Source organism: Lynx canadensis, chromosome E3 (genome assembly GCF_007474595.2).
Source record: "Lynx canadensis isolate LIC74 chromosome E3, mLynCan4.pri.v2, whole genome shotgun sequence".
In the NCBI taxonomy this organism is placed as follows: Eukaryota; Metazoa; Chordata; class Mammalia; order Carnivora; family Felidae; genus Lynx; species Lynx canadensis.
The window spans coordinates 4,846,601-4,918,689 of record NC_044318.1 but is presented as its reverse complement, the minus strand read 5'-3'; positions in this window follow the sequence as shown (position 1 = coordinate 4,918,689).

The window sequence follows — 72,089 nt, the reverse complement described above, 5'->3', positions numbered from 1 at the left end:
TTCCAGCCCCATGTCAGGCTCTGTGCTGACAGCTCGGATCCTGGAGCCTGCTTCAGATTCTGTGTCTCCCTCTCTCTCTGCCCTTCCCCCGCTCACACAGTGTGTCTGTCTCTCTCAAAAATAAATTAACATTAAATTTTTTTTTGCTGTGGCTTATGTGACTAAGGAAATGGATGTTTAACTTTAATTTCAATTAAGTAAAATTTAATAAAATTGAATTCAATTATCTGGCTAGTGGCTACCATATTTGTCAACCCAGCTCTTATTCTTTCGTCTCTTCTCAATAGAATACAAGCCCCACGAAGGTAATCATTTCTGTTTTGTTCACTGTGATTTCCCAAGCACATAGAACTGGCTCAACAAATATTTTATTTTCTCAGTAAATGAAGGAATGTCTATTCTACTACAAAGTTTGTCACTGTGGCCACACAGCACCTGTAGCCTCCTTCTTGTGTTTCAGAAATTCCCTATTGCATGTGGGTAGTTCAGTAGTGTGATTTTGAGGCAATGATCCTGGCTACATGGACTCTGATTGTGTGGGCTCCTCATCGACATCTCGACAATTCCTGTTCTCCTTAAATCACCCTGAGTCACTCTGTCACTTGCATTGAAGAGCTCTGATGAACACCCCTTCCCACTTCATCTCGGGAGAAGGTACCTGAGCTTCACTGCACAGCCACACTGTATACCAAATCAAACACACCAACAGCACAGGCCACATCATACTCTGCAAGCTAATCACTCTGATGGGTTCAGAATTTCCCCCAGTAACCTTGAAACACATTCCACACGGTCGTTTTACAAGGCCAATTAATCTAATTGATTTCCAGAATTAGGATCTTCGAGAACCCAGTTATTTTAAAATCAATCTTCATCAGGAGTTGATAATACCTCATCCATGCTGAGATGGCTACTGGGGCCCAGGAGGGATTTCATCCAAGCCTCTATGTGAAGTTGTCATGGAGTGTGCTCAGACTTTAAATGTTCTGTGCATCTCTGGAACACACACACGTGCACACATACCACCAACAGGAAAATGGGTTCCTAAGCAGGGAGCCTCTCTCAGTCTACCTGCCGCTCATCCTCTCCTCCCCCGTGATATTATCCACACTGAAGCCTCATTCTCATTACCACCAGCAAAAGTATTTATTAAGGCATATTTCCTTTGGAATTGGCTCAGCAGGTATTACAAGCCCTGTTAAAATACGATGCTTTTTTCTCAAAGCATTAATGTTCCATCTCTGCAATTGTGCTTGACATTTCAGACTTAAGGCTTGCAAAAGGGGCTTTGTGAACTGGGATGTCCACCAATTCAGAGTGGCCAGCTCCTGGCCCACAACAAAGAGTGCTTATCAACCTTCTCAATGTGCCCACTCCCCTTTCTTATTCCATCTCCTACTCCACCATGAGAAACAGTGCCTTCTCTTGCTCCATTCACCCTTGCTGCACTTTCAGGGGAAAAATAAGAAAAATTATGAAGCTACTACGTCTGAAGCTACTTCCAATGTGCTCTCTGATAAATGCATTGCAACACAAACTTAAAAAAAAAAAAATGACAGGACATAATTGACGCTTTAGCTTTTCAGCAGCACTATAATGATCTGGGAAACCTTTGAAAACACTGATTCCAGGTCCCTATCCCAGACTGTCTATATCATGGTCTCTACATGGAGAGGGAAAGGGCAGAAGCCCCTCGGAGGCTGGGAGTACCCTGGGCACATGTCCTAACTGCCCAGAGCTGCCTCCGTCTGCTCCACCACCCACTACCCCAACTCACCTGATCCAAGAGGGCACGATGGAACTAGGGCTTCTGGGTATATGACTTTCAGTAAAGCACTAATCTCAGACCTGTGCGTGAGATAGCAAGCTTGGAGCTCAATGACTCTAAGAGTATTAAGGGAAAAAGTTTTGTTTTAGCCACAATTCATTCACTCAACTCACACAGCACCCACTCTGTGCAGTAGCCTGTGGGTTAGTTCCCTAAAGCCCTGCTCCTTAAGCCTTTATATGCCTGTGAGTCACCTTGGGATCTTGTTGAAACGCAGGTTCTGGTCAGTTAGTCTGAGACAGGGCTTGAGATTCTGCATTTCTAACAAGCTTCCAAGAGATGCTGACACTGAGTAGGAAGTCCTGCAGGAATGTATGATCTCCAATTGTGCCGCTCAACTAAGGGCAGTTTGGCCCACATAGGAACATCTGGCAATGTCCAGAGACACCTTTGGTTGTCACAACTACAGGAATAGAGTGCCACTGGCAATCTAGTGGGTAGAGGCCAGGGACACTCTCAATATCCTACAAGTCACAGGATAGCCCCCACCACAGAGAATTATCTAGTCTCACATGTCAGTAGTTCTGAGGTTGAAACCCAGACCAAGAACAACTTGCTGTGTCCCTATATCCCAGCCACACTACTGGAAATGAGACCTTATAAAGGCTACATATTTGATGAGCTCTTAAGTTGTGCCTGGCAGTGCCTTAAGCACCTTAATTATCATCAATTCATTTAATCCTCACAACAACGCTTTAAGGTGTGTGGTGTTGTTAGTCCTACCACACAGCTGAGAAAACTGAGCCTCTGAGATGCTACCTTAAGATGCGGCAGAGCCAAGACTCAAATACAGCTCTTAAAGCCTCTCACCATTGTCCCTTGCCAAAAGGTACTTAAGAAGCAAATAGTGAGGGGCGCCTGGGTGGCGCAGTCGGTTAAGCGTCCGATTTCAGCCAGGTCACGATCTCGCGGTCCGTGGGTTCGAGCCCCGCGTCAGGCTCTGGGCTAATGGCTCAGAGCCTGGAGCCTGTTTCCGATTCTGTGTCTCCCTCTCTCTCTGCCCCTCCCCCGTTCATGCTCTGTCCCAAAAATAAATAAACGTTGAAAAAAATAAAAAAAAAAAGCGAATAGTGAGCTGAAAACATTAATCATATTTCCCCTATTCCGGGTCTAGGCGAATTCCCAGTTCTCTTCCTCCACACTTTAAAGATCTATTGCAACACGGACAAATGTTAACCCAAATTGACCATTCAATCCCTGTTTTTCCCTTCTTTTTTTGCTGGAGCTACAGCTCACCCCAGAGCCTGCAGTGTGCTGATTAACAGGTTCTTGCCCACATGGACAGCATTTTTTACTCAAGGTGGAGAAACCCTCTTCTGAGCAAGCTTCCCTAACAATGTTTTTTCTGGACCAATTGGGCTGTGATTTAAAAAGACACATCCTGTCCAGCAGTGGTTCACACCTGGGGGCAATGTTGCCCCTACGGGACATTTAGCACTCTTTGGCAACATTTTTGGTTGTTACACCTGGGGATGGGACAGTTTGCTATAGAGGCCAAGGATGCTGCTAAACGTTCTATAATGCACAGTTGCACTCCACAGCAAACAATTATTTGAGCTGCAATGTCCCTAATGTTGATGTTAAGAAACCCTGCCTTAGAGAGCAATTCCTTCTAAACATCAGTATTTATAGTAGAGTTCGGGCTTTATAGGGTAGTGGTTAAATCTGTGCCTTAAAGTCAAGTGATCTGCCCTCCCATCCCACTTATTAGCTATTTGACATTGGGCAAGTCACTTCATATCTCTGAACCTCAATTGCATATTGGAAAACATATTCTAGAGGCTTTACTCACAGGGTCAGTAAGATCAATAGATGAGAGGAGCAAAAGATACAATAAAAGTGGTCAATAATGGAGAATAAGGTTGTTATAATCATCTTCATTATTACTACATTGGGATGTGGTCTTGCTACAGACCTGAGCATGGTGTAGGTAGGCACATGGGGCCAGTCTCTTGGACTGCTGGGAGTAAGACTTTTACATTCATGGTCAAGATTCAAAAATCTTGAGGTGCCTGGGTGGCTCAGTTGATGAAGTGTCAAGTCATGATCTTAGGGTCATGAGGTCAAGCCCCTGCTGGGCTCAGGGCTGGGCATGGAATCTGCTTAAAATTCTCCTTCCCTCTCCTCATCTGCACACATGCACAGTCTCACTCTCTCTCAGTAAGTAAGTAAGTAAGTAAGTAAGTAAGTAAGTAAGTAAATAAATAAATAAATAAATAAATAAATAAAGATCTTAAGGCTCAAAGCATCTATTAGTTTTCTAGGGGTGCTGTAACGAAGTGTCACAAACTGGGTACCCTGACAGAAATGTAACTGCATCATGGTTCTGGAGGCCACAACTCCAAAAGCAAGGTGTCAGCAGTGTTCTGAGGGCCATGTGGGAAGGGTCTGTTCTAGGCCTCTCTCCTAGCTTCTGGAAATTTTCTGACAATCTTTGGTGATTTGTGGCTTGTGGCCAAATAGCTCCAATCTTCATGTGGTATTCTCCCTGTGTCCAAATTTCCCCTTTTATAAGGACACCAGTCATATGGAGCTAGGGGCCCACCCTACTCCAGTATGACTTCATCTTAAATACATCTGCAGTGACCTTATTTCCACATAAGGCTACATTCCCAAGTACTTGGGGGTTAAGACTTCAGCATATGAGTTCTGGGGGCACAACTCAACTCATAACAAAAGGGCCTCAAGGTCATGCACCTGTAGGCAGGTAAGTTATGATTTTATAGTTGGGGCCTTAAAAGGTGAGACAAGTTGCAAACAGCTGCACAGCCTGAGGGAGTCTTCTTTTCCACAGGACATGGTCGAAAAATCATAACGGGCTGATGAGAGGGAGGGGGGTCTTTGGCACAAGCAAGAAGGAAGTCGGGAGCCAGTGTCTCTGGCTGCATGCAACCAAACTAGAATAAAATTTCAGTGTAATAGTTACAAAAGTAGAGTATAAAGGATCAGATGAGAGAAGGAAAAAAAGAAACCAAGAACTTCTGGGGGAAATCACAGATTGCTTTGCCCTATAATTGTGTCCCCTCTAGGTACTAGTGCCAGGCAGGTAGCAATCCGGTCTGCTCTGTTCTCAGATACAGTCCCAGTGCTGAGTACACAGCCTGACACAAGGTAGGTGTGTCATAAATATTCATGGACTCATCACTTGGGTATGCTTCTTAAAAATGCACATTCCCCATCTCAGACCTACTGAGTCAATCTCGAGGGTGGAGCGCAGGAACCTGCAGTTCCTACACTCACTACCCCAAGGCAAATGGATAGATACTGAAGCTTCAAGCCCCTGACAAAGAGAAATACTGCTGTAGGTCCCCATCAAGGAAGTTCCATGGGAATGTCTATAGCCGGAGAACCTTAGGACCCAGAAGTACAGCCTTGGGCATGCATACTGTACTTAGACATTTTAAAATCATGTATTATTTAATCAGAAATGGGTCCTCCAGGATGACTAAATCCATGCAGTAAATAGGTGTTTGGAAAGCTCAGCACCCATTAGTGGTGGGTAATGACTATGAGGGTGCTATTAGATGCTCCAAGGGGCTGTTTAAACATCCTGACAGGCAATTCAGAGTCATAAAATTCCTCATAAAGGTAGCAGTCGCTGTACATGCTCTCAAGGGAACCTCTAAGCTTTACAATTAAACTGATAACTAATATTTTCTCAGATAACCCCACTTTGTTACCTGGGATATCAAAAACACAACCCAAAGGCTCATGACAATGAGGCCTCTTGAAGCTCCAAACACCAAGTATGAAGACTCCAGAAGAGACTGGGAGCTACTTAGAGGACCTGGATGTCCTGCAGCCCTCTCACATCTGTGGCTCAGACACATACCCACAAACTTTCCTAACCCTTCCCTTCTCTCCAACAACTGGAGGAAGGGGACAAAGGAGGGAGATGAGACTCTGTGTGAGCGAGGGACAACAGCATAGCAGCTCTAACAAATAAGCTCCTAGGTCTCTAATGACTCAAACATACTAGAAAAATATTTCTTGCTCACATAAAATCTAAAACAGCTGTTCTAGATCAGAGAGACAGAGAAACAGTCCTATTTAAACTGACCCATATTTTCATGGGGAACTGAGTCACAAAGATGATGGCAATAATGACAACAGCAATAATGATGGAGATAATGGCAGTAATAGCAGTGCTAAATGGACATTTCTCAACTCCTCATCCAGTGTCCCTTCAATGTGATTCGGGGATCATTCCTCCCCCTTTTTCTGACAATTTGGTTTCAAAGGGATTGTCCGTCCATAAACCCAGGAAATGGAGTCATGTGACTTGGGCCTGCCATGGCAGCAAATGGTTCAGAAATGAGCACATGATCTGAAGTAACCAGCCTCAACTTGGGGCCTTTGTGCCGCTGAGGAAGGACTTGGTCATGCCTGATACGTGGGCCTCCAGTGGCCAGGAGCCACCATGGCCCCAAGAACTAGGCCAACATGGCACACGTTAGAGCTGAGACAAAGGAAGTAGCACTGATTCAGCCAAGCTTCAAGTCTTAACTTACCACCAGCCTTTCCAAAAATAGGCCACCTCATTACCTTTAAAATCTGGTGAGGGTGGGACTTCTGTCACAGTTACTGAAAGAGCTGCCCCCCCACCCAACACACACACTGACACTGTCTGGGCACTGTAACAGTGCTTTACATTCATCCTTTACTCCTCCGAGTAAATCCCACGAAGGACTAATGCTGTTGTCACAGCCACTTTCCAGATGAGGAAACCAAGGCTAGAGCAGCCACTAATTGTGCCTACAGTCACACAATTCCTATTTGGCTTTCCATGCATGCAGTCTTATTTCAAAGCCCAAACTCTTACACACAATGACCTATCTACTGCCCACAAACACTTTATGGGTGCTTAGTGCACACCAGGCACTCGGTCATGTGCTTTATAAAATGTAGGTTTATCTTGGGGAAGAGACAAGGGTATAGCTGGGGGTTAGGTGTTCAGACTCTGCAAGTGAACAGACCTAAGTTTGGGTGACTGCTCTTCCCTCTTGGCTGTGTGGCCTTGGGAACATTACCCAGCCTCTCTGAGCTTCAAAAAAGGGGGACGAGATAGATCTAGCTGTTCAGGGCAGGGAAGACTCTGGAAACTAGAAAAATTAAAGCTTCCTTCTGAAAGACTAATTATAAAATCAGGACACAAATATCAGGTCAGAGAGATAAGTAGAGTCATATCCAAGACAGAGGAGTTCCCAAGCCATGTGGCTTACTAGATTAAGACTGTGGCCTCAGCCTCTCTGAAGGCAGACAGAAGCCTGAGCAGCCAGGGAGACACAGGAAAGAGAAACAGAGGGACTGGTAGCATCTACACACACACTGCCCAGGAGTCAGTGTGCTTCACCTGTGACACCGGTCCACTACTACGGGTGGGTCCACCCACACTGCACATCACACTGTCACAGTCACACTGTCCCCAAGCATCAGTCTTGACACCAGTTCCCCTCTCTCTGTGGTCATGCTTCCTAAGCAGACTTCACTTGACAATTTAGTTTATAGTGAGGCTTGCCTTCAAGTCAACAGGCAAGGCTTGGACCTTTTATGTCCTATTGAACATTAATATTAAAAAGTCAGCACTTAGTGTATGCATCAATGGGAAGCCTTGTAAGATTTAAGGCATGGGCTCTGGAGCCAGCCTGTCTGGTTGTGAACCTGAGCTCCCCCCTTCCTGTGTGACTTTACCTACTAAGCCTTTTACCCTCTCTGTTTCCTTCACTATAAAATCAGAGTAATTAGTAGCCCTCTTGTTGGGTTGCTGTGTGAAACAAGTGAAATCGTTCATGTAAATCTCAGAAGCACTAAATAAATGTCAGGGCTGATTATTAATCCCCAAGTCTGCTCAAATGAGGGATAGCGATCCAAGTCCCTGACCCTGCAAGGAAGAAGGCCAGGACTGGGCCACCTTGGGAATTCTCCATGAAAGCCACTCTTCCCTGAGAACATTCCAACCCTCTTTCCATTTTATTCAGTCAACATATTTACTGAAGACTTACATATTAGGCACCGGGGAAGCAGTATAGAGAAGGAACAAATTCCTCACCCTAATAATTATTATGCTTTGTCGGAGAAGACAGACATTATCAAAGAATCATACAAATGAATTTGAAATTACAACTAAGATAAGGTGCCTGGTGGAAATGCCCCCATGGGGCGGGAAGAGAAGACAGAGAAGGGGATTTGTCAGGCAGGGAAATGAGAGAAGTGCCCAGTGTGCAGGAAGCATCCGTAACACGTTGTGGTTAGCAAGCCTGTCATTACGATTAAGGTTGTGGGCTTTGGAATCAGGCTGTGTGAAGGGGAATCTAAATCTGATTGGTCGTAGGACTTTGGGCACATTTGCTAACCTCTTATTTTGTCCAGAGGAAACGATGAAAGGGCTGAAATCAGAATGATAAATAGGAATTAATGAAGTGAAAAGGAGGAATGCTCACGCCTGGCAGGTGGAGCCATATATGCAAAGGTCTCAAGGAAGGACAGCAAGTTTGCGGGACCAAAAGAAGAGCAGCTACAACCAAACAAACTTTTACAGACAGGAGAGGCTTTGCTGAAATGAAAACAACCCTTTATCCCCTTCACCTCCACTCAGGGCTCCTGAACACTCAGACGCCCCCCAAGAAATCCTGATGGACCAAGTCTCCAATTAAATACGAAATTCACACATTTTTAAGTGACTTACTGGGTTGTCCCTCCCCACAGAATTTTCAAAGAGCCTACTGAGGGCAATGCTTGACAGAAAGGAATGGTAGGGAGTGTGGTTCCCTTCTGGTCACACCCATGGACAGACATCTACACTCCGCTCAGGTTATCATGGTTTGGGACACAGACTGCAGATTCTCTGGACCTGACGAGATCAGGCTTTGTTTCAGCTCCTAACGATCGAGCATCTCACATTTCGTTTTCTTTAAATAGGTTCTTCCAGAGCACATCATTGCTCCAACCTGTGGGGCTGGCAGAAGGAATTTGGCACTTTCTCAAACACAAGCCCTTTGAATTACAAATGGCACACTTTATGGGGTGTCTGTGGATCATCTAGCTTTAAATAGAAAGCACATTTGAAGACCATGTGTCTTGTCCCCGGGGCAGAAAGAGTTGGGGGATGCTAAGGGCTCTTAACCTCCGCAGTTCAGCAGGGTCAGGGTGGACGCAATAGGACCCTTTGTCCTCCAGGGGGCTCTGCAACTCGTTCCCTCCCCACATCCATAACCTCTTCCAACCCACAGGAAGTGAATAGGGAAAACGTGCTTCACTAATTGTGTTCCCACTACACTTTATGTAAAATGCTTCAGGCACATTACAACATTGACATAAGGATCTGTTATTAGCCCCATTTTACAGATGAATAAAAAGGTTCAAGGAGATAAACGGACTTGCTCGTGATACACAACAAAGAAGGGGAAGAATCAAGATTGGAACCCAGATCTTAACACTTCCATGGGTTTAACTCCTTCAAAGTGAAGGAAACAGAATGCTGACTCCAGAGGATTTGGCTGCCTCCAGCATACATTCACTCAACAAACATTTCTTGAACCCTACCCACTCCACTAAATCTGGGTTCTAGGAAAAAGAAGTGAGGCTGTCACTATGCTCATCCTACAACCTAGCCATTTTTTTCCCATCCAGCTCTCCACACTCTGACACCTTCAGTGGGTCACCACCTCCATCCATCCACCTCAACATTTACTAGCCACCTGCTATCTGCCAGACTCTGGACAAATGCTAGGGACACAGGGAGATAAAATGTGAACTTCCTGGGGTAACAGACACAACATTAAGTGACAGCATTGCAGTACACTCTGAAATAAGATAGTATTTTGAGAGCAGGAAATGGAAAACCCCAAACCAGTCTTGGGGTGAGAAATGGCTTCCAGAAAAGATCTCTGACAGACTCTCTTGCTTGCTCATCCAGTGACAAATTTCCCTTCCATGCTGGTGGAGGCTCAGTTGTTTCTGGTGTCTACTTGTCCCCATGTGACTTGGGGAAATGGTAATCTGCCTAAGCAGGGTGGCCTGACTTTTGAACCTAAAAGATAGGTTTAGGAATGGGCATTTAACCAGTTCTGGTTATTGAGACCTTGTGGTGGCAGGTGGGTAGGAGGGAGAGAGAAGTCTGCTGGGGGCTTCTAAGAAATAACTGTAGACCCTAAAATAGTTGTGTATGGATACAATCGTTTTGGTTTTTTTTTTTTTTCAGGACTTTTTGAGCCTCCATAGATTGCTTAGACCCGAGATGGTAATTATACAGACTTGCAGACTTGAATGTACTTAGCTTGAGAATACACTAGGCATGGCAGATGGAAAGATCAAAGGAGCTGGGGCCCTGGTGATTCCACTGGCTTCTGAGTCAACCAACCCTATAACTCCTCACCTTCCTCAGAAATGCTGTTGGTCAGAAAACCCAATTATAGTAGTTGGGTACTATACAAAACAGATAGTGATTTATTTGTCTCACAAAATAAGAATTCCAGAAACAAGGAGCTGGTCAGGTATCCCATTGATTTCAATTAGTCAGTTTGCTAAACAGATGAGCCCCAAATCTCAGTGGCCTTCAACAATATGCATGACCTACTCAAGGGGTACATTGGCTGCAGCTGCTGTGGCTCTGCCCCATGTGACTTCCTTCCAGGACCCAGATCAAACGACCAGACTCCACATGGGCAATGCCCATTTTACTGAGGGAATTCCAACCAGAGGCTGAGTTCAAGTACCCAAATGCATTTTTTTTTAATTTTTTTTAACGTTTATTTATTTTTGAGACAGAGAGAGAGACAGAGCATGAACAGGGGAGGGGCAGAGAGAGAGGGAGACAGAATCGGAAGCAGGCTCCAGGCTCTGGGCCACCAGCCCAGAGCCCGACGCGGGGCTCAAACTCATGGACCGCGAGATCGTGACCTGAGCTGAAATCGGACGCTTAACCGACTGAGCCACCCAGGCGCCCCACCCAAATGCATTTAAGGCATCTGCTCAGACCATCAAACATCATTTATGCTCACATTCTATTAGCCAAAGTCATGTGGTCATATCTGTAAATGAACAGGGGAGGCATGCTCCTCCTAAAGGACAAAGAATAGAGTGTAGATATCCTTGTAGGAGAGGGAGCAAATAGACATGATCAAGAACACAATATACCCCAAGACCTTTTTCCCTCAAGGTCACAAGAGGACTGCTGTAGCTCTAGCCATCTCATCCCAGTCCAGGTTAATAATCATAATCATAATCATAATAATTAGAGGAGAGAACAGTGCAAAAGGTTTCTTGCAAACTCCAGAGCAGTTTCATTTCCACCTCATTGGCCAGAAGTGGATCACACAAACACTCACGTCTGGAAAATAGCTAAGAAGATGGGAGTTGAGATAGCTACCAGAAAGAGTCAGCCCCATTGCCCTGACTGGGGATTGATTCTTAAGAAAAAGTATCCATCTCCTTATTGTTTAAGCCATTTCAGGTTGAGATTTTTGCTACTTACAGCTCAAAAAATTCTAATAGCTAAGAGATCCAAAATCTCTACCCTAGCGTACAAGATCCGAGGTGAATCAACCCCACACTCTGCTTCTCCTGTCTTTTCCCCTTCATGTACTGCTCTCACCCTGACCTCTTTTCCCTCCTTATAATTTGGCAATTCCTTCTGCCTGGAATGCTGCTCTCCACACTCTTCCATCATCTTTATGACATCCTATTTGTGATATTTCACAACATAGCCTACACTGTATAATTGTATATTTATTAGTTTACCCCTTTAATATCTGCTTCCAATAGATTTTAAGTTCTATGAGGACAGAGCCATATAGGCCTTGTTCACCACGATACAGCATTTACTCATCACAGTGCCTAGTTCAGAGTAGGGGCTCAGTAAAGAACTGTCAAGTGAATAAATGACATGATATGAAATGAAACTCAACAGAATGAGTAGGTTACCAAATATCTGGAAACCATGTCACCCAGGCTGTCCTATCAATAGATAATAAATCTGGGGTATTTAATAGCCTTTTTTTTTATCAATGAGGTGTAAGTGCACATATCCGCCCCCCCATCTCCACAATAATAAAAGAGGCACCTATATACCTCCCCGTCTCAGAGAAAGTAAAATCCGAACAGGAAAAGAACTGCCCTAGAGCATGGGAAACAACCCTGCTGGCACCCTAACTTGAGTCATCTGCTAACCAATTTGTCGGTACTTTGTACCTTCCAATTTTGCCACTGTGTGAATTTGCTAGGGCTGCCGTAACAAAGCACCACAGACGGGGTGCTTAAACACCAGAAATTTATCTTCTCACAGTTCAGGTGGCTAGAGGTCTAAGATCAAAGTGTCAGCAGCAATGACTTCCCTCAAAGCTTCTCTCCTTGGTTTGTGGCTGGCTGTTTTCTCCTACGTGGTTTCCTTCTGTGCATTTCTGTATCCTAATCTCCACTTAGACACTAGTCGTATTGGATTGGGGCCCACTTGTATGACCTCATTTTACCTTAATACCTCTTTAAAAGGTCTTATCTTCAAATACACTCACATTCTGAGGCACTGGGGGTTCGGACATCAATATATGAAATTAGGAACAGTTTGACTCATAACTACCACACTTGAATTAGTGATTTTTTTTTTCAACGTTTATTTATTTTTGGGACAGAGAGAGACAGAGCATGAACAGGGGAGGGGCAGAGAGAGAGGGAGACACAGAATCGGAAACAGGCTCCAGGCTCCGAGCCATCAGCCCAGAGCCCGACGCAGGGCTCGAACTCACGGACCACGAGATCGTGACCTGGCTGAAGTCGGACGCCCAACCGACTGCGCCACCCAGGCGCCCCGAATTAGTGATTTTCAATGCAATTTCAGATACTCTGTCTTACGTATCCCTTACCATAGGCTTGTGTTTTATGTAGGCCAGGAAGCCTTGCTTCACAGGTGAGGAGATCAAGAGATAGAAGGTTGTACCTCTAGAGGACAACAGAGATAGAATCAGAATCCCCTCATCTAAGCAACTAGTCTAAGTACTGTCCTGGGGTTCCAGCATGGACATATCCTTGTTGATTTATGAGTTTCCCGGGAAATTTTTAAATTTTAATTACTTTACATTTTAATTTGAAAGGTCATCTATTCAAACTCAATGCATGCACTTTCTGCATCACCTAGTTGACTTCCCTAATTAGTTCATCCTACTGCATGTTAAGCATTTGTGGTTGTGCTTATAATCTCCTTGGTGCCCAGTGGCACATCTTGAACAGTCTTGAGCTGATGAGAAAGAATAGAGGTGATCTTAACACATTCATGACGAAGGTCAAGGTGAAGGGCAAAAAAAGGTCATTTTGAAAGAAAAAGTCGTTGATGAGTAGGGTTCTCATATGGCAAACAGCAGTCCAGCACATCTAATTCCAAAGAACCCATACTCCAGCAGTCAAACCCCAATGCACTTTATGAGAAATGATTTCATTTCAGCCAAGGACCATCATCCATCACATTAAATTTATGTTGCTAATTTGGATTTTACTGGTTTTATAGGTTTGTTTGTATTTAATTTATAAATTTTAGTTTTACATCTGTGTAAGAGTAATAGGCATAAGGCATTTATAAGTAGTTTTATGTGTATACTTCTTAAATATTAATTTAAGCTTAACATTAATATAAATTAAATTAATACTGGGGCTCCACAAGAATTTTTTCCCATTAAAGGCCACCAAATATACAATGCTCAAGCTTAAGAAACGCACTATCCAGCCCTGTTCTCCAGTTCTTAAGCCCATGGATGAGATTTACTAAATGAACTAAAAGGAAGTGAGGAAAGAGAGGCAGTCCTTCTTGACCTATTTCTGATCTTTTTCTCATTCTCTTGTTGAGTTTGCAATAAGTCAAATATATTGGAAATGCCAGGCATTAGCTCCCTAATCACACCTCTTAGAGAATTCACTCTATCAGACCCTGGTAGAGGCAGAACCATCATTCACAGCTAATTGGACCAGGATTGGATAGGTCTTCAAATACAGACCAGATCCGCTCTTCTGAGATTTTGGAATCAATATATTGAGATATTGAGCCAAAAAGCTCCTGGAAACCAAGCTGAAAGATCCTGCAAACTCAGAGAATAAGCCACCATTTGGGAGAAGCCATCAAGGGTGGCTTACAGATGGATGAGTGAGTAGAGGAAGCCGGTCTGTACCTAGAGGAGAATTAAGTGGCTGAGTGGAGAGAAGCAGGGATTACAGTCCACACAGCCTGATAAGGGACTGAGGCTGGCTGTGTAATGCTGCTGATTTCCCGGATCCCAGCTCCAGTCCCAGGAAACCTGCTGTGAGATGCACCTATCTCCTTTCAACCAACCCCTTCGACTTGAGCCAGACTGAGGTCTCTGTCCCTGGTGACCCGAATGTTCTTTCCATGGCCTTCTCCTTGTTTCCTATATCTTCACATTCATCTCATCATTATCATGCACCAACTTTCCCAGGAGATTTTTGAGGAAAAGAACCAGAAAGAAGGAAAGTCAGGAGAGGAATCAAGACTTCCTGAGTGTTTACTGAGAAAGTGAAGAAGAAAATTACCATCCTGAGTAGACAAGTTCACATTCATGATATTTAAGTCTGTTACTCTGAAACATAGGTATTTTGCTTCTTAATCCAAAAGCCAGGGCTCCGAGGGGTCAACTAACTTATCCAAGTCCAACGAGTAAGGAATGAAGAGAGGAAGTGATGGGAGGCAGGAAGCAGTGAGAGACAGGAAATATTTTAAGATTAGAAATGGTGGAAGATAGGTTGACCTGATTTCACAGCTCTGTACGGGGATCAGATAAAAAACTCAGATTGCCACCCATGCCCAGTCAGTAATCTTTGCTGACCACCCCTGGAGTGGAAGCACACACTCAGCTAGCCCCCGCGACCTCAGCAAACAGCTCACAGGGAGGCAAATGTAGTGGATGAGAACCTGGGTCCAAATCCTGGCTCTGTCACTCATAGTCTCAGTGACACACCCTGGGTCTTGGTCTCCATGGACAAATTGGAAATAACAGTATACCTCTTCCGGCTGTAATGAGGATTAAGTGAGACCAGGCGTGCACAAGTGCCCAGCACTGTGTCTGAGAAGCCACTTGAGCAACAGGGCCGAGTTACTCACATCTTAGAAGGCTAAGTGGCCCGGCCCTTTTCCTGAGCCAGAAAATCTCTCTTCTTCACAGAACTTCTCTATAGCAGAACTTGCCACACCTCCCCCCAACTATTGGATATTGATCTTTAACATGAGTAACCTTAGACGAACTTCATTTATAGCAGCAAGTGCTTCAAACTGACCCAAATTGATCAAGCCTAAGGATTTTCCATTAGGGAGAAATTAAAGAAATACATCTTCCAATATCTCAATTAAAACAGCCTCCATCTTGCAAAGGTAAGAGCTGTTGATTTGATTTTAGTGAAGAAGTAGATAAATAAGATCGAAGGCCCCTGCGAGAACAACGCATCTCTCCCACCTATTTCCTAGAGGCTGGATTCCTTCCCTGGACTTGATCCTGCCACCCACAGCTGACAGTGAACAGTGCAGCTCTACATTGGCTGCTGGGGCCCCTTTGAGGGCCGGTAGCTGCACAGAACGGTGCCAGAACCACCCCCATGTGTCCACATGGAGCCAACAGTCGCCACAGGCCTCCTGAGAGACAGAACTAAGTTATGTCTTCTTTATCACCAATGTCATCAGCATTGCCTTGTCATATGAGCTCCCCAAGGGCAGAGATTTCGGTCTGTTTTGTCCCCTGAAGCTTCCCCAGGCACCCAAACAGCTCCTGGCTGTGGTGATGGCACGAATGGCCCCAGTTCTTCGCTCCTCTCCCTGTATCCATGCCATGCCCTTGGCAATATGATCTGTGTTCCTCTCAGTGACCAGTTGGATATTACTGCCCCTTGCCCCTGGAATCTGAGCTACCATTTTGACTTGCTTTGCCCAGCACAAGGGAGCAGAAATAATGATGTACCATTCCGAGCGTGGACCTCAAAAGGCTTTGCTTGTGTGCACATACTCTCTTACTCTCTGCCATCACCATGACAAAGACATACCCAGACAGGCCCGCTTGCCCCAGCAGAAGGATGAGAGACATGGGGGCAAAGGCAAGCCACCATGGGCATTCCAGATGAGGCCATGCAAGACCAGCCAACAGATGGACAGTTGGCCCCCAGACACACAAGGCCACCTGGGCAAGCCAGCAGAGCCCCCAGCTGAACCACAGACTTGTGAGTTAAACCAACACTGGTTATTTGAAGCCACCAAGTTTTAGGGTAGTTTTTTACCCAAATTATTGAGAAAGTAACCACTGATGTACTAGCACATCCATATGAACCGACAGAATTAATCTACTAAATGCTCTTAAATATGTACTAAATACCAGGTACCTGGTTAAACAATTTACATACATTATGGGTCCTGTTCTTGATTTGAAATGACACTTGATTTGACATTTTGCTCATCATGAATTTTCTTTCATTCATTTTCATGTGTTTCAAATATTGCATTAATGTATTATTTATCTTGATTATGGTGCTTTTTGGCACTCTCTTTAATTTCCTTCCACTCACCTACCTCACTGTACTCTCAGCTGTCATTATCCGATTTATTCCCTATGAAAATAAGTCTTTCAAAAAACTAAGGCCCAGATGAAGCTGGAACTGTTTGAGTAACAAAACAAATAACGTACTACTGGATTATAACTCAAAGCATAAGATAAATATCCATGAGTCCATATTGATGTAAATAAATAATTGAATAAATAAATGTGGGAGAATGGAAAGCTATCCCTTAAGGAAGAAATCCACCATCCATGAACAGGATCATCACTGCCCACTCCTTAAGTACAAGTTGACACAGCAATTTCCTCCCGAAGACCACAGTAGGGTAAGGGCAGAAAAGAGCAACTCACAAAGGCACCTCAGCCAGGAGACCAGGGTTGACATCAGCAGTTACAACTCATGTTGATAGCTTGTCTCCTTGATATGATGTGATGAGAAGAGCTCTTTACCTCTGTGGTCATCCTCTCCCAGACCCAGAACCCCAGCCTCATCAGGAGAGACTCATCAAACAGATCCCAACTGAGGGACATTCTGTAAGGTACCTCACAGGTCCTCCTCAAAACCGTCAAGATCATTAAAAACAAGGACAGTCCGAGAGACCATCAGTCTAGAGGAGCCTAGGATCACATAACAACCCCATGTAACCTGAGGTCTGGGATGGGGTTCTAGAACAGAAACCAGGCAAAACACAGCAAGCCCAACAAACTGCAGACACTGTTAATAACAATGCATCAATCCTGATACAATAACTTTAACAAATATACCACAGTAATGTAAAATTAACAGTAGGGGAAGCTGGGTGGGTGCAGAGTATATTGGAATTTGCTGTACTACCTTTGCAACTTTTCTGTTCATATAAAGCTTTTCTACAACAAATGGTTTGTCAAAAAAAAAAAAAAAAAAGAAATAAACCAAGACCCACAAAGATTAAGTAAATTGCCCAAGGTCACAGAGAAAATAAATGACAAAGCCTGGATTCTAATCCAGGGCTGTGTTTAAACCAACACCCTATAGCTCACCTGCTCCCACTGGGAACTTCTCCACCGACAAAAATAAGAAAGGGAGGGAGGGAGAAGGAAAGGAGGGAGACAGACAAGAAAAGAGAGGGAGGGAGATTGATTGCCGTATATTTGCCAGCTTTTCTCTATTTGATGAAATTGGCCACCCGAAATGCGTTTTGCCTCCTCTCCTCCTAAATGCATATTCAGCAGCGTTCAGCTGCAACATGGGCTTCTCCTCCAGCTGTGCTCACCCTCATGCAAACTCCCATGAAATCAATAGCACACATCCATCATTTTATCTCCACCACTTAGCAGAAGCAAAAACCTCTTTACGAAAGTACCCTCCACCGGACAAGACATATCACCCCCTCACTGCCATACACATCCATCTTGCATACAATTGTTTAAGTGGTTTGGGGTCCTTTGAAATCAGATTTATTCCTGCTTCCCTTACATTTTATTAGGGGAGGTTTATCATCAATATGAAACTTTAATTCCTCCAAAGCTATGGATTAATAGACTCATAAACTTTAATACCTGGTGCTTTATACACTTCATTCAGGATCTACTCCACACAGTTAGGGGAGTGACAACTCAGTTAAATTTTCTGGTCTCCCCCATCCTGCAATTCTGAGACCTTTGGGGATGTAATCAGATTCACCTTGATCAAGCACTGCATTGTGTTTAGGAGTTGGACAAAAGAATCAGACCAACAGGGTTAAATCCTGACTGCCTCGGTTACTAGCTGTGCCACTCTAGGCTAGTTGCTGTACCTCTCTGAGCCTCAGGTTCTTCACCTGTAAAATGGGGATGAAATTGGGACCTATCTCACAAGGATATTAACTGTTCATAGGGTGTGTGTTTGTGCGCATGTATGTGTGTATGAGAGAGAGAACAAAATGAAAACCTTTTTACATGGCAAGGAAAATAAAGTCACTCACTTAGGATCTCTCCAGAAAACATCAAGTAAAGAGACCAAAAGCTTCACGTCTCTTGCACCAAAAGCTAAAATAGTGCATTTCTGTTCAGCCCATGCCATTGTTTAAAATGTAGCCACTGCTGCTTGTGACAAGAACTGCCTAACTGTTTTTCCAAAGAAACTTTCAGGAGCCAGTGCTTAGGCTGAGCTCTTTGTAACTTTCCAATTCCTTTGAAGTCAAGTGGCAAAAATGAACGGCACTGTTTTTTTCCTGGCTGACGGTGTCATGCTGTGACTCTCCTTCCTTCCAAAATCCATACACAGAAGTGACTGAAGTGAAAAAACAAAAGAAAAATAACAGTCATAGGGACTATACAACATGTAACAGTAACTAACCTTTATACTAGTGGTTCTCGGTCAGGGGACATTGGGCAGTGTCTGCAGACATTTTTGGCTGCCATGCCTAGGGGGTGCTACAGGAATCTCGTGGGTAGAGGCCAGGGATGCAGCTCAACATCCTACAGAGCACAAGACAGCCCCCCCATAATGAAGAATTATTTGGCCTAAGGTGACAATAGCGCTGAGGCAGAGACCCCCTAGTTTATATGGGTCATTTATTAAGTGCCAGGCAGGGTTTTAAGAGCTTTGCATGTTGTAACTCATTGTTCACTTATATTAGTGTTCTCCAGAGAAAGAGCCAGTAAGAGATGTACATGTATATCTACATCAAAACAGATTTATTATAAGGAATTGGCCCGTGCAGTTAGGGAGATTGGTAAATCCAAAATCTGCAGGGTGTCCCAGTGGTGCATGTAACCGGGAAGAAGGGATTTGAATGACATGAGGCAGAAAAAGTCAATGTTGCAGAAGAAATCTGAGGGCTATCAGCTGGCAAGTTACTTCTTATTAAGGCCTTCAACTGATTGGATGAGGTCCACCCTCATATGGAGGACAATCTGTTTTCCTCGTGTCTACTAATTTAAACATCAGCCTCATCAGAAATACTCTCACATAAACACCCTGAATAATGTTTGACCAATGTGCTGGTTCGAAGGCTAGGCCTTGACAGACACCAGATGCTTTCACTTGCCTCTTGCAGGCACCCTGCCAACCCCATGAGAACAACAGTCCTGCCTATCCCACTGATCCTGGGAGGATGAGGGGCACTAGGAGCACTGTGCTGGCTGACTCACAGACCTGCAGTAAGAAGACAAGTCACCAGGTAAGCCAGAGGTGCATGAGTAAAAAGTGACTGTCACTTCACACCAAATTCTGGGTTGGTCTGTTCTGCTGTAATAGAGTAACAGACCCCATTTTAGCCATGAGGCAACGGAGTCAAGAAGACGTCACAGGGCTAGTACATTCAACCTCCACCCACCCTGTGCCAAGCCATGTGCCAGGTGTTTTCACTCCTTTGACAGTCATGGATCTTCCCAGTGGTCCTCAAAGCAGGCATTTTAGGACCATTCCACAAGAAAGCCAATGGAACATCCCAAGTTTTAGCAGCACACCCTGTGAAGGGTGGAACTGAACTTTAAACATCAATGTACTTGTGTCCTGACACCACGTGACCACCTACTAAGAGCAAAGAAATTGGACGATAACCTTCGGCTTCAAGGGACATGCCCAAATGATGACACAGTCTACTAAATGCCACCCGGATCCTTCTTTCTCATCCCCTCACTTACATATCCACTCCTGATCCCTCTTCCTTTTACCTCCAAAAACATCTCTTGGACCCATCTGCTCCTGTCCATGTATGTATCACCAGGCCCTACCAGTCCCCCTTAACTATCTGCTCTCTTGGCATCCCCTCTTGCCCTCCAACTCCCTGTCCACCTGACACCCACAGTGATTACTAGAAATGCATTTCAAAGATGCCCCTCTTCTGGAGACTGGGGAGAACATCCGAGGGGCTCCCCACTGCTCTTTGAGTAAAGGACAAAGTTTAGCATGGTCTATCTGAACCATCTGGACCCTAGCTAACACCTCTCATTCCACTGTCCCTCTTCATTCTCTGTGCTCATTTAACCAACATAGATCCTTCAGTACCAAGCATGAGCCAGACACAGTGCTTGGCACTGGAGACCACCATCATCAACGAAAAACAAGTAAAGCCCTTCCCTTAAAAACGACAGGCTGCAGGGGATAAAACAGAGGGCCCCGATGACATTCTAATCACTCACAAGAAGTGCCACATTCTATCCTCATTGCCCAGGACCACATCGGATCCCAAGGCTTCCCGCTTTTGCACCACCCTGCATTTGGACATCAAAGCACAAATCCCACTGGGTAACCATCCACTGGGAGGCATGCAGTTATTTACTATCTAAATCTCACACTGAACTCTAAGACCATGAGAGTGGAATATCAACCCATTATTCCAGTGCCTTAGATACAGCTGTGCTCAATTTGATTGAGTAAAGGTGTCACTGAGAGAAAATCCCCATGGCCAGAGGGACATGAAAGGATCCCCAGGTCTGCTGGTTGCCATAGGAACTACCTCCAAGTCAGCTTGACCACAAGGAACACAATGCCAACAGACACCAGTGGTATAACCAGCTCTCACTTTGCCATTCTGACTGTGGGGGACACACTCTGAGGTGCCCCATGGTCCTCGACTCCTGGTGGACATGCTCTGTGGATTCCTCTCCCTTGAGTGCGGGCAGAACCTCTGATCTCTTTATAAACAGAACATGGCAAAAGTCATTAGGCTACATGAATATCACAACATCCACCTTGCTGGAGACTCACCCTTGCTGGCTCTGATGAAGCTAGTAGCCAAGTGAGAGTGGAAGAATCAGAGGGTGGCCTCTGGCCAACACCAGTCCAGAACTGAGGCTTTCAGTCTTAGAGCCACAGGGGAGAGAACTCTGCCCAGTCAAGACCTCAGCTGACACCCTGATTGCAACCTGGGAGATTTGAAAGTAGAGAACCAGCTAAGCTATGCCTAGATCCTGGCCCACACAAACTATGAGATAATAAAGGTGTGTTGTATTAAACTCTTAATTTTGTATTATATGTTGTTACATAGCAATTGAAAACTAACTAAAATGCCCTGTCAAGACAGGTCACCACAAACCTGATGGCCTGAAACAACAGAAATTCATGCTTTTACAGTTCTGGGTGACTCAAGTCTAGAGTCGAGACGTCAGCAAGGCTATGTTTTCTCTGAAGACTCTAAGAATCTTTCCTTGCCTCTTCCTGCATGCCGCTGGGTCCCAGAAATCCTTGGCCTTATGGATGCATCACTCCAGTGTCTGCCTTCATCTCCATATGGCTATCTTCCCTATGTGTCTGTGTCCAAATTTCCTCTTCTAATAAGGACAACAGTCACTGGATCAGGGCCCACCCTAATCCAGTATGATCTCATCTTAAGTTGACTACATTTGCAAAGATCCTATTTCCAAATAAGGCAACATGCACAGGTACGGGGGATTAGGACTTCAACATATCATTTTGGGGGACACAATTCGACCCACATCAAACACCATCTTCATACCCCAAAACCGAGCACATAGGTCTCCCTGCCAACCCCAGCCCCCAGGAAGTTGCCCCTTCATTCCCATTCCCACCAACTCGTGGCGCATTCATTCACCACACATTTACTGGGCACCCACATGTGCTTCCCACTGATGGAGAAACTGGGGGTGTAGGACGGGCAGATACAAGACAATCCTTGCTCTCATGGAGCTTACATTCTGCCAGGGAAAACACTAACAGACAACACCAACAAAGGAAGGAGGTTATTTCTGACCACAGCAAATGGGATGCAAATTAAGGAAAGGAAGAGTAAAAAGTCATGGTGGTAAGAGCTGCAGCAGGTAACACTGCTTACTCTGTACCAGGTGCCATTCTAAACACTTAATGTGAATGTGCATTCTTCCTCCTCGCGACAACTCTGTGAGGTAGCTACGTATCAATCCCCCTTTAAATACGGGGAAACTGAGGCACAGAGCACTTACACACAACTAATCCAAGAACAAGGACTTGAACCCAGGCAGCCCAGTCCAGGGACCTACTATGAAGAAAACAAAGAGCTGGAGAAAGGAACAGGACTTTTGACCTGGCAGTCTCGGAGAGGGAACTTTTACTCGAGTTCCACCTAAGAACACAGAGGAGGCCAGACTGTGGCAGGTGATGGGGGAATGTAAAGGGAGGGTGTGCAGATGATAAAGTAATCCCTAGTTCTGGAAGGGTTCAAGCCCTCCTCCTGAGGTGGACAGCTTCTGGAATATGCAATGGTATCAAACAGTACAGACTGGGTAGAACTTGTTAACACTTTAACAAAGAGCACGTTAGAGACCAACAATCTGCCTCACCCCAACAACGCTGTAAGGCACCCCCGCTTCCCTTCTTGCTGCATCATCTCCTACCAGGGTATGCTCAGGCTGGCCCTACTGCCTGGGGTGATTAATAGGCTTAATTTATCATTAACTTCCATGGAGCTGAGCTAGGCCAGCTATGCCTCTGGAGCAGTGTGTGAGTAATCAGTGGGTAAGCAGAAGCCTCTGCACACTTATTTATATTCATTTTGCATTAGGGACATTCCTAATTTGTTTGTTTTTCTCTCATCTGGCTTCACCTACCTGGGCTTGGATGACTTGGATGAAACCAAGAAAGAATGGTCCAGAGCACTGGGGGAGGGAGGAGGAGAGATGGAGTGCAGGGGGATAGAAAAGGACAGAGACAGGAAGAGATCAGGCAGAGGGTCTATAAGCAGCATCCATCCTCCCTGCATCTCTGTGCCTACCACTACCAGCATCTTCTTTATCCACATGCTGCCCAAACACATTGTGCAGATGCTGTCTGAATGCAGGAAGGTTGACATGAGAGGGCTTGGGGTCCCAGCACGCTGGAGAAGACAGCACTGATTTCAGAGCCAGGTCTACAGAGTAGTAATACATCAAGCAGTGTGGGTTCAAAATACAAGGGCAGAGCTCTTCATTGTCCTTCGTGGTGGGTTTTCAGGATCCAGGACTCCTAGAGCCAGCCTGTAATTCAGGCAACGTGTTCCCTCCTTCCCCAACTGGAAAGCACACAGCTCTGGGAAACACAGTCAAGGCCAGAGGAGAAAGGGAGCCTAAGAAAAGGTCTCCAGCACACCGACGGGTGATGTGGTAATTTGATTTGCTGGCAGATATGTCCTGGCAGACTGAGGCTTCAGCTCCTCTAGTATCACACCCAAACCCCTGGACGGTACTGTGGGAAGAATGCACCGGTCCCTCGCAGGGAATCCTGAACCAGCCTCTCAAAAAACAAGGGCTTCCAAAGTGTGGTGGAATGGGTTTTTCTTGTCTCTTACCCTTCTTGCAAGGAAGCCTTGTGTTATACAATTCAAGACTAAAAGGTGACAGGCACCCTCTCTGCAAAATCAGATGCAGGAGCCCACGCAGGTGAGGTAGCACTCAGCACAGTACCCAAGGCTGGTTGTGTGCACGCTTCTCCCCAAAGTTAGACCACTCTAAGGGCAACAGGTGCAGGAAAAAGGACGGGAGGCGGTGCATCTCTGCCAACCCACACAGATCACCCCTAGAATCTCAGACTGCAAATGCTGCTCAAGTACCAGCTGCATGGATGCAGACCACCCTAAACCATCCCCACCCTGTAGAAATACGAAGCTGGCATCTGAAATGACAGACAAAAGACATTGACTCAATGCTTCCTGCCATCTACAGTTCAGGGTTACCCCCAATGATCCTTGCATTAAATAGGAGGATGAAAAATTTTAGGTTTTAACTTGGATATAAAGGGTGGTAACATAAGTTTATGTAGCCTGCAGCCTGCCACATCAATTCCTTTCTTCGTCAAAAGCTATGTGATATCATTCACATACCATACAATTTATCCATCTAAAGTGATGATTCTATGGTTTTTAGTGTATTCACACAGTTATGCAACCATCAGCACAATTTTACAACACTGTCACCCCCCAGAAGAAACCCTGTACCCTTCCGCTATCACCTCCCAAATGCCCCATCACCCCCAGTCCCTGGTATCCACTGATTTACATGCTGCCTCTATGGATTGGCCCACTCTGGACATTTCACAGAAATGGCTTCCTTCTATCTTTGCTACAGTCAGCATGTATCTTCAGTCACAATGTCTGGCTTCACCTGAGCTCCAACTTGGCCACAGCATCCTCATCTGAAAGGGCAGCCCATCACTGTTCTTTCCCCATATAGTTGTGGGGAAGGTTACCCAAGTTAACACCTTCTCAGTGTCCGTACCCAGCACAAACAGAGATGGTGCACCTGCTCTTGTCTGTCTGTGCCTGGCTTACTTCATGCAGGCCCCACAGGGTCCTCTGTCTTGTAATACACACAGTGCTGGGGTTCCACAAAGAACCATGCACATAGAAAGCTTAACCCAGAGCCTGCTCAGGCCCAGAACCTGAATGGAGGCATTTCTAGAATCATGCTGATGTGGACTGTGAGTCTGGCCAAGCTTGTTGTCGTAACAGTCAGGACGATTGGCCCCACCACAGGAAACTGTCTCAGAGGCCTAAAGACAAAAGCCAAGGCTGTCCTTGTTATCCAGGAGCTGGGGCCAGGCTGGGCAGGTGCTTCCAAGCAGAGTCGGAGGCCCAGCAGGCTCCTGTCAGGCCCTGGCTCGCTGGTCAGCTGTCAGTCCTGGGAGGCTGCCTGCTGTGTGCTCCAGGCTCCAGAGCCCGGGATGGGGGTGGGAGTAATCGGGTTACATGCTCCGGGGATTCTGCTGCTCTTGGCAGAGTCACAAATTGAGTTTGAAATGAGTAATCTGGAGCCAAGCTGCTTGTGCTGTGAGCAACGAGGCCTGGCTGGCAGGTTCTCTCCACCACCATCCCCTCTGGATCACATGAGGGGGCTGGGGAGACAGCCCCCAAACAGGATGGGGAGGAGGGTCAGAGCTGACCCTACCAAAGAAGGAAAGAGCTTTTTTTTTTCCCTATGAAATGTCCAGAATGGGCAAATCCACAGAGACAGAAAGTAGATGAGTGGCTTGGGGCTGTTTCTTTTGAGGGTGATGAAAATTTTCTCAAATTGATTGAGGCGATGGTTGTATAGACTTGTACACTGTAAGTGGGTGAATTGTATGGTATGTGAATTAAGATCTCAAAGTTGCTACAAAAACAAGAAAGAGAGTTAGCAGGGTAGGGAGTGGGCAACAATTTCCCATAGGCGCACATCTTCTGTCCAGAAAACCAAAGCTCCTCTCAGATCCTCCTGTAAGAACAAAAATAAGAGCGAAGGCATAGGAGATACCTCACAGAGGAGGAAACTGCAGCACAGAGGGGTTAATTCTCTTGCTCAAAGGCACACAGCACCAAACGGCACTTAAGAGCCTGTGCTCTTAACCACTGGGATGTACTGCCCCTGACTGATAGGTGGTTTAAACACCATGGGGCACCAGGGAAGAAGGAGAAAAAAATTTATGAGAGATATGTGTACTTGACACTTCTAAATACAAATAATTGAAGCAACTGTCATGGGCAAGAACAGACTTAGTTGCCTTTCAGTGAGTGACCTACAGCAAGGAATCATCTTTTCTGGGACTAGGTCTGTCAAGGTCTTAATCCATCTCAGCATCTGTACCCTGGTCTCCCTGCCCTGGCTATTTCTCAGGGTCCCCAGAGGCAGGGAAGTCTGGAGCCAAGAGAAGTCGATCTGATAAAGATCCAACTCTCGGGGACAGGCTCTGGCACGCTGCAGACTCCACAGACGTCTGCAGAAAGGCTGTAACTCAATAGAGAATTCTGTTAATATGGTTGCCGCCTGCTCTAACCCCCTCAGCTCGTCTAACCACTCTGGAGATAACAGAGGCTGGAGGCTACCAGGTCCTGATTACATTTCCTCCCCTCTCGCTGCCCTAAAAAAAGATGGGCTTTGTCAGGCTTCTGCTGCCACCTACAGCAGCTGCAACACAAGGCATGTCTCCAGCCAGACCTGGAGAGAAAGAGCAGGGCCCTTCAGGGGAGAAATGGGGCACCAAGGGCCAAAGTCCAAGATCTGAGATGGAAGGCTTCCCATAGCCTCAGACTAGGCTGGTGAAAAATACTCAAGAGCCTTCTCCCCATTCCTCCCCTAGAGGGGTCCCATCCACTGGACACACAAAATGGAAAGGAGAACCAGCTCTCTAATCCCATGGGACTGAAGAGTGTCCCCATCTCTCTTGATGCCTTGAGGATGTTCTGATCCCTCTGCCCACACTGCTGCCCTCTGTACCATCTCATTCACCCCCTCCTCTGAGAAGCCCCCTTCGGTTACCTGTGCTGGCTGAGCGAAGCCCACAGCCTCCTTCTGATTACCCCACTGATCACCTGTCTGCCTCTCCCAATAATGACCGTCATCAGATGGACATTCATAGAGCATTGACCATGTAGCACACACTCTGTTCAAAGATTTGCATGCACCATCTCATTTAATACTTCAGAAACTTAGGAGGGAGATGTTATTATTGCCTGCATTTCACAGATGAGAAAACCTAGGCTCTGAGGGGCTAAGTAACTTAGCCAAAGCCAGCCTGGGGTTTGAACCCAGCCCTATCTGCTTCCAGAAACAACCTTAATATGCAAGGTTTACCCTGCCTGTCTCCCTCCCCTCTTCACCAGCCCTTTCACTTGATGGACAGGGTGAACATAGAGTTCTTCTGTTGTTTATTGATTTAGAAACATGGGAGCCCGCTTGGCTGGGTGGAAAATGGATGATCCTGTTTTCTTTTATAATGTTCACGTAATGTTGCAAGAAAATGTTGTTAAGAAGTATTAAAAATTATGATGGCTAGTCAATGAGATAGAACTTCCCTTAGTCACCCACTCCTTGTCCTTACAGTCTATTTCCCCAAGAGTTGGGAAGGAGGAGATAGGAAAGACAGAGCAAAAGATGCAATCTGAAAGTAACTCCTAACTACAGGATGGAAGCTGGCTTTGGTAGAGCAGCAAGTCTGTGAATCAGCTGTGTGGAAAAGAAGTTACTGCCTCAGGAGCTCATGGAATGAAGGGCTACCCTGCCAGGTGCTGACAGTCCCCACTCTGCCCTGATGGCATCAGACCAAGAGCATCCAAAGGTGGGTCCACACTCAGAGGGACACTGGACATTGGCTGAAGAGGGTGTGTCTGGGAAGGCGTCCAGGGTGGCAGAGAACGAAGTCATGACATGTCATATGGCCAAAGGTGAAGAACTCAGGGAAGAGCTGCCTGCCAACATTTGAAGGGTTGATACTTGAGGGAACAGACCTACTCTCTTCCCCCCATGAGGACAAATCCATGTGAGGATCTGTGAGGATAGGGAGAGAGATACAGGAGACAGAAAAGATTGGTACATGGCACCATCATAGGCATGCAATAAATATTTGCTACGACACAGAATGAAATGATGAATGGCCGTTAGGAGGGTGAATCTTGGAGGCAGATATTCCTCGGTTCTAATTTTCACCTTGCCCTGTGTAATCCTGGGGCCTTGGTCAAGTGATCCAGTTTCTCTAAGCCTCTGATTGTCCACCAATGAAGAGTTAACTTTCAAATGGGGACCTGAACAATCATTAAGTCTTGTCAAGCAGAAGGAGGCAGGAATCTAAGACCTGGGCAAATTAAGTCCAGCAAAGGGGAAGAGAGTGATTCCAACTGTGCCGGGACAGGCAGAATAGCCACACAACCAAGAGTGGTCATTTCTCTTGGATTTTCTATCCAAAATATTAAAGATATGTGAGTACCTCTTCCATGTACAGCATTGGGCACAGGCACTGGGGGGTTGTAAACATGAAATATGACCTGGTTCTACCCTTGGAGAGCTTATAATCTAAAACAGAAGAGAAAAATCGACTGACATGATAGAAGACAGAACAGATCCAGACTGAGCTGCCAGCATCAGCATCACTTGAAATGCTTGTGAAAAGTCAGACCCTGGCCCCCAGGGAAGACACAGTAAACAAGAATCCCCAGAAGATGGTGTTCTAGAAACTGCCTTACATTAAGCTTCTCAGGAGCTACTTACACACACCAACACTGAAAACCACTAACTTAGCACATGAGAGACAAAGGGGCCACCAGACCCACCATGTCCAGAGGCTTCATGGAAGAGAGATTCTGGAGCCAAGGACAACAGGTGGGGAAGAAACCATGGGGAACACAGAGAATGTGGGGCATGAGACCCATGATCCCATATGGGATGATGTGTATCATCTGCTGGGACCACCTGTCAGAAGAGAATATCAAGTTGAATATATGATTATTCAGGGACACCTGGGTGGCTCAGTTGGTTGAGCACCCAACTTTGGCTCAGGTCATGATCTCATGGTTCATGAGTTCGAGCCCCAAGTCAGGCTCGGTGTCTACAGCTCAGAGCTTGGTGCCTGCTTCAGATTCTGTGTCTCCCTCTCTCTCTGCCCCTCCCCCACTCGTGTTCTCTCTCTCTCTCTCTCTCTCTCTAATAAAAATTTTAAAAGTTTAAAAAATATATGATTATTCATTTCTCAAATGCATCCACTTCTTTCCATCCCCACTGTCTACAGTGTTGTCCAAGTTACCACCATCTCCTGCCCAAACAAAAGCCAAAGTCTCATAAATGAGCTCCCTGGAGCCACATCTCCCCCCCTCCCGCCACTCCCCCACCCACACACAACCTTTGTCATCCTGCAATAGGACTACTGCGACCTTCTAATGTCACAAATTAAACAAATTGAACAATGACTAACATTCACCCACCACCACCACCACCACCACCACCACCAACGAAATCCCCCCCACTCTCTGCTCTTACAATTCAGTCCCCTTAACGAGACTTTTGGTGCCCTCCAGGGTCTGGCCTCTGGCTGTTCATCCCCATGCTCACTCACTCCACACACCCTACTACTCTCTTTTCCTCAGAAATGCTACCTTCTGGAAGAGGCTTTCATCAATCACCTACCTACCCAAAGCATCCTCCCCCCTCAACTATTTCATCACTCTGCTTCTCTTGGGCCAATTAATAGAACCTGTCAACTATCTCTGACTTAGATTTACTTCATAATTGTCGGTCTCCCCATCTATACTACAAGTTGCAAAAAAAGGACAGGAAATCTGTCTCCCTCACATTTCAATTCCCAGCACACGGAACACGTGGTATGTAGGTGAGGCACAACAAGTATTTTTTGCATCCATACAAAAAAAGTGTCCATTGCAAGAGGACTTGAATGCTGAGCTAAAGAGCAGGGAGATTTGCCAAGAACTTCACAGCAGGGACAATACCCAGCATGATGAGAGAAGTGCCTGTGTTATCTGAGTAAAAACCCCAGAGGATTTCAAAGATAATAAGAGCAAAGTAAATTTCAAGAGTGGATCTAAATTCACCAACCCCGGTGAAAGCTGAAAATTACCATCCCAGCTGGTAGAAATGTCAATTCAAACTTCATTTATAAAACCATTTCGGGCTCTGATTGCTAAATTATTATTTCATATGAGAATGAGCATTGTCTGTATAAAAAGCAATGACAAAAGTAAAAAATTTAATTTACTCAACATCCCCCTCCCTGAAAAAAAATATATTTTAACATTAAAAGTTACTCCAAATAATTGCACATATAAATATCAGTTAGTGCAGATGTTGTGTATAAAATGTAATTATTACTCATGGAAAATCAATGGTGGCAAATGATAAAATCCATGATCTGGGTCTTTCTACTGAGCAGAAATGTATTAGCGCTTTGGCTTTGGTTTATGCGCTTTTTAATTGAAAATGATCTCTAACTAGAAATGAATTGCAACACAGGGATGAGACAGCCAATTGCAAATAAAGATGTAATAACCACCAAACTCTCTGGCAATGCAGGGAGTTCAAAGCAGACCCACTTCCCCCAAAAGCAATCCCTGCTCCTTCTCACTCCCATACTGGGTGCTCTCTCTGCACCAGGCCTGTGGTCAAAAGCAGTAAACAAGATAGATCCTCATTTGTTTGCACATATCCATCAGGAGGAACTAGAAGTAGCAGAATGACAGATTGTGATATGTGAGATTAAGAAAATATACAGGATGGTGAAATGCCGTGTGACCAGAGAGGCCAGAATAGATGGGGAGACCTCTTGCAGATGGGGCTACTTGAAACCAGACTGAATGGTGAGAAGGAGCCAGACGGAGGAAGATAGGGAAGACAGAATAAGCAGAGATGCCTACAAAGAGCTAGGAGACTATGATTATGTCTGGAGCAAAATGAACAAGGCAGGGAGAGGAGTGCATCTGGGACCATATTTGCCAGTGGGGCTTTTAATCACCTTTCCCCACTATCTTCTTTTCTGAAGTCTTTTGACTGGTCTACCCCAGATGCCCAGTGAGCAAAGGCTACTGGGTATCTGCAGTGAACCAAATGTTTCTGTCCTTCCATCCCCCCAATTTCCTACGTCGGAATCCTTACCCCCCAAGGTGATAGCATTAAGAGGTGATACTTTTGGGAAGTGATTAGGTCACAAAAGCAGAGCCCGCATTAGTGGGACCAGCAGTCTTATAAAAGGGACCCAGAGAGGTCCCTCAGCCCTTCCACCATGGGAAGACACAATGAGAAGACACCATCTATGAACCAGGCTCTCACCTTCACCAAATCTGCTGGTGCCTCCAGAACAGTAACAAATAAATGCCTGTTGTTCCTAACTCACCCAGTCTACGGTATTTTTCTTATGGCATCCCAAAAGGACTGAGAAAGCATCTAATTCCAAATGCACCACCAACACGGCAGCTTTCATCACTGTCAACTCCATTTTTACTATTCATAACCCCATAACACCAACCCAAACATGCCCACTGACTACCAAGTCAATGTGCCTCCTCGGCCATTGGCCCACAGGCCGAGGAACATGCCACGTCCAAGAAATCTCAGTGATGGGGGAGGGGGGGCGGGGAGTTGGGGAGGCATGGCAAAGACCTCCTGTCCACTAAGTCCCTCATCCCATTGCCCTCAGCCCTCGTCCTAAGTGCTCCCATGCACTCCAAAATAGGGATTCTCAGACTCAGATCTTGGGCACCTACCCAAGATCCATCAACACCCCGAGTAATTCATCACTGCCAAATTCTGTGCCATGTGTAAAGAAAGCTATGATCCTTCTAACACTCAACTCTGTCATGCTTTCCCTGACACAGGTCAATGACAACTCCTTTTGCCACCCAACTCAACTGTCTGCTCAAGGTCACACATTCTGCAGGTTCTACTGGCAAGACTAGCATCCCAAGGTCTGGATTTGGGGAACAAGGTACTCGATGAGGACAAGATTCACCAATGAGATGGCAGAGAACTGTCTGGGAAGAAAGCATATTCAGAGTTCAGACTCTGCCCCCTTTTGGACCTCTGACAAGGACTCATCCCTCTGCCTTGGGACACCATGGCACATAACCAAGAATCGAGAACACAACAAGCTGTTGTTGTACTGGAGCCCTATCTCCTGCCCCACCATGCAGTCAATCACCTCACTCAATTCTTCCCAAAACCCCACAAGAAGCAGGTTTATCTCTGCCCTTCGAAATCCCTCTATTTTCTTTGTTTTTCTTTCCTCTTCCACTGTGTCTTTGGAAAAGCCACAAATGAGACAGGGTGATTAATTTCATATTTTGGCTAACCATTGCAGAAACACCTTCCCTCAAAGTCTGGTGCAAAAAACAAAGATTTAATCAGTCTCTAGTGTGGTTACCTCGTGTGTTTGAGAAGATATCGGAGAGAAGGCAAAAGAGAAGTTTTCAAACATTAAACTTTAATAAGCAGAGCAGGCAAACATATTGCTGCATCAACACCCAGCATGGCCTCATCGGGGAGAAATCCTGGCTGATCTATCAATCTCCCTAGATCAGTATTGTCATCACTCTCAGCCCTTATTACATTTACCCAACCCAGGCGTCCATGGAAAAAATTCCACTAACTCAATCAGCACTGGGAAACCAACCAGGGTAGGGACTTTGCCAAGTTTTGCTCAGTTGATGGAGGCAATGGTTTTTGTTTTTTCTTCTTTTTGTTTGTTTGTGCTTCAAGGTAGAAGTCAGTTCCTTCTAAGTCCTCACACCTTAAGTTACAGATAGTTCTTATTGCAAAAGGAGGAAAAACAGGGAGGAAAGTTTTGCCTTGAAGAAGACTGGGGCAACACTGAAAGCTAAGTCTTGGGGAATCATCTAGGCTAAGAGGCAGGACATTCCTTCTATAGGGCTATAGAGCCTTTGTCACACATACTCAACTCTGCTATTAAACCATGAAAGAAGCCTTAGAAAATACACAAATCAACCGGCATGGCTGTGTTTCAAAAACAGGCAATGGACCAGACATGGCCCATGAGCCATAGTATGCCAATCCCTGATCCAGGCTACAGAGTTGACAAAAGTGAACAGGATACCACAGTGAATTTCAAGACTATCAAGATCAGCTATCCCCTCCCTTAAAGGTCACTGCTTGAAGGTCAGAGGGTAAGTGCCAAGTCCCTACCTCACTTGGATAGTTGATAGTTTACTGGGAGAAGATAAATGTCATTTCATCCAAATGGCTCACCCATTTGATCAAAACCACAAAGGTGTGTCCCTCTGGCCACAGGACCTTTGCAAATGTTATACTCTCTCTGCTTAAAATGTTCTTTGTTCTAGTTTCACTCAATTAAATCCTCTTCATTTTTTGTTCTCAGCTAAGATTGCACCCTTCAGAGAAGACCTGCCTGGTGCTTCCCACTTCAGCCAAGCACTCTTAGCACTGTGTACTTTGCTTTTTATTCCAATTCCATCCTTTTGTGACAGTCTGTCTTCCCTCGTTAGACCACAAACTCCATGAGGTCACATCTACCACCAGGCACCAGGCCTGACACATGGGAATTATTAAATGAACAGACGTAAAATAGATGGGTATTAAAGGTTTTAATGATAATCGGAAACACGATTACCTATCTTTGAATTCCTCTCATCCAGCAAATCATTGCTGAAACCCTTGTTATCTGCAGAGAGAAAAGGGAGTGAGGCAGGGGTTCTCCAAATTGATTGTGCAGTAGCACCCCACAGAGAGCTCATGGAAACAGATCCCTAAACCCCACACAGAATTTCTGCGTCAGAAGGTCTGAGATGGAACCCAGGAATCTGCAATTGCAACCAGCTCACAGATGATGCTGATGCTACAGGGCCTGAAACCACACTGAAATTGTCAATTCTCGCCACATGTTAGAATCACCAAGGAAGCTGTTTTAAAAAACATAACCAATGTTTGGGACCCTACCCAGACCAATTAGCTCAGAATCTCTGTGGATGGGGCACAGACATTCACATACACGTTCATTTGTGTTTTTTGTTTTTTACAGCTCCACAGGTGGTTCTGATTTGCCCTAGACTTGAGAAAAACTGGGCTGCAGGATGTTTATAGTGCAAGAGAGTCCTCAGGGGCCAGCTCACATACAGACTTGGCTGCACCCACAACAGCAGTTTGAGAACATCCTGGGCACTCCCCTCAAGGTCTAGCTCTGGGCTGCCAGGACAGTTCCTGGGACATGTCCGCAAGGCATGTAGATGCCAAGCGGAATTTCGATTCACTGGAGTAGCTGTACATAGCAGTTGCTCATCTATTCTCATCGCTGTATGAGTTCCATTTGTATAAATATACTACAATGATTTTAACCACTCTGCCAATGATTTAGGGCTACTAGGAGGAGTGCTGTCATAAACATTCTAGTACACATCATTTGTTAAGTGTATGGATGCATTTCTTTTTTTTTTAAGGTTTATTTATTATTGAGAAACAGACACAGAGCATGAGCAGGGGAGGGTTAGAGAGAGGGGTAGACACAGAATCTGAAGTAGGCTCCAGGCTCTGAGCTGTCAGCACAAAGCGGGACACGGGGCTCCTACTCACGAACTGTGCGATCATGACCTGAGCCGAAGTCGGTCGCCCAACCAACTAAGCCACCCAGGCACCCCTGTATGGATGCATTTCTTGTGGGCAAAAGAGTATCTAAAAAATGCATTCTGTATGATTCCATTTATAGAACGTTCAAAATGAGCAAAGTTACCCTATGGCATTGAAGTCAGTGCTGGGGTGGGTGGCTATGGGGTGCTGATATCCCAGATATATTCACTCTGTTTTAACTCATCAAGTAGCACTCTTGAGATTGGCTGCTTTTCTCTATGTATATTATACTTTACTTTTTAAATAAAGTTTATTAAAAATCAAAACTTAGTGCAGAGGTGGATGCACCACCAGTCCATGGCCTGCAGGGGGCGCAGCAGCCCCATGAACTCTGCTCTCCAGGCTCCAACTGGAATCTGGCTGGCCACGCTGCCTGAAGTTTCAGGGCTGCCTGAAGAGTAGCAGTCACTCTGAGCTCACAGGCCAGAGCGGCTGGAGGAGGCCGGGCAGGGCCCGGCCACACTCCCCTCCACCAGCCCTCAGCTCAGCGCCACAGCAGCCTGGAGAGTCCATTCTCAGAAGCTCTCAGCATCTGAAAGCAATTTCACCTGGAAGAAGGCTCAGGATAGCAGTGCTGGGTTCGCAGGGCCCTTCTCTCTGCTCACAGAGAGAGGCACTGTGGCTACGCGTCAGGGTGACCTAGCTCCAAGTCCCAGAAGTGCCATGGGTGACCTGGAACCAAGCACTTAGCCTCTATTTCCTGTCCTGTGAAAGGAGGAGGTGATACCACCAGGTCGTGGTGTCTGACCTAGAATGTAATCGGTAGCCATTATATCTACCAAGTGAATGAGACGATACAGAGGGTCCCCTCCGCTCCTCTTCCACACAGTACTAAGTGATCACGGAGAGGTGTAGGAATCCACCTTCCTAGATCCACCCAGCTCTGCTACATGGAGAAGCTGGGAACAAGTTAATGCCAGGCCAGGGGCTGCAGCTCATGGCCTTCTGATCCTAGACATGGTGGCCGAGGTCAAGCCTGCTGGCAGCACCAAGATCGACAATAGTTGGAAACAATGGCCCAGGCCTGAGTCTGACTTCCTTCCAGATGCTCTGAGCCGTGAGATGTCCTAGGGTTCAGCAACTGCCGTGCCAAGAAGGTTGGCAGCTCCCTGGAACGCAAAGACTTGGTGGAGACAAGACGACCGCTTGGGAGTTCCGACTGAGTTCCACATCCCGTCTCGGGCACTTCATTAGCTGCATGACCTTCAGAAAGCTACCTGACCTCTTGGAGAGCCATGTATTTCACAGGGAAATCACCGATCTTACAGGACTGATACAAGAGCCAAGCGCAATCCCTTTGTCAGGCACCTTGTACACTATACAGTTCATGGTATGTTGCTTCCCCCTCCTTGGGCAGCTCTGACCTCATGAGGTAATAATACCAATAAAAGTAATACCAGCTATTATGTAATGACTTACTACATGGCATAGCAGCCCTCTGGCACCAATGCCCCCATTTTACAGACAAGGAAATTGCATCCAAAGACAAGGACCTCATCTTGCCAAGGTCACAGAGGCAATTAGGGCTACAAGTTGGATTTGAACCCAAGTCTGCTTCGTTTCAGAACTGGGCTTTTAACTCACTTGGCTGTATTAGAATTTAAGCCCCCGTCTCAGATCCCAGCCCTCCAGGGCAAGCCTTGGGCATTAAGGATATTTATTCTGAATTCCTTGTCTTCCATCTTCCTCCCAGGAAAGCTAACAACTCTCAACTTCCCCCAAGGTCCCTGACCATTCACCTTAAGCACAGAGTTGAGCACAGTCAAGGGAGAGGATGGGGAAGTCAGGGGAAAAATAAAACTGTGAGGCTGTCACAGTAACATGGACTCCATAACACAAAAATGCCCCCAACCTTCTTCCCTATTCTGCCTGCAGACATGGAAATCAGGCCTAGATCTACCAATTCCTAACAGTGTGACTTCAGGCAAGTTAGGTGGCCACTCTGGATTGTGGTGTCATCATTTATGAAAATGTAAATAATGCCAGAAATGCACACTACCAGAAAATATCCTTGCAAGGATCAAATGAGATAACATGTTTGAAGTGCTTGGCAGACTACAGACGTGTAAATCAGCACTTGAGTTTTGGCTATTCTATCACCAACATCATCCATTATCATCCACATCACTACTATCATCACCATTTCCATCATCATCCCCATCAACCTCCATTATCATCACCATCACCATTATCACCATCCCCATTATCACTGTCCTCGTTTCAAGGGGATAATGTGTACCAAAGAAACAGCACAGTGAGGACAGGAGAGGTCTGAGAAAACTTCACTTGCCTGCAAGGTAGGTATGTCTTCCAAGATATTGGAGCTCATAACTATTACTCCAGTCTTGCTCCTTAGATTCCATAGGCATTGTCCCAAGCACACAAGACAATCCCAGGGACAGTAATGCAGCCTCTAATGCCTCCATTTCCCCTGGAACACAGTCTCTAAACCTCCCACAACAGGAACAGGACCCAGCCCTTCCAGACCTGAGTCCCTAGGGGAGAGTAAAGGGCCCAAGACCACCTCATCCTTAGTGGTCCAGAGGTAGTCCATGCTGTCAGGTCCTTTAAGATCTTTAACTCTCATACCCTCTTTGGCTCCCTCCTCCCCTCTGTTTTTCCACCTCATTCCCTCAACTCAGTTAAACAAATGAGCAACTTCTCCTCCTCAAGAACTGTGCTAAGAACTCAAGAAATAGTAGAGAACTAGATGGTGGTTACCTCCAACCTCAGTAAGCCTTCAGCCCAGGGGGGCAGTTGGACACCAGACAGGTAATTACAGTCATAGCTTCAATGTGCTCCATGCAGGGGGAAGGGGAAGGGATATAGACACAGAAAGCGTGGATAGCATGTAATGTGGAGACTGACCTAGCTGGAAAACTCCATGAAGGCTTCCCTTAAGGAAGGGACACCTACCCTGAGAACCGAATCATGAGCAGGAATTTTAACAGTGAAAGGATAGGGAGAAGTTAGGAAAAAGCATCCTAAAAAGAACAAGCCTGTACAGACGCCTGGAGGCACTTTGTGGACCCAAATGTCCACTGAGCCAAGAATGTTGGGGTAAAGAGAATGACGTATGAGACAAGGCAAACAAAATAAAAGGGGTTCTGACCTTCCTGGGTTTATCAAGCCAAGTAAAGGAGTTAGGGATTTTTTTCTTAAGTACTCAGCACCCATTTAAGAAAAATTTAAGTTAAAAGAAAAAAAATACCTGAGTCTTACCAATGTTTGGTTCATGCTTAAAAATGAGAAGGGCATGGAGTCCTGGCCATTGTCTCCTCTATCTCCTGGGACCAATCCAAGTAAAACCAGAAGGGTACTCACATTCACGCACACATGGAGAGAAAGAGAGAGAATGAGAGACAGACGGGGAGAGAGAGAACAAGCTGACAGACCGATTGGGGAAGACAGAGACACTCCAGGCACTTCCCTGAGCAGAGCACAGTTTCCTCCAAATCAAGAAGACCTGACAGATAACTGGCAGTTGGGCATTCCAAGCACCTGCTGCCATCTGCCCAAACCTTCTTTCCTCCAGCTTCCCCGTCTGCCCATGCCAGGGAGTCCACACTTAAAACTGTTCACTCTACACAGTGATGGGGCTGAATACTGATGTCTGCTAGGAATGCAAGCTCTCAGTGGTCCCCTGGCTCCTCTCCCCTCAGTCAAACACAAGACATCCAAGCTGGAGGTCAGATGGAGAACAAGAAGTTTCACAAAGCCCCTTGTTCCTCTCTCCAAATGCTCTCTCTCCATCATGGGCATTTTCAGGAAGTAGGATGACCCTGGATGGAACCCAAAGTTAGCCTCAATCACTTTGACAGCCCTACAGTCAAGTCTCCATCACTGGGACTTCCCAGGGGGAAGGCAGTCTGCGTCACACAGCATTTTTAAAGAGTTTTAAGTGTTATTACTTTAAAGAATGACGGGAATAAAGCAGTTCTTAGGGGAAGTGCTTCAGGGGAGAAAAAAGAATTGTCAGAATTAGAATAAATTATCTGGAAACAAGGGGAAGGGAAACTAGCTTATATGGGATTCCCACTAAGAGCTGGGAACTGTATATGCGCTGCCTCTTTCAGTCCTCACAATCCTGTAACACAGGAACCACGATCATCTCCGTTTTCCAGAGAGAGAAAATGAGGTCCAAGAGGGTAATGACATCGCTAAGGTTACAGTGTTAAGTGACAATAAAGCAGCCTAAAAGCAAATTCTAGGTCAGTCCCCAACCCTTGTTCATTCTTGTCTTCCCACACCGGAAGCACATTCATAGGCACTTGTGAAGCTCTTACAGTGTCTCAGAAAACCCCTAGAAGTAGTTCAAGGGCAATGGAGCCTCATGGTCAATAACCCAGGTTCCAGAGTCAGACAGCCTGGGCAAGTTACTTAGCCTCTGTAAGCCTCAGTTTCTTTACATGTCAAACGGAGACAGTGGCACCCCCCTCCTTGAGTTATAATGAGGAATCAATCTTAAAATCCACTTAAGTAGCTGATTATGGTACCAGGCATTTGATATGTGCTTAATTTCTCTAATACTGTCATTATTACTAAGCACTTCATTTTATACTCTAATTACAGCAAGAAACCTGCAAGATGGCCCTGCCTCCTGGTATAAACCCCTTGTATAATCCCTGCAAGTGTGGGCTGAACTTACTGATTTGCTTCTAATGAAAGGAATACAGCAGAAGCAATGAGATGTCATTCCAGGTTAGGTTGCAAAAAAACCTGCAGCTTCTGTCTTGGTGTCCTCTCTCACTGATTTGTTCTCACTAAGGAAATCTGATAACCTAGGAGATGCCCTGTGGAGAGGCCCATGTGTCAAGGAACTAATGTCTCCAGACAGCATCCAGAAAAGACCTGAGGCTCCCAGTCCAACCAGCCTTGTGTGTGAATCTAGACACAGACCCTCCCCAGCCAAGCCCCAAGGGGACTACAGTTCCAGCTGACATGGTAATTGCAGCCCATGAGAGACGGTGATGCAGAACATCACCTAAGGCACTGTGCAACTCCTGACCCACAGAAACTGTGAGATAGTAAATTTTTTTTTTAAGTTGCAAGGTTTGGGGGTCATTTGTTACTCGGCAGTAGATAACTAATAGTAGTAACGGACTGGTGGAGTGGCAGAGAGAGAGGAAGAGAATCCCAAGCAGGCCCTGCAATGTCAACACAGAGCCCAACGTGGGGCTCAAACTCACGAAACCGTGAGATCGTGACCCGAGGCTCATCCATATTTGTATTAACACAATAAGCCTTCGCTTTATCAGCAGATCAGAAGGAAAACTTGAGCTCTGATCCTGTCTGGAGCATTATGAAAGACAAATTGGCATATCCAAAAGTAGCAAGGTTCACTGCATTTCTCACTGCCAAACATGGAGGCTGACAGCCAGGATAACCATACAGACAAGAAGCTGTCAGTCTCCAAGATGAGATCTGAAGGGTGTGCAAACTGGAGACAATTAGATTGGAAGGAGCCTTGGAAATCTAAAGCAACTCCACTGTGTTATAAATGCGGACGGGGGCAGAGGCAATGTCTTGTGGGATCAGTCAAGCAAGGCTTCCTCTAGGGGCATCTGGATCCAAACCTGGGACAAAGAGTGGTGATAAGAGATCAGCAGTGACCAAGCGCATCCTGATGGACTTAATGATGTCTGCCAAGAGCATTGCTGGCACATACATCATGCTTCCCACCCTGCTATCAGTGCTTCTAGAAGGACTCAGAAAAAAAGGGGACTATATCTGCAGAACCCCAAGTTATAAGGGATGGTGAATGGTCACAATAAACCTATTTTCATCACTCCCATCATGCTTTGTAACATATTTTAAGGACTCCCCTACCTTGGGCCACAGACATGAAGGCTCTTTCTGGGGTCAGAACTATGACACTTGGGTGTTGCCAGTTTTGTTGACTGATTGATGATGGATATATCAGTTCTACAGGGACACCTTTCAGAAACATTTTAGAAGCAAGGCATCAGAAAATGGTCTTCTCCTCCATAAGCTGCTTACAGCCACTAAAGAGCAAAGATTATCACTTTTTTGTTTGCCTGTCAGGACCTTGAAAATATCCCTTATCCAAGAAGCAAACTAAGCCCAAAACTGCACTCCTCACCCCCAGGAAAAGCCATTCATCCAAAGGCTTCTAGGATAGTACAGGCCAGGACAGCCTGCTTTGTGCCCTACAGCGACACATTTCAAGCGGGGACGGCACGTATGCCCCCAAATTCTGCCCTGTGCCCTTGGCTGGCACCCTAAATCAATCAAGACATTCTTTATGAACCTAGGTGTGGCCTCAGATTCTGGGTACACACAGCACTTCAAACACTGCCTATAATCCATCAGCAGTAGCATGGAACATTAGATTTGAATCAAGTGCCTGCTTGGTCTTCCTTCCTGGCTCACACCCTGAGTTTTGTCAGCAGCCCTGGCTTCCTTTCCTCCATGGGTTTTGCCCATGACAAGTCACACCTCACCAGCCAGCCCTGGATGTGCTCCGAGAGATAGGAGAAGCAACCAAACACACGTCTGCCCATCATCTCCTCGGCCTGAAGGCAAATTCCTTGCTTCCAAGTACAGAATGAAATAGACGACACTTTGAGCACATGGGAGTTCTAGGCATGAAGAAGTCATCTGTGTCCACAGCCTGAGAAATAAGGTCCGACATACGCTGCCCCACACACTTTATGGTTCACCTGGACGTCACCTCACCTGTCTTTTAAGTCCTGGGTCTCTGAAAGAGATTGGAAAAGTCATCATGATGGTGAGAAGGGGTGTCCCACAGGTTTATCATGTGACTCACCACAATGAAAGTTGCCAGTGCAGGACCCTTACTGGGATGGGGTCCCTGCCATCAGCACCTCAGAGGAGGCTGTTAGGGGCTGAGTTGTGCCCCTCGAAAATTCACACATTGTAGTCCTAGCCCCTAGTACCTCATTAGTGGTTAGGTGTGATTAGGTTTAGAGACAGGGTCTCTACAGAGGTAATTAATGTTAAACGAGGTCACTGGGTGGGCCCTAATCCAACTTGACTGGTGTCTTCATTAGAGAGGAGATTAGCACACTGACACACAGAGGCAAGATAATATGAGGACACAGGAAGAAGAAGGTTGTCTACAAGCCAAGGAGAGGGGCCTCAGAAGAAAACAACCATGCAAGTCTTGATCTCAGAATTCCAGCCTCCAGAATTGTAAAAAAAAAAAAAAAGCATTTCTGTTCTTTAAGGCACCCAATGTGTGATTAATTTGTTACAGCAGCATGAGCAAAGTAACACAAAGGCTGACATAGAAATTTTAGTCCAAATGAGGTTCATAGTATCTTCCTTTCCCAGGACATGGCAAATGGCCATGACCAAGAAAAAAGGCATACAGTTGGGTGGTAATAATATCCTTGAGAGCTGAGAATGTGTTCCCATGGCTGTTGTTACAGGAGACAAAACAGTTAAAAGATTGTGGCACACAAGTATGAGTGTCAACTATAAGCTAATTACTGTGTGGGGGAAGGATGCTGAATTTAAGGCCCTGATCCTGCCTTAGAGGGCACCAGTTTAATGGGGAAACGAGAAAAAACAAATCAATTCACCATGCAAAATGTCACCACAGAGGTAGAGAGCACCAGTGTCAATATAAAGAAGAACAGGGGCTCCTGGGTAGCTCAGTCACTTGGGCATCTGACTTCGGCTCAAGTCATGATCTCACAGTCCATGAGTTTGAGCCCCATGTTGGGCTTTGTGCTGACAGCTCAGAGCCTAGAGCCTGCTTTGGATTCTGTGTGTCCCTGTCTCTCTGCTCCTTCCCCCACTTGAGCTCTGCCTGTCTCTCAAAAATAAACATTTAGCAATACTCAGGTGCATGGTTTAAAAAAAAAAAAAAAGGAAAAAGAACAAACTAACTCCTCCACTTCCGACAGTCAGAGTCTTTGAATATTTTTAGAATTAATATAGTTGTGTGGGGTACCACGCACTGGTATTCAATAATGTGATCATGTATGTGGCTCCAACCATCATGAAGGTAATTTAGCAATATCTATTGAAATTTAAAACACTCATACCTTTGATTGATCTGTTCCACCTTCAAGGATATATTCTACATAGATTTCCTTGAAAAATATGACAAGATATATGCACAATGATGTTCACTGAAATATTGCTTTTAAGAGCATATCAGTGGCAACAACCTGTCAAGAACAAACAAATCATGATACATCCATATGATAACATATTATGTAGTCACCACAAATAAAGGAATAAAACTCTCTTTGTGCTGCTATGGACAGAGCTCCAAGATAAAAAAGGAAAAGACAAGTTACCACTTATGTGACCACTTTGGTTTCTATGTTTAAGGCTGCATATATACAGTCACACACTAGCATAGCCATAGATGATTTTTCTAGAAGAAATTCAGAAAGCCATTGGGAAGGAGGACAGACTGGGCTGAGGGATGGGGGAATGAGGCACTTGGTAGCTTTCTGTCCCATTTGAACTGGCTAATTCAGTTAATTTTTAATGTCAGCATGAGTCGTCTAGGTGATGGGATCATGGAATTTTCTTTTGTTTTCTTCATACTTGTATTTTGGAAAAGGCAGACTGTGGAAGCTGTTTTCTATATACAAATGAGGTAGAGATAGGTGAGGTGTTTGGGGGTGTGTAAGAGGTATGTGTGTGCTTTTATCTCATCTTCCTTGAGACCTTTGAGAGAGATTAGGAGAAAATCCCCTATCAGCTTCAACCCATGGTCAAACACTTCAACACACATCATTAGTGATTCCAGAGAGCTCGGCAGGGATTTCTTTGTGTATCTCCCATTGAAAAGAAACCCAGATCACAAGCCACTCTGTGAATCTGAGATAGCTCCTATCTCTGAGGAGAGCCCTGCCACATGAGCTTCTCAGTGACCCTGGGACACAGCAGGCTCGAGCATGGAAACCATCTCTGACTGGCGAAAGAATGACCTATGGACACAGGTCAAGGTCCTGACCTGTTGGTGACTGAGATCGAAGATGGAGAAAGGCCAACAGGAAGGCAGAAACCCAGGATGTTGAGGACCACTGTCTGACTCTGCATTGGAGCAAAATGCCTGGCGCAAAAGGGGAAGCAGCTTTGGGTTCCAGCAATGTTTTAGGAAACCCAAGCTCTCTCTGTCCACCATGAATACGGGTAACGGGTACTCTAGGGAAAGAGTACCTCATATGAAGCCCAGCCTCTGAGCACAGTTCTGGGAGGGGGTACTTTGGAATCAGAGAGATCTGGGTTCAAACTGCATCTCTACTGCCCCCTAGCTGTGTGACCTTGGGCAAGTCACCTAACTTTTCTGTGCTGACAGTCCGTGTTCTAGGACAGGAGAGGAGCAAGAAACACACCAAGAAGGGAATCACATGACAGCACCAACATTTGGTAAGTGTCAGGAAGGAAGTCAAATAGATTCTGTAATAAGAGAGGTCAGGGAGGGCTCTCTGAAAAAGTGGCACTTAAAGCATGACTCCATCCTTATGTGATAGGCTGTCTTGTCCATTGTATGAGCCAGGGTCCCAGGAAGGAATGGATGGGACACTGCACTGAGGGTCATTTGAGAGGAATTTACAAAAGGGACTACATATGTAAGTGTGGGCAAAGGATATGAGCACTACAAAAGAGAATACAGCGCTCTGGGGTTAGTAATGTTGAGATTCCAGGTTCTGCCACCATCTCTGAACCTGAGTACAGACAGAGAGGCTTGCCTGACATCTTCGTTTAGGAATGCAGCAGCCCATAGGAGGAAGCAGGGTCTATAAATGCCCTGCCCTCTCCTCCCTTCTCCTACAACCTGCTGTGACTCCCTACTGCCCAAACTCAACCAGCAGCCAGTGGGCAATAGAGCCTAGTGCTATGGTCTACACTAAGAAGCCTCCCAAAGCACAGCACAGGGTGGAGAAGAGCAGATAAGCAGATGCACTGCTGCTTCTTCCTTCTGCACATCTGAATCTGGGGCTGGCATCTCAGAGAGGACTAGCACCTCTACTCCGGCATCCGTAAGGCCAATCAGAATTACTTTACGTATGTTTTATGTGTGCCTGTTTAACTTTAAATGCTCAATGGATTTGCTACAGACATGCTTCTCCATGCAAGGGATTTTCACTGTCTAGAGCTTTAGACGTTCCAGGTAATCGATAATGCTGCTGCTCTGACTCCAAATTAAATAGCTGCACATTTATTACCCATTACTGGAAGGCACACCAGGAACTCAGCCGCCGGGAGCACACAACCCCATAAACGCTACGCCTTCCCTCTTTCTCCATTGGCCCACTCCAAAACTCTGTCGGCTCGGACAGTGTGAACACCACCCGCCCCACTTTTAGAAAATCAAACTCCGTTCGCTAGTCTAACCTAAATTGGGATGAAAAAAAGCCAAGGCTCTGAAATTTACTCCGCCAAGCTGAGCCCCCAGGGAGAGGGTAACATTTGGCTGTGGAATCAGGAATGTTTGGCTGCCTCTTCTGTCACCTGCTCCTCCAAGGGAGGTGGGGGATGCAGAATTTCAGTTCTATGGGCTATGCATTCCTTATTCCCTTCCTACTGAGCTGTTGAAGCCAACAAGAATGGCTCCCTAAAAGTGGGTAGGCCAAGCTAGCCAGCACGATGTGCAGTGAGAAGCAAGGAGAAGCACATTTAGGGTTGGGTGAGGGGAGCTCTCCATCACATCCTGTCTGCCTGAGCTGACAAAGAAGTCACACTAAATGGCTGGGGAAAGACCTTAGTGCCTTAGCCAGAAATGCCCTTCAGTGACACTACACATCGTTGTGCAGGTTTGCATGTCTAGGGAGCCCTTTCTGCAGTCAGAAACTGTGAGGCATCCACAAGAGAAGGAGCCGTGAGGAATCCACCCTGACACACCAGGCCACTGGAAAGGGTGAGAGTTTGGAGAATATGTGCCCCGGCTCCCTTGCAATTAGGATGCTTGCAATTAGGATGAGCACTGACAGAGACTGTGCATCCAAAATGATCTAGAAAAAAATCAGAACTAACCCCATTAGATGTCCCATCCCTACTCAGCATCTTGTAGATTAAGAGCAACAGCCAGTGCAATTACTTCAATCACTTATGCAAAGTAAGACCGTTTCCCAAATTGGAAATGACAGTCTGGGCCACCTGGTAGGGAAGACAGCCTGTCCCCATGAGGGGGGCTGAGAATTTCTTTGCTAGTCCTTTGAGTCTTTGCTTGGTCATGAGAAAATCATAATCAAAATTAGTATCTCCTTTACCAGGACCCACTATCATCATCAAATCCTCCACCAAAGTTAAAGTATGGTAGGTTTCTTTGTTTTGTTGTTTTGTTTTCGGGTTTTTTTTTTTGTTGTTGTTGTTTTGTTTTGTTTTTGTGGGGGGGGACTGGCTCTAGGACTTGCAGATAAAAAGTAGCCATCAAGTACCCACATGATGTTGAGAGATTCCTCAAAAAGGTTGTATGGTCAAAACGTGTTATCAGCATATCAAAGGTGTTGATAAACCCTGCAGTGAACAAACGTAATTAGCTTTGTTTTCCAAACTTACATGGCCATAGTAATATGACCACCACTTTCCTTAAAAAACGGCTCAGAGTGGGGAGAGAGGGGTAGCAGGTAGTAGGGTGGCACCTGGGTGGCTCAGTCAGTGTCCGACTTTGGCTCAGGTCATGTTCTCACATTTCCTGAGTTCGACCTGCACATTGGGCTCTGTGAACCTGGAACCTACTTTGGATTCTCTCTGTCTCTCTCTGCCCCTCCCCCCACTCATGCTCACTCTCTCTCACTCTCCAAAATAAACATACATACATACATACATAAAACATTAAATAATTCAAAACAGAAACAGCTCTGGGGTCCTAACATTATGAACACCCTACACAATGAACACAAGGCACACAGCTCGAAGTCAGTGGTCCCCAACATTGGATATATGCTGGAATCATCTTGGAGGTTTTCAAGAAGACTACATCTGAGTCCCACTTCACTGTAGATCAGCTGCCAACACATCAACAGTCCCCCTCCCATACTTACCTGAAGACCATACCTAGTACTTCATCACCAACCCCCACAACAGTCAACACCATAAAACACTAACCAAAAAATGGACACTTTGCTAAATAGTTCACAGGCTAATGGGATGGAGGAAACTGTTTTACAGGGCACTGCACAACTTCGAGACAATTCCCTTTAAAAATCTCTGATCCTTGTCCAAAGTTTTCCTCCAGATGACAGATGCTTTCTGTCTTCTCTCTTCTTCCATTTCTCTCCCTACCCAATGGCCTCTAAACCTCTATTACCCTAGCTAATTCTCTTTTGAACCTAAGCCTGTGCAACCTACTCAGGAAGTAGTCCTGCAGAGTAGCTCAAAAGCAGCATTCTGTTCTTACTAAAATTGTCCCCAAGGGACTTGCCCCTAATCCCAAATAGCCAAATCAAAGGGTATTTTTCAAATCCATATACACAAAAAATGTCACTTACAAAAATTCATTATGTACTCTTGCAGCTAGGTAGAGAGGCTGACATTTTTTACAAGACTGGCTGGGGGGAACTAGACAAAGGTTAACCAGGAGGGCTGCATGTAAGAGGTAAAACTCCAGCCATCTTGAGAAAAGGATTCATATAGAAACAACGGGAAGAACCCAGAGATTAAGGACAGGGTCTGTAGAAATCCCACAGGCTGGGGAAAGAGCTGGGAGAGCAGAGAGAGAGGTAAATCCTCAGTAGGGCTAGGAACAATACCAAGCATGAATCTTGCCCTCAGCGTGTGCCAGTCACTGATCTAAACACTTCATTTATCTTACTTTGCTTAAACCCTACAACAACCCAATGAGACCAGTTATCCCAGTGAGACAGTAGCAGGGCTGGGATTTCCATCAGGGCAGTTGTCTTCAGGGTCCATTTGCTTAACCACTGCACTCAAGAGTAATGAACTAGAGCAACAATAAAAACAAGGCCACTTAGAGTGATTATGTTCTGGAGTAATCTGGAGTCATCTAGAATCTTGCTATCACACAAAGGCATTCAGACTGGTAGCATCAGCATCACCTGGAAGCTTGTAAAAAATGCAGCATCTCAGGCCTCACTCCAGACTTACTGAATCAGATTCTGCATTTTAACAAGCACCCCCAGGGGCTCTCTCGACACCTTGAAATGTGGGAGGTACTGGTCTAGAAGTGTGCGGTCGATAACCTAAATCTATTTCAAGAAAGGAGCACTGTGGGTGGAAACAGAGCAGGTTAAGAGCCCTGATGAACTGCCGGGTGTAAATACATTTCCAAAGCCACCTACAGCTGGCAGCAGTCATTTCAGACAGTGAACAAAACAGCCGTGGTTAAGAGCTAGCGTCAGTTCCAAGTACTAATGGCTCTGCCACCCACTCAAGTGTGTGACCTCGGGCAAGTTACAAAACCCCAAAGACTCACTTACACCATCTAGAAGTGAAGGCAAAGGATAGTTCCTCCTTGGGTTGTCCAGAAGATTAGGTGAGAAATTCTGTATCCAGTGCTTAGCACAATGCCCATTATATATTAACCCCTCCACAAGCACTACCCATTACTATGATGACATCAAAATTATAACTTAGGGACATTAAGCTGGCTCTGAAGGTCTCGATTACAGGGCCAAAGGCTGTGAAGACAGAAGAATTCACAGAGAAAGGCCAAGTGCAGGTGAGCTCAACTTTCTCATCTTGCATGGATGGAGTTAAAGATAGCATTTCATTCTTGACCTTGACTACCAGACACAAGGGTTACAGCATCCTTCTCAATGAAGTGAAGGGCAACCACATGTAGAATTAGTAACAGGATTCCTACCTTTCAAATCAGCGGGTAAGATAAAAGCAAATCAAACAGAATCTGCAGAACCAAGAAGAGAGAAAATACATGAAGCAGAAAGAAAAGTTCTTTTTCATGAATTTTTTTAATGAGAGTTGATCAAACATGTATATTATGACAAATACACTGAATTCCTCTATGAAAAAGCTAGGACGCTGGGTAAATAAACAAGATCCATCCGTAATAAACTTCCAAGAGATACTTGCAACATAAGTAAATTTAAAAACAGTAACAATGAACGGATGTGTCTAGGCTTATGAGAACCAGAGAAAGATAGAAAGCAGCATTGATTTCAGAAAAACCCAAGGCAGAAAGCATTAACCAAGCTCCACATGGCCATTTTATATCAAAAAACCTTCAATCCATAACCAATGCTAGCCAACAGCCTTTGTGAGCCAAATGACAAGGGCTCAAAATAGATAAAGTACAAACTTTGACCAATACCAAGAGAAGCTGACAGGAATATAGTAGCTCTGGGAAACCCTAACCAACCCATCCAAATAAAGTAACCAAGGCTTCTGCACTATAAATTAATAAGGTTTGTAAGACAGAGAGCACACCATCACAAGTGTCCAAACGGTATCTCAGGAAAATTCAGCCAGACTTGCCCATTTATCCATCCATCAGTCAACCCACTCACCCACCCACCTATCCATTCATTCGCTCATCCATCCATCCATCTGTGCAATGTGCACTGAGAATCAACTCTTTATCAGGCACCGGGGATCTAATGGAATAAAAAGATAAAGTGCTTCTTATTAGGATTTTTACAGGCTTCCTCCATGCACAAAGGAAAAAGGAGTAAGTAGACAAAGTAATTAAAACAGAGGCATGATGATAAACAATGGGATATGGTAAAATGCAACAGGAGTAACAAGGTGTCAGCTAAGGTCTCAGGCTTGCATTCAATTAGACATGGGAAGAAAAAGGAGCAGGACCTGATTCTTGAGGAGCTTGTATTTTAGTAAGAGGGAGTCAAGAAAATAAACATGAGAACAAGATTATTATTTCAGATCATGCTGTGTGCCATGAAGAAGGTTAAGATAGAAAAGGGCATGTTTGGGGCAGGAGGTGTTGATACTTTGGCTACTCACCAGAGGCTCCTAAAAGAAGGTGGCATGAGATCTGACAGCCTCCAGGAGCAGGAGACTGTAGAGGCCAGGTCAGAAATGTGCCTGGGAGCCAGCTCCTTGCCAGAGTGTTTGGGCATTATTCTTAAAACCATGGGAAGCCTCTGGATCTGCCTGAGTAGTCTGAGAAGTGACTCCCTGTGGATATGCAGCAGCCCTAAGGATGCCAAGGGTTCCTTAGGTAGTCAAACACCCTTCTAAAGCCAGAACTACCTATACAGGCAGACTTGCAGCTTCCACAGAGGCTCAGATGGTAAATCCTACTCTAATTACACTGGTAATTATGAAGTGACACTTACTGAGCAGCAAAGAGCATTCCTTCTGTTAGGAAATGATCCCTGGGAAGCCAGTCCCAGCCTCTCTAACAGGGAAGGTGCTGTGAATTTACAAACAGCTGATGGAAGGATGTGAGATCCAGTCTAGACAGGCACCATCATGAGAAATAAGGAGCCCAGGCATTGGGAAGGGACTCGACTGAGCATCCACACTGCCACTCCCTATTCTAGAGGCAGCATCAGAAACAGCAAATACTCCACAGTCAATAAGACCTTGATTTTAATCCTTGTCCTGGCCTCAGTGAGTTGGGTGACCTGGGAAGGTTATTTACTTCTCTGGGCATGAGGTTTTCCACATACAAATGGGTTTAACAACAGCCTTCCTCGTCAGGGTACACCTGCACACAGTAGGTGTCTGAGAAGGGCCAGGCCTTTCTCTTCAGGCTCTCCCACACCCCTTGGTTGGGAGCTCAGGAGGGAGAAGGAAGGAACAGAGAATAAAAGTAAGGCAACAGCCAAACACACAGTTATTATGCTCCCTGGTGATGGTGGAAGGAAGTTAAAGAACCGGTGATAATAAGATTCTTGCCCCGTGTTCCCTGTGACGGCGAATAACACAGACATGAGAACAGAGCATCCATCAGAACTCAGAGACAGACGAAGACAGGTGATCAAAGGAATAAATCCTCTGCAATCTGAAAAACAGCCTGCCTGCTTTCATCCATCTGGGAGGTAGCGAAAGGACTCAAACCCTGGCCAAAAGCATACTTTTCTACCCAAACCACCATAGGTGTGGCAGGTTTCTAGAACAGATCCCCTTGGGGCTAATCAATCTTCTCTAGGTCTGGCCATGTCTGCCAGTGCCTCAACCCCACCCCCACCCCCACTCTGAGCTAAGCTTTAGAAATATACCACTGCCAGGGAGATTTATCCATTTTAAAAGGTCAGAGAATTACTGCCATTGAAGCTTGTGCACGGAGCAGGTGTAAATATGCCCCAGCTCCCCCCCCATGCTTTATCACCCTCAGGAGAGGGGGACCTGGGGAAGGAGTTGAGGCTCCAGGAAGTTACTTTCCAGGAAGAACGTTTAACTGCTTGGTATCTGGGGAGCCAAGGACTCCGTGTGGGTGGGACCTACCTGTCTATGCCACCTTTCTCACCAGAGAAGCATCTGCCTCCAGCTTCCTCGGCTGCCAGAGAAGCTAGGGATCTGGACCTTCCCTTCCTGTTTTGTGGAGCATCCCTCTGCAAGAGAAGAAGGATGAACAACTCCACACAACAGATCCAGACCTCACCCCCATCACTCAAGTATTGACAAAGCAAGGATGCACTGTCAGTTAAAAAAAAAAAAAAAGAAAGAAAAAAAAAAACACCACCACGTTGACCATCAAAACCAGACAATCTGTTTTTCCACACACTGGTTAGTAAACCACTAGCAATAAAGAAGAACAAATCACTGCTGCCACAACACGAATTCCCATTTTCTCAGGACCAACAAGAACTTCAGAGCACCCCAAGATGTTCTGGGGGCCACGCGGGTTCAGCAGACACAACGGTAATGAGGTATTTAGAAAACAACAAATCACTGCACACTAGTATGGAAAATGTTGATGCCTGGAGGAGTCTGGAGAAACTGGCAGGCAAAGCAGGAAGAAACCACGGTGTGGAAATGCACAGACCGAGGTTCAAATCCCAGCTCTGCCAGTTACAACTGTGGGACTGTGGTCAAGCTACCTCATCTCTCTGGGCTTCTGCCCACCATGGTAGCAAAAGAGATGATGAGACCTAGCCTGCCTAGGTGCCATGGAGGGTGAGGCTGACCCAAATGTTATCAAAGAACTCACAGCTGATGCCCAATGAATCGGTATTAGTTTGTCAAGTTGACTTTGTCAGCACTAAGTTTTATATACATCTATACAAAGAGAGAAAGAAACAGAGAGAGAGAATTAAATAACTCAGTCAACCAACCTATCAACAAACTGACTCTATCAAGTGACTCAGCAACTGCATAGACCATCCAAAGTTTAGAGGTCAAGATGCCCAATGGAAAAAGAGGGTAAATCAGAGACCAGCAAACTCACTGGACAGGTTGCCCAGGAATGATACATTTCGTCCCTTGAGGTGAAAGGAACCTGCCTGCCCTCCCCTGTCCTTTCCACCCTTTTTCCCCAGTACTGTGCACAGACTAGAACATGCTAACCGGGGACAACACCCCCAAGTGCAGGACAGCATGGTGGTTGAAAACATGGCCCCTAGAGCAGCCTGCCGGGCTTCAAAGGAGTTTGGCAGTTCTTCGAGAAGTTAAACACAGAATTATTCTATGACCCTGCAATTCTACTCCTAGGTATCCACCCAAAACAATTAAAAACAGGACTTCGAATATTTGTGCATGCATGTTCACAGCAGCACTGTGCACAATAAGCCAAAATACTCACCAACAGACGAGTGGATCGACAAATGGAGCATATCCCTATGATGGATTGTTACTCAGCCATCAGAGGAACAAGAAAGAACTGATACATGATGCAACAGGGATGGATGTTGTAAATGTTATGCTCGGTGAAAGAAACCAATTGCTAAAGGCCACATACTGTATGATTCCATTCATATGAAATGTCCAGAACATGCAAATCCGTAGAGACAGAAAGTGGTCGCCGGGGCTGGGGAGGGAAACAGGTGTGACTGCTAACATTGTTTCCTTTTGGGTGATGAAAATGCTTAGGGGAAGCAGTTGACCACACTAGGAATGTCCCAAATGCCACTAAATTGTTCACATAAAAATGGCTATTTTATGTGTATTTTTCCTCAGTAAATTACTTTTAATTATTCAAATTCTTCTACCCATAACTGGCAGCTACCAGCAAGAGCCTGTGGAGGATCTCCAATGGGCAGTGACACCTGCAGGCCGAGAAGGAACAAGGGAGCACGGAGCATGCTCTCATCACCACTCCAATGACAGAGACCATAGATTCAGCCTCCTTGAGCACTGACATCACCTCCAGGCCACTCAAGGGCCAGCCATGCTTCTCCCCAGTTTCCATCACACAAGAAATTTACATGAGTAATAAAAAGCCACTATCTTGATACTAATCTTAGAAAGGAAAAAAAAATCTTACATTTGTATTAATTTTTCTTCCCGGGTTTTAATTGAAGAGAGGATACAGTGTCATGAGGGAAATAAAACCTTACTTCATCTATCCAAGGGCCATGTGGCTTCATTAGAAGTTACATTAGCTCCTCATTAAGCAACAATAATAATGTGGAGTCAGAATCAATGAAAAAAAAAACGCATTGCTCCAAGGTATAGATCTGTTTGGTTCAATTATATTCTTACATGGCCAAGCTCCAGTGGCTCTGACACCGGTAAAAATGTGTGATGCCAGCAGATGTGGCTTCCCTCCTCCGCCTTGAAAGCTGAACAACGAAACAGAGGCAGGGGCATGGCTTCCATCCTCACTACCACTCTCATCGTCTCTAATATGAGACCCTCTAACCACTTACCCACCCGCACCCTGGCAAAACCGGCTTCATTTTAGAGCTCGTTCATCCACTGTGCCAAGTAGGCTCAATGTCACCAGCCTACCCTGATCCACTGGCAGAGACTGCTCTGCATGAGGGTTGAATTGTGCTGTGGTTGATTATAGATGTCTGCTTCAGGCACAGGACTGGAGTGCTGTGCCTGATGGCACATATGTGCCTGTTATGCTTAGGAGCCCCTCCAACTGAGAAGGGAGCTTGAGGAAACTCTTGGTTACTCACCCTGGCAATTCCCGCTCCTCTCCTTAGCCACACCCCTACATGGCCGGGCTGGGTTTTTCACAGTTACAGAGTTCATGAAACCTTTTACCTCCTTCTTTTTCACCCGACTTAAACAAAAAACTTAAGTCAGGTCCAAAAGAGTACTTACCTGACCCTCGACCAGGCTGTATGGCAGGGACAGTAGATCCTGCGTTAAAAAAAAAAAAAAAATACAAAGACAAGAAATGCTGAGTTTCACATTGCAACAATTGCTTTTCCTATGTTTTTCTCTTAGACAAAGTAATTACATCCCTTGTAAAGAAATATTCGATTTATTCAATCCAAAAATGCCCATGGAGCACCTAACACATGCCTGATGCTTTGTAGTCTCTGTTTATAACAATAAACAACATGGGAAATTCCTGCCATGGGATGGGAAGAAGAAGAGGGAAAACACAGCAAATGTGGAAGGTAATACATAATAGATGGAAATAATACCAGACAGTGATAAGTCGAATGATGATACAATGGGTTATGGGAGTGCTACTGTAGACTGGGGGTAGGGGTGGGGGGTGTTCAGAGTGAATGACAAGAAGGAACAGACATATCTGGACTAGGTATTTTAAGTGCAGGGACAGCAGGTACCAAGGCCCAGGCAGGCACAAAGCAGCAAGGCTAAAATGGCTCGGAGTAGTCAGACATCAGACAGGCAGGCAGGGACCAGATCACATATGGCCTTTAAGGCTGATGTACAAATTTGGATGTTTTTCTAAGTATGTTAGGAAGCCATAGGAAGATCTTACGTATCTTTTCACAGCACCAAAAGCTCTATCCTACTCAGCTCAATAGCCCCAGGTAGCCCCACTGGAGCAGACTGATCTGCGCACATGCTTACCGCCTCCTCAGAGGGCTGACCCAGCTGCCAGCATAGGAAGGGCCCTGGCTGGGTCGAAGGGGCAAAGGTGAGTTGCAGTGATACTTTCTGAAATGCCAATCTCAGGGCCAGCCTGCACGGAAGCCCCAGACATCACCCTCCAGTCCAAAATGGTTTCCCAACCAGTGGAGAGAAGGCAATACAAGCTTCCCTTTTTCCTGAGGCTTAGATGGAGCCCTTCACCATGTGCCTGTGGACTCTGCCAACACCTCAGAATGAAGACAGCAAGACAAGAAAATCCATCGCCCAGCCTGTTCCCAGCTGAGGATGACCCCCTGGGCAGTGGCTGGTCCCAAGCAGGGTTCGGGGCCCAACGAGCTTAACCAACCAGCACCCAAATGACAATTAGATTAGATACTGCTCTGCTTTGCTGCCCAAGAACTCAGGCCCAGCTGACCTGATCACCTGGAGAAGCAAACACCCAACCCTTCCCTCCCACCAGTACCCGTTGCTGCATTTAAGGTTCGTCATGCTACATTCGCAGGGTGGTCATGTAGATTAAATGAGACACCACTTGACCGGTTCATTGACAGGCCTTTACACTCCGTAAAGGCCTGAGTGTTAAGAGTTGTTGTTAGCAAGTTTATTAACATTGTTGGTCAAGCCCAGGCCCAAGACATTGACAATGAACACGGACTAGGACCAGTCAGCACAGTCCATTTACGTAAACAGAAATGCTCAGGGGTATGATTCTGAGCTAGAGCCACAATTTGGAAGGAGGTCATCTGTAGAGTGGATGCTGGATAATTACCTGAAGGATGAGCTGCTTCTCTGACTATCTCCAAAGGTGATGCACCCAGGAATGCCTGGGGCTTTTCCCTCCTGTTTGCAAGGTGTAAAACCAGAGGGCTTGTACTGTCTGCCACTTAAGCTACGCTGCCCACTCAGGTGGGTCTCTGGCCTCATGTTTACAAGGGAGGTACACCTGGAGAGGATGTGTAAGGTAAAGCCTGGGGTCTGTATATGTGAGTTAGACAAATACAGACCTTTCCCCTGGGGTCTTAGTACCAAGCACTGGGCCTCCCCAGCCTTTCCTCCATCCGTTATCCCTCCCCTTCCTTACCTACAAACTCTTCTTCAAACCAGGACCCAGAAACGTATCTAAAGCTTGCCTGCCCTTCCTTTCCTGGTTCTCTTATGCCCTTTACAAACAATCAAGCTCTGTTCTCTTTGCTTCTCTCCATGCATCCTCCGGGACTGTGCTCAACATGGGAGACACAGTGGGAAGCACAAAAGGACAGGCCCCCAGTGGCACTTATCTGTGGGAGGAACAGACAGAAATCAGGGGATCACGAAGCACAAGTGAGGCCACAGCTCTCAAGTGGAGTGTGTGGGTCTCCTTGCCACTGTCACATTTGCTCCTCAGTTCCTGTGGCTCCTGCCCATCTGGTCTGCCATGGTACAACCAACCAGAGCTCCTTCTGCCTTCTCAACTTGGCAGGAGCCCCCAGCAGTGACTCTCCACTCCCTTCTTAAAGCACTGTCTTGCCCCCTTTTCTGACTTCCTTTCCTCAAGTGCTTCTTCTCTGGGTTCCATTTTCTGTGCCTGTTCCAAGAACACCAGCATCCTCTGCACACATCTTACTTGCCCTCCCTTGAGGCCATTTACTGAACCCCTTGGGACCTCATTTCCCACCTCCTCTAGGACCCCTGAGTGTCTTCATCTAGTCCTGACCTCCCCTTGCCCCCAAGCTGACTGTCCTCCATTTCCCAGAACCACTGACATTTTAATTCCATGGGGCCCAAGCCAAGCTCTCCTCTAGCCACCAGCTGCACCTCCTCCAGCTCAGGGCCTGGGAGCCTGCCCTCGCTCACCCCCACACTCCTCGGGCTGGTCCACTGCAGCTGTGTCTCTCACACTGCACTCTTCTTGTCCCTGATCTGGTTACTACATAATAAGAGACTCTTCAAAGACACATCTCTGTGCTGCTGAGAACAATTTGGCTCAAAGGAAGGGGACCACCAGGAAAATTTGGTCAAAACAAATATTCCGTGGCAGTTTTTCAGGGTGTTGGTCATCGTGGTGTGCCATGAAGTGGTTTCATACACTTTTCATACATCTTTAACCACTTGGATCAATTTTTGTCTTGTATTAAGAGTTTCATTTTATTTTGTTTGAGAAATCAAAGCCCACTATTGCCAAGCTCGACTGTAACTAATGGCAGATACAGCATTCATCTAGATGAGCTTCATGTAACAGTCTCTTGAAAAGCAATGTATGTGCTTTATGTCAATGTGCTGCCCTGTGAAAATCCATTTTGCAGTATGTGTGATCCTGGAAAGCTAAGGTGTCAACTGAATTTATATAAATCAAAATCATTATTTTCCCCACCACTCTTTTCTGAATTATAAATGAAGAAGTCCCTATCATTCTCCAGTGACCCCTAAGAATCACGGATGCAATTTTGACGAATTTTCTTTCAGCCTTTTCTTAAGCATGTACAAACATACTTGCCTATATATGCATATATACAGCCACACAAATATACTTTACAAAGTGGATGAGAACTGTAGACATTGAGGCACCTGTATACTTGCTTGTGCTTTTTATAATCTTAATGATAGAGGGTATCTTTTCCAGATTGTTCATGTATAGTTGGGTTTCTCAATTCCAGCACCGTAGAAAATTTGGACTGGATAACTCTTTGTTGCAGGGAGGGACCCTGGGTTCCTTGAGGGACCTTTGAGATGTGTAAAGAACCCATGACGTGGGGCCATCTTTTTTAACAACTGCACACAATTCCATACTATGGGTGCACCATAACTTAACTGTCCTCCCTACTCAACGACATTCAAAATCTTTTTTTTTAATTTTTACTTGTTTTTAAGAGAGAGACAGAGGCAGAGAACAAGCAGGGGAGGGTCAGACAGAGAGGGAGACAAGGAATCTGAAGCAGGCTCCAGGCTCTGAGCTGTCAGCACAGAGCTTGACACGGGGCTCGAACCCACAAACCACAAGATCATGACCTCAGCCAAAGTTGGACGTGTAACCTGACTGACCCACCCAGGCACGCCTCAAAATTTATTTTAAATTCATTACAGGGAACTGATGGTTAAAAAAAAAATCACTATGTATCATGAGTCATTTTAGTCTATCCTTTTCCTAAAATTTCCATTACTGTCTATCTGGTTTGTTTAAAACAGACAGGTCCTCTATGCAGATTAGGCAGCGCTGTGTTCATGTGATGCGTCATAGGTACAACTCCACCTGTGTCAGGGAGAGAAGGGTGATCTTCAGTACCATGATGGCATCGGCAGGTGGCACTCTCATTCACTGTGGGCAGGGGCAGCGATTGCTACTACCTGTCTGGCAGGCAATCAGGCAAAACAGATCAAGAGCCATCACTCTGTCTAACAATCTATTTCTTGTTCAGTAAAATTAAGTGGATAGCTCCAGTCTGTCCCTTCCCTTCTCTTTAGGCTGGATGAACTCACTGAAGCTAGATGGCTCTCAAAGATAAATGCCTGGTCCTTCTCAGAAAGACAATTAATGAGCTCAGAGACTGCTTAAACCAAGATGAAATGTGAGATTAACAGACACAGGGACATCTATCCACCCTGCCAACAGGCTATCTCTTCCTTGCTGGGCTGTTTCATTAGATTCTGCCAAGGAAACCCACCAAATGCACCATGGCTATCGGGGCTATTTTTGAGATAATTGCAAGGCTTGGGCTTGGATCCACTTAAAGGCAGAAATATGGGACAGAGAAGGATTAAGGCAAACCTTACCCCTTTCTCCTCTGTCGAAAAGGTCCCAACAGGCTTTAAAGGGAAGAGAAAACCGCATGAAACTTTCATCAGAGCCTGGTTGGTTTGCTGCAGGAGCTGTGGGGCCTGAAGTTCCAATTCTGAACAGTTCCCAGTACAATAATTAGGCACCTTTCCTCCCTGCAGGCCTGCTCATCTCCTCACCTACTCCCTCCCACCTCTACTCTCTATGTCTGGGAGTAAGAGCTGCCTTTAGGGAAGAGGGGGGCAGGGGAGAGAGGAAGAGAACGAAAAAGGGAGAAGAGAGGCAGACAACAGTTAAGGACTATGTCCTAACTGCACTCTGGAATTACCAGACCATTACACTCTTTGGACGCTCAGACGTTACTCCCCTATACATCACTCTTAAAAACTGAACCCAACCTCTGTTCGCATACATAATCTTGAAGGCAGGTAGACCATGACAGGGTTAAGTCCTATCTAGGCCAGCTGTCCCTTTTCCCTTCCAGCCTACAATCTCCTAGAAGGCACACCAAGAATGCAAAACTTCAGGGGCCCCTCAGAAAGGACCTAGCTTGCCTATAGCTTCTCCATTCCTCTGCCCAGTAAAGAAGAGAAAGAGTCTTTCTACAGACATTCCTTTCCTTGCCATATGTTTCGTGACCAGAATTTCAAACCTGTCATCTGAATGTGTCCCCTCACCCCCCCCCCCACCTGATGACAAGCACAGTAACATTGTGAGATCAAGCAGTGATATTCATAAGAACTGGAAAGAGAAATCCAAGCAGGTGACGCACTTTGCTCCTGCAATGGGATTAGAACTTGGATTAATCTTTGCGCCTGTTCCTTTGTGCCCTTCCTTATGTAAGACTTTTCATCAGTCAGAGGCATCCTCCTTGCCTGAGGGAGGATTAGGATTACTTTAGCAGGAGTCAAAGGAGAAAGACGGTGCTCAGTCTTTTTGAATTCCAAAGAAATCTGCCAAACCAGTGCCTATACAACATTCTCGCCATTGGAGGGAGATCATAACACCAAGAATGATTGCATCCCACCACTATTTGGAAGGAGCCTTCCACTACCACAGCTGCCCAAAGACCGTGGATGGTCCAGGACTCCCATTCATGCCCAGAACCCTGCAGAGCTCCAAAACCTTCTCCATGTGCCCCCCCCTTTTCAGTGGTGTCCCTTCTTTTTCAAAGGAGATATAGAAGCCTTTTTAAAGTGACCAAAGGGGTTATAATGGTATAGACGGGACAGCAGTGAACTCCACCCCATTAAACCTGCACTGAAACATTTAATCCTCACATCCTATGTATGTATTTATTATTCTGGATTCACATATCACAAAAACAGAGGAGTTCTCAGGCCTCCATACTCAATGAGCTGGGATTCAAACCTGCTCTGCGATGCTGATTCCAAGGCCTCTCTTGTCCACTGATTACATCATATAAATGAAAGATCAGACCTGACACTGTGCTGAGGGACACACACTGGCCCTCAGGTGGCTTCCAGAAATGGGATATCCTAACAGAAGTTACGAGTACAGCACTCCAGATGAGGAAACGAAGCCTATCAGCTGGGTCTTCAAGCAAACAGATGCCAAGGCGGAGTCAGGTACATAGATTTACTAGGGACTAACACTTGAGTAAGCAGTGGGATAGTATTCCCCCAAAAAGGCATGTTCAATTCCCAACTTCTCATAACTTGTGAACATGACCTTCTTAGGGAAAAAGATCTCTGTAGATATAATCAAGCTAATATGATGTTATATTGGATTTGGGGGGACTCTAAAAGCAAAGACCATGTCCTCTCAAGAGAAAGTAAAGGTAGATTTGAGACACAAGAGACACAGACACAGGGGAAAGCCACATGAAGGCAGAGGTTGGAGAGATGTGGCCACAAGCCAAAGAACACCAGGGGCCACCAGAAGCTGGGGCAAACAAGGATGGATCCTCTTCTAGAGCCTTGGGAGGGAGCACAGCCTTATCAACACCTTGATTTTGAACTTCTGCCTCCAGGACTTGAAGAGGATAAACTTCTGCTGTTGTAAGGCACCCAGTTTATGAACATTTTTCCCAGCAGCAGAGCACTGACAGAGCTGCCCAAGAGAAAAGGAGCCAGCAAGATTGGACAGGCAAACTGCCAGACATACCTGCATATCTAACACGGTCTGGCAGTTCCCCAGGGACTCAAGAGCCCAGGCTGTCCATTCCAGGAGTCCCATGTCATACGGAAATGGCCAGGCCCTTGAACACAGTCTTTCATTCATTGGCTGGGACCAACCTGAGAAGAGCAGGACAGCTCAAGTGCAGAGGTGGGACTGAGGACCTAACAGCTGGGGGCTGTCATCTACCCACACAGGGCAGGGTGGGTTCTGCATCTGCCTTAGCATGGACACAGGGAGAATGGGACCAAAGTTCCACCCCATTCTTAAATCCCCGCCTCCCAGTGTATAACCCCCAACATGAAAGGAATCACCAGTCCCAGCATCTGGCTGCCTCATTCAGTCATCCATTCACTCCACCACTGTTGCCTGTGGGCCTGCTGAGCCCCCACACCATGCTCAGTTAACTGGTGATCCTGTGTGAGCCCAGAGCAGCTCCTGACCCCTAGGACTTGCATGATAGTTGAGGGGACACAGCAGGCTGAAAGGTGCTACAGGTGAGGCTGGAGGGACAGGTGGGCAGAGTATCAAAGACAGCTTGGAATCCACAGTCATCGGGAGCCTGGAGTTTTTCCAAGTGCAAAGGGAAGTCACTGGACATGAGAGCAGGGAGGGATGGAGCCACCCTTATACTCATATGGAGAATGATTCAGAGCCAGAGTCAAAATAGCCTATCAGTGAGGATGCTTCTGTGGTTCCTGCAAAAGGTCAGGGAGGTGTGAATGATGGCGGTGGTCATAGAGAAAAGGTGACAGACTCAAGAAATATTGTGGAGATACAATCAAGGGAACATCTGGTGTGTCACAGGGGTATTTGTGTTGGGGGTAGTGGGGCCAGGAAAGTGTCATTATCCCAGGTTTCCTGACTTCCATTTCTGGTGGACAGTGATGCAGATGAGTGATCTGGGGAAGATATGGGGAAGATCAGGACTGGGGAGGAAGAAGAACTGGGAGAGATCAAGAAAGTGTTTGATAGACATGTGACATGTGAGATGTCCGTGAGATATCCATCTAGAGTGGAGAAAGTAGCAGAACATTTGAGATTAAGATGAGAGGTTGGAACTGAAGTATAAAATTGGGGATTGGAGAGACCTTACCAGTTGGTCTGGCAAAGTGATAAGACTTATTTCTCTGAGGTAGAATCTACTGCACAGAGATATGATGAAGTGTTGGGTAAGCTGTATCTGCCATGCCCGAGGAACAGGCAGCAGGTAGTCACAGATGCAGATAAGGGACTTAACACACAAGACAAGGGTCATACCTGGAGACCCAGGGTTGTATCTGGCCTAAACTCCAATGCATGCCCACATGTGGCCTTTGAGCACAGTGGCACAACAGATCATAGGACATTACTGCCTGCATGTGGGAATCCAGTCATCACAAAAAGATGTTGACCAGGACGATCTAAGCAATCCATCAAGAGATCAGGACACAGTCAGCACCAGGCCCTTCCTGGCTCTTCAGACATAAACCATATGGGATACATTACCTGAGCCAAGAGTACTTTGGAATATGGAAACATCCTAATGGAAGGGAAAGAGCATGGGATAGTAAAAGCCAGGTGGTCCTGGCTTCTATCACCAGACCATGAGATCTATTAGCACAGTGATTGTATCTGCCTTGTACACTATATTCCCAGACCTGGCCACACCAGGTACCCATCAGGATCTCGCTAAAAGCCAGTAACATGGATGGGTAGGTGGACAGATCTAAATTCTATCATGTTCCTTTGTTTTTAGGAATAAGAACAGTCAAACTTAAAATTCCTTAAATCCCATGGGTCTATTTTGATCCACACCAGCTTGAAAACACCTCCTTCAAGAAGCAGCAGAAAAACACAGCTAACAACATGAGTCATATTGCCCGTGATAGCCCCACCAAGGCCACGAGGCCTTGTGTATGTCACCTAACTTGTTTGAAACTCAGTTCTGAACTAAGCTCTAACGACAATCATACCTGTTTAATTGGTCTCTAACAACTAAATGAGATCATAGATATTCTACGTACATTTCCCAGAAAAATGGCAAATAACAAGTTTGTGAATAAATTACACGTTCCCACTCCTCCTCTTGCCCCTCTCCTCCTACCATCAGACATCTCTTCTGACTGTGCCGCGTGCTGCCCTGCCCTCCTGGCCATACCTCCCATCTGCAGGCCCCCATGGCCCCTCACCTTTTGCCTTATTCCTGTGGGCTCTCATAAATCATCAGTGACATGGAAAACAACAACACAGTTAGCACATGCTGGGCTAATTGTGCTAAAGCCTTCATAATCCAACTTCAAGTAAGAGCATCTAGTACTTAATTTTTAAAATGTAATATATATTTAATGCAATATTAATATTTAACTCACTTAATGCAATATTTAATTTGCTATCTAATGCAAATAAAAATAGTAAACAGATTTATTAATGATTTACACAAGTACTTGCCTATTCTGTTTTTAAGGTATTTTTCTGTCTAGAAGACAATCTTCTACCCCCTAGAAAGCAAATGCAGGAGGATTTTAGAGCTGGTTCTTGTAAGTGGGTCAGAGTTGTCATCTTTAAGTGGGCTTGACCAAGAAGCAGCAGCCATGGATTTCATTTACTCATATAATTAATGAGGGCATATTATGTGCTATGCACTGGGCTAAGATGTAATGACAAGAGAGAAGCCGCCCTATTCTCCCAGAGCTCACCATCCAAGGAGAAGATAAAATTCTGCAACAACTAACATAAGTACTAGACAGAAAACCCTACAGTAGTCACACTAAACACTAGCAGGGTACCTAACCCAGAATTGCAGGGTATGTGTGTGTAGGGGGCAGGGGGGTGATCAGGAAGACTTCTTGGAGGAAGCAATATGTGAACTGAGGTAACTTAAAGGAGAGGAAGGGCCTTCCAGGCAGAGAGAAGAACTGATACAAGGCTGCTAGGGACATCACCTCCAAAATTCATGTATGAAAGCCCTAATCCCCAAAGTGATGGTTTGAGGAGGTGGGACCTTCAGGAGGTAATGAGATCAAAGTAGAGCCTTGTCAGTGGCATTAGTGCTCTTAAGACAAGAGAGGACAGAAACGATCTATTTCTTCACCATGTGAGGGCACAAGACGGTGAACATCTTCAAGAGAACTCTTACCAGGCACAGGGTCAGCTATGCCTTCTTCTTGGGCTTCCAGCCTTCAGCAATGTGAGAAGTAAAGGTCTGTTGTTTAAGCTGCCTGGTCTATGATGTTGTTAGAACAGCCCACCCTGATTAAGCCCCAAGGCTAGAGATGGGGTTGTGCCAGAGACCAGAGTAGTTCTTAACTGCTGGAGAACAGAAGGATCTTAGGGTGAGGCTGGGCTTCATGAGCCCCAAGAAGCGGTTTGGACGTTTTTCCAAGGATAATGAGATTTAGCCGCTTAAATGACATGGCGAAGGCTGCGTTTTACAATGAATACTGTGGCTGGAAGACAGTTCCACAGCTAGCATCTACTCAAGAGATCAAGAGAAGGGAGATGTCAATGGGAACAGGACAGAAAATGGGCAGCTTCAAGAAATACGTGGGACACTGGACAGGAGTTGGTGACTGTGTGTGGCAAGTAACAAACAGAACAAAGATAACATGTAGGTTTTTAACAATTGGGTGGGTGCAGTAAATACTTGATGTGAGTCACCAATGTCATTGTTATTCTAACTCATTACTGATGATGTCTTGGTGCCACCCTCAGGGATTCAACGTAATAAATCTATTTATACTTCACAACACAACTTTTCAACTCTGTTCCCAAAAATAAACATAACCCATCAAAGGTTCAAAGTGTGATGACAAAGTGGGTTTCACTTGGTTTCTTCCGACATGAGCCAAATGATCCAACACAATGTTGAGATAATCTACTATTGTTGGGCATTTAGGTTAAGTCAAGTATAGCATAGACATACAACTGAGCATTATACAACCTTCAGAAATCAGGCTCCAATGTTGTATTTAACGACAGGGAGAAAAAAATGGGCTTAATGCAATGTTTATCTTTTTTTCTTAAACTTCAGTGTTCATAAAATAATCTCAACACATTTTTAAAGAATAAAATATGTCACAATATTAACTTTTTTAAATTTTATTTATTCTTTTATATTTTGCCACATTTTCTATTATTTTCATCATGTGTATGTATTGCTATGGTATTCATAACATTAAAAAGCAAACAAAAACCCATTAGTTTCAGTTTATTTAAAACAATACCTAATAAAAACACGAAGTTTTGGACCAATGCTATGAACTGTCCTCCTTAACTTCAGGGACATAGTCCAAGGCTAATTATCTTCCAAGATCAACAGTTTTTATTTCAAGAACTTATTTCTCAAGACCAGGGCTCTCTTTCGCCAAGCAACCTTCACCCAGTATCTCTCTTCTTGACCATTATCCTGGCCATACCACCATCTTTCTATCATCCCATTAAGTGAATCAACAAAGAGAATTTAAGTGAATACCAAAGGACTGCCTCTCTAGGTTGTTGAAAATCTTATGTATGGAGAATAAATATAATGGACCTTCATCTGTGGGAGAAGAGGATCCAGTTGAGTGAAACATTACAGAAATCCAAGGGAGAGAAGAGAAATGTTGAAAACTTATCTAGTCATCTTGGATAAGGATGATAGAGTCCTCAATTTTTTTTCCCCAAGGCCTGTTTCTTGCGGAGGTTATAAAAACCTGATCCGAAAATACCTAACACTCCTCCCATCAAGAGGTATCCCTTCCCTTGAATCCGGATGGGCTCATGACTTGCTTCAACCAACACAGTATGGCACAAATAATTTTATGTGATTTTTGAAGCCTTATCATAGAAGGTCCTACAACCTCTGAGGGTCTTGGATAATTCACTCTCCGCACTCCCTCTTGACATGGTTCCTTTCAAAACCCAGTCTTCATGTAGTGAGAAGCCCAAGCCACACAGCCAAGTTCCATGGAGGCCCTCTGTTCTCAAATTCTAGCCAAGCCCGACTTTTGGGTCATCCAACCCAGGCACCAATTAGGTTAGTGAAGAAGTCTCCAGTTAGTGGTGCTGGTCTCAAGGTGTATGAGTCATCCCAGCCATCTGAGTCTCCCTAGCTGAGGCCCCACACATTAGAGGGCAAGACAAGCTATGCCCCCCCGTCCACATTCCCAACCCACAGAATATACAAACACGGTTAAATCATCATTGTATTGTGTTAAGTTTGGGGTGATTTATCACAGTAACGAGAACAAAAGCTTGTTCCTAAAAGTGGGATGTTACTCAATCAGAACTGAAACACACAGCATTCATTTGGGGACAGTGTGACAGGCCTCAAGGCAACAGTTGGTGAGGGCAAGAAGAAACCTAATATTGGAAGCTAAAGAAAAAAATTCCTGGTTATGTAGTGGAAGAAACTTTGACTACACTGTTTCCTGCAGTAATGCAGAAGGTAGGAAATGTACTGGATAAGCTCAATGTTGCATCTAAGATTTCCAGACAGTGTTGAAGGTGCCACCTGGCTTCTTCTAGCCACCTAGAATAAATTGGGCAAGAAAAGAGCTCAATTAAAGAATAAATATAAAGGGCCCAGGGCACTCTTTCCAGCCATCAAAGGCTATTCAAAGAAAGGGCACACATGAATTCTAGGTTGTTATCAGAACACTATGCCTGCCTCAGAGTAAAGATGAAGTCAGTAGTGTGACTGAAAATCCATTTGTTAAAACTGAAGATTTAAGGTGGTGCCTCCTAGACCACTTCAGTCAAACGAAATTCCTTGCGAGGATCTTAAGGAGGCACCCAAGAACAATAGGTGTCCCAAGGATATTAGAAATACTATCCCACAGAAGCCACAGAGAGCCCAAGCATAGAAGGACTTACCTCCAAGAGATTTATAGGTATGGCTTTGGTCCAATGAAATCGATAATGAACTGACACATAAGAAATCCACAAAGTTCTTAAAGTAATTATACCAGCTTGGACTAAAAGGACTAAAAGGAACCAAGACAGTACTAATAAAAAAAAGTCCTTTGTGGGCCCCTGGGTGGCTCAGTTGTTAAGCTTGAGACTCTTGATTTATGCTCATATCATGATCTCAGGGCCATAGGATGCAGCCACGAATCAGGTTCACACTGATAGCAAGGAGGCTGATTAAGATATTTTCCCTCTCTCCCTTTCTCCCTCCCTCTGCCCCTCGCCTGCATGCTCTCTGAAAATAAACATTAAAATAAGAGTCTACGGATCCCCAAACTTCTATGGAAAGAAAGCAAGTTGACAGGATATAGACTTTCTTACAGGGAGTACAGTGTACAGTAGTGACTCCAAGGTCAGAACCAAGATCTCAGAGTTGGAACCAAAAGCCACAAAACTCATTCCCTAATGATTTGGACCCTAATCAAGAGATGGGCATCTTATGCCAAACTGGATTTCAAAATTACCATAGGCCACTGACTGCTATGGTTTTCCCTTTTTTGAATGGGAATTTCTATTACAGTTATCTTATGTCTGTCTAATCACTGCATGTTAACTGCTGGGGGGGGGTGCAGATAACTTACATCTTTAGTTCACAGATCTTCACAGGTTCTAGAGAACCTGTACCCAAGGGACCAAACTTGAGGATCCTCATCCATACGTAGACCTTAAATAAGGTTTACGAGATCCTTGGCCTCAAGCCAAGCATGATGGTGTAATGGGAGATACTTTTGGCAGGCGAAGGTCTGGGAAGAGTCAAGCACATTTTTCAGGTGGGAAAAATGCAAATAATTTGCAGCTAGAGTACACACTGTGTTGGTTTTAGAAACACTGCCCCAAATCCTTTAACACCCTTTCTATTGCAATATGGAAGCCATCTCTCCCAGATTTCCCGTCTACTGGCCCACCATGCAGACTTTAGACTTGCCAGCCTCCATAGCTGGGTGAGCCAATTCCTTAAAATAAACGTCTTTATATATACATACACATCCTATTGCTTGTGGGCAGTTTAAGTCCAAAGGCTTTCTGCTAAAGAATTCCCTCATGTTCAGGGCAGGTCATTAGTTCTATTCATGTCTTCAGTAGATTGATGTCTTCAACTCCACATTATGGAGAGCAATCTGCTTCACTCAATCTCCACGGATTTAAAAGTGCATCTCCAAAAACACCCTCACAAGAATACTCACTATTATGTTTGACTGCATATCCAGGCACCATGTCCCAGCCAGGTAGACATACAAAATTAACAAGCACACCTATCCGAATTTCTGATCCATAGATTCACTTGAATTTAGTAAAATAATTGTTGTTTTTTGTTTCTAAGTTTAGGGTGGATTGTTCTAGAGCACTGCAACATTAGGACTCCTCCAAAAACATGAATGACTTTGGCTAGGCACCTCCATATCTGAAATGCTACAAGAGCACGTCCACTCAGTGATAATACTGCACTTCACCTTGAGTCAGCAAAGACAAGACATACAATCCAAACTTCAAGCAAAAGCCAAACTCCTCACGCAGGATGATATGATTTGGCTTCAGCCCACTTCTCTAGCCTCTCCCTCTACTTCATTCATCCCTGCTGGAACACGTCAAACTCTTTTCCTTCTCTTTGGCTAGAATGTTCTTCCCCCACTTTCATACATGGGAACTAAGTTTAAACATTATCTTCTTCCCGGACCCCCACCCTATCTAAGGAACCCCCCAATGAGTAAAGATAAAACATAATCTTCCTCCATCTGCATGAGAAGTTAACATTCAGTTAAATTCCTAGCAATGTCTTCCTGGTTAACTCATTAGGTGGGATATAAATTCTATTAGTAGGGCAACAGTGCCTATGGTACAAATGACCTTTCACTGGTACTTTGCATCCAGCCTAGGAAAAAATATGAATGGACTACAAGTACCCAAAGGGACGCCATACTTCGGACATCATTACTCTGTAGTAAGAGGAAAGCCCTGCCCCATGGCATTGTGATGAGTGGTACTGGCCCCTGTGAAACATGCAGCTTCTCAGCCAGGTTAGACCCACACCTGCCCCCAGGTGGAGTCCTCTCCTTGTGGGGACTGCTGAAGAGGAGAAATGCTTGGTAGCAATTTAGATGTGGGAGGCAGAAAAATAGAGGAATATAGAGTGACCGTGATATTGACACTTGGGAGACTAAGCCCATGGCAGTCAAGTTAACCTGGAGAGGGACCCACAGGCGATGATAGGTTGGGGGTGGTAGAGATCGGGAGTTTGATCTTGGACTTCCCAGCAGAAATGTCAACCAGACAGTTGCAGCATGGAGACAGGAAAGATGGTGTCAGCACATATGGGGATAATCAGAAGCTAGGGGTACCGGTGAGCCCATCCAGAAACCATGCAAAGTGAAATTTTTAAGGGCCAGAGATAAAACCCAGGTAGTGTAATATAGAAAAAAGCTAAGTAGAGGAGCCAAAAGGGAGCCTATGTGGAGTTGAGACACAATCAGAGAAGATGCAGATCTTTGAAACCTCAGGACACTGTGCTCGTACCTCTATCATACAAGTGATTTCTTACTTAAATAATAGTCATTTCTGTTTGGATATAATCTCTCTTGAGTTCTTTCCCATCCTTGAGTCCTATCAAGTCCTGCACATAGTAGGCTCTCAATAGCCTGCCCAGATCTCAACCACCCCAGGATGGGGGTAGGGACAGGGAATCACTAATTAGTTTCAATCCAGACTAATTGCTTTTCTAAACTCTCCTATAAATCTGACTTTTAATAGGTTCTGAGAATCGATGTTTCATTATTTTTTGCCGCAGCGGAGTTTATCCCTGTTGATGGGTCATTACAAATCATCACTCTCCGAGAGGTCCCCTTTCTATGTCTCATTTCCTGATCTTTCAGCAGGGTATCTTTGTTCTTGCGAGTGAGGAGACAAATTAAATGGGTCTTGGAAATTAACAACCAGGACCAATCAGACCAAAGGAAGAGGCACTCTGATTCTCTCAAGGAGCCCACTCCAGGCAGAATCCATATTGCTCAAAGGAATCCATGGAAGGCTTTATTCAGGGCACCATACTGGTATTTTCAGTACATATCTGTCACTCACTGAGTGCTCACTACGTATCAGGTACCAACCAAGTAGTTTACATGTGACTTCACTTCATCATCACAGCAATGCTAACGCTTACAGACTATCATCAGCCCCATTTTCCAGAAGGGCAAATCGAGACTCAGAGAAGTCAAGGATCTTGCCCAGGTCATGGGGGCTACCATGAGGCACAAATCTGCCTGGAAACTTGTATACACTCAAGCAAAACAGACCACCACGCATATCTGGTGTGTACATCCAGCTCTGGGTCACTGGGCCCCTGAAAGAGGCTGCCGATAAGCTAGAGGGGTCCCAGGACACCCTCTGCCCTAAGCCCCAAATGTCACCATAGAGTAATTATAGTGGCTAAGTTTCCTCCTGACTCTGACCTCAGCAACAATCCCTTCTCTTCCCCTTTGCACTGAGATTGCTCTGTAGGACCCTTTGTGTAGGTCCAAGCTAAACAGTACACCCCCAAGAACAAAGACATGAGGCTCAGATTCTCAGTGCACCATCAATGTCTTTTTCAGCCACAGTGCACCCCTAACAGTCACCTGGTTTTACCAGAGCAAGGTATGAGCATGAAGGAACCATCAGAAGGAGGGCTCCAAGCCAACTCAGATTCTCTTGGGTCTCTATGTTCTAAGAAGATATCCATAAGCAATATGCCCATGTCACCAAAACCCTTGGCAGATCTCTGCTGGTGCTATTGGTGCAACCAGGATCCAGGGTTTGGGGCTTGTCTCTCATGACCTCACTTACACATTTATTCATGGGCCAGAGTGTTAAGAAAAAGACACACCAGAGGTTGTAACGTCCACAGGCTGGGAACCCAAGATGAGCAAGTTTAAACCCTGCCTGTGAGAACTTGCACAACAGAATTATAGCTCCTGTCGCCTCAGAAGGGAGGACCTAGTGTGTGGAAGGCACTTATTTATCCCAGCGCCCAGCATACAGTGAGAACTCAGCAAGTGTCAGCTGCTATTGTCATTATCTTTACAAAGCTAGTTGCAAATAAAGAGCTCTGCATAGCTGTAGGTAAACTGGGAGGGTAGATGCACAAAGCCTGGGGGTGGTACGTGAACTTCCACATTTCCAGTTCAGTATTGGACTATGTAAAGAGTATGGGGCAGACTTGGGCCCAAATCCTGACCACATCCCTTTGCATCCTGGATAAGTTACTTAAACCTCTCTGAGCCTCATGGAGGTCGGGGTCTAGAGTGAGAAAAAGGTTCTCAAATAACCACACAAGTAAGTGTACAAACAAACTGAGATTTGTACTACTCTAAAGAAAAACAGGATTCTGAGAGAGCAAAGTGACAAAGCAAGCTGCATTTCAATGCGACAAGGGGCAGCAGTGGGGGATGAAACTTCCCTGAGGAAACAATGATGAGAAGAAGTCCATGAGGTAGTGGCATGTGCAAAGGCCCTGTGGTGGAAAGAAAGTCTGGTTACAGTACCCAAAGTGTCTGTAGCAGAGAGACGAAGGCAGGGGGCAGACCCTGCTGACTTTAGCAATAAAGGTCCTAGAGGGCAGGGATTTCTATCTGCTCTACTCCCTTGATTTATCCCACATGCTTAGAACAATGCCAGTCACATAGTTGGTACTCAAAAAATATTTACTAAACTTACAAAATGTGAGCTCATACAATTTATTATTAGCATATCAGTCACTTAGGGGTGGATGCACCTTACATTGAACCCTGGTACCTTGTGGGTCATGCCAGAAGGAGGATCTAGGACTCTACATTTTTTTTTTAATGTTTATTTGAGAGAGAGAGAGAGAGAGAGAGAGAGAGCGAGCAGGGCAGGAGCAGAGAGAGGGGGTGACACAGAACTTGAAGCAGGTTCCAGGCTCTGAGCTGGAGCAAAGAGCCCAACATGGGGCGGGAACCCACGAACCCTGAGATCATGACCTGAGCCGAAGTCAGACGCTTAACCGACTAAGCCACCCAGGCACTGCTAGGACTCTAGATTTTCAATAGCCATGAAAGGCTGCTGCCCTCAGACACCTACATGCTACATTTCCACATGATCTTTACTCCAGTCTCCTAAGCCAGAGACACACAAAAAACACACATGTGCCACGGCAGGGCTTAAGAAGTAAGAGAATTTCTTTGTGTAATAATTTTCAGAGAAATTCTATGCTTAACAGCCCACATAGGAGTGATGTTTGTTTACCAGCTGTTCATTATATTTCAATGAACAGCACAATTTGGGGTAAAATGTCCCAAATATAGCTAATTCTGGTTCTTTGCCTCTAGAATGCACAGGGCATTTTTCTTCTCTGTGACCCAGTTAAGAGAGAGTGGGGTTCTGGAATGGCTTAGATTAGAACAACTTTGAGATCCTCAACAGGAATCCACAAAAGATAGAAAAATGATGTGTCTAACTTGATCATCCCTCAGAATTGAAGAAATGGAGCCTTCCTTCACAGCTCTCAGGAAAATACGCTGTTCCCCTGCAACTCAAGCACTCTCAACTTAGGAACTTGATGTCAAGAGCACAGCTAGCCTATTGTCCAGGAACTGACCTCCAGCACACACTCACTTCCCCTGGACGCCATGGCATCACCACCAGCCTCAACTCATTGGATCCAGGGAAAGACCGGATTCAGAGGGTCCACTGGCTGATTGGTCACCAATCAGAAGCACTCTACACAGAATGAGTGGGAAGAGTGGCATGCACATGAACCGAAAAGTCATGCAAAGGGTGTGGCAGCTACTTTGGCCATGCACCCCCACTCCATGCCAGACATAGAAGAGACTGAGCAGTGAGCAAGCCACATGGCTACCCATACAAAGAAAAGGGAGAGGATAACACCGATGTACTGAGAGCAGCTGATCAAAGACCACAAAACCCAGGGGGAAAAAGGGCAGAGAGAAGGTAAGTAACAGGCCTAAGGTCACACAACTTGTAAGTGGCCAAGCCAGCATTTGAACCCAAGCCCAACTCTAAGCTCTGAGTTCATGCACTGCTCTTAGCATGGGGCGGGGGGTGGGGGTGGGGGTGGCGGTGAACAACTGTTCAGAGAAGGAGGAGGGATTGTCAGTATGAAAAGAGAAGGTCCTGAAAGCAGAGACCAGTCAAGAGGCTCATTCTGCATCATCTGTGTTGCTGATGTTTCTTTTGTTAGGGTTTAGCCTTTATTGAGTGCTTTTAAGTGCCTGGAAATTGGCCAAAGTTTCACTTATACCAGTTATCCTATTAACCCTCCACA